Genomic DNA, 72,089 nt, shown 5'->3' on the forward strand with positions numbered 1-72,089 from the left:
GTAGCCCACACCCCCCCTCACCCACCCACTTCTGAGTCTCCAAAGTCCATTAAATCACTCTATGTGCCTTTGCATATTCATAGCTTAGCTCTCACTTTTATAAGTGAGAACATACGGTATTTGGTTTTCCTTTCCTGAGTTACTTCACTTAGAATAATGACCTTGATCTCTAACCAAGTTACTGCAAAAGAAATTATTTCTTTTTTTTTATGGCTGAGTAGTATTCCATGGTGTATATATAACACATTTTCTCTATCCACTCCTTGGTTGATGGGCACTTAATTTGGTTTTATATCTTTGCAATTGTGAATTGGGTTGCAATAAAAATACATGTTCACGTGACTTTTAAATATAATGATTTCTTTTCCTTTGGGACAAGAAAGTAGTGAGATTGCTGGACCAAATTGTAGATCTACTTTTAGTTCTTTAAAGAATCTCTGTGCTATTTTTCATAGAGGCTATACAAATTTACATTCCCAATTTTAAGCCATTTAACTACACTGTGCTCATTTTTTGTTTGTTTGTTCATTTTGTTTTAGAATTTATTCTACTTGGAGTTATCTTAGATTACTGAGTCTATGATTAAGAACCTTTAATTTTTGGAAAATTTTAATTCATTATATTCTCAGAAAGTCCTTTTGCTATTTTCGTTTCTCATTGTGTAACTCATATAACAAGTGTATTGGACATTTTGTTGATTCTTGTAATTCCTTTATACAGCATTTTTAAAAAGTATTCTTTTTTTTACATTTCAATTTCTATATGTTCTATTTATCTGCCTTTGAGTTCACTAATCAAGTATGCTGCTGTTCAATGAGTTTAGCAAGTGTTTAATTTTAGATATTATTTTAAATGATTTTTAAGGAATCTAGTTCTTTGTTGAAATTGTCAGTTCCTTCACCTGTTTTGAAAATATTTTCTTATTTAATATATTCACCATTGATTCTGACCTACTACAGTATATTCACAACCTCTATATTGTAAATTTGTACTTATTTATGAAAAATTTGATATTTTACAAGATATAGGAAATAAAGAAAAATGAAATGTTCTATTAAATTTCAATTTGCTTATGAAATAGATATTTTGGGAACTCTCAAAGGCATCAACTATGTCACCAAGTGGCAGAGAAAATCTTGGTCATATCTCAAGAATTTACTAACGTAACTTTTGATACAAAAAATTTATGGTAGATCCCTGAGGAATCGCCACACTGACTTCCACAAGGGTTGAACTAGTTTACAATCCCACCAACAGTGTAAAAGTGTTCCTATTTCTCCACATCCTCTCCAGCACCTGTTGTTTCCTGACTTTTTAATGATTGCCATTCTAACTGGTGTGAGATGGTATCTCATTGTGGTTTTGATTTGCATTTCTCTGATGGCCAGTGATGGTGAGCATTTTTTCATGTGTTTTTTGGCTGCATAAATGTCTTCTTTTGAGAAGTGTCTGTTCATGTCCTTCGCCCACTTTTTGATGGGGTTGTTTTTTTCTTGTAAATTTGTTTGAGTTCATTGTAGATTCTGGATATTAGCCCTTTGTCAGATGAGTAGGTTGCGAAAATTTTCTCCCATTTTGTAGGTTGCCTGTTCACTCTGATGGTAGTTTCTTTTGCTGTGCAGAAGCTCTTTAGTTTAATTAGATCCCATTTGTCAATTTTGGCTTTTGTTGCCATTGCTTTTGGTGTTTTAGACATGAAGTCCTTGCCCATGCCTATGTCCTGAATGGTAATGCCTAGGTTTTCTTCTAGGGTTTTTATGGTTTCAGGTCTAACGTTTAAGTCTTTAATACATTTTGAATTGATTTTTGTATAAGGTGTAAGGAAGGGATCCAGTTTCAGCTTTCTACATATGGCTAGCCAGTTTTCCCAGCACCATTTATTAAATAGGGAATCCTTTCCCCATTTCTTGTTTTTGTCAGGTTTGTCAAAGATCAGATAGTTGTAGATATGTGGCATTATTTCTGACGGCTCTGTTCTGTTCCATTGATCTATATCTCTGTTTTGGTACCAGTACCATGCTGTTTTGGTTACTGTAGCCTTGTAGTATAGTTTGAAGTCAGGTAGTGTGATGCCTCCAGCTTTGTTCTTTTGGCTTAGGATTGACTTGGCGATGCGGGCTCTTTTTTGGTTCCATATGAACTTTAAAGTAGTTTTTTCCAATTCTGTGAAGAAAGTCATTGGTAGCTTGATGGGGATGGCATTGAATCTGTAAATTACCTTGGGAAGGATGGCCATTTTCATGATATTGATTCTTCCTACCCATGAGCATGGAATGTTCTTCCATTTGTTTGTATCCTCTTTTGTTTCCTTGAGCAGTGGTTTGTAGTTCTCCTTGAAGAGGTCCTTCACATCCCTTGTAAGTTGGATTCCTAGGTATTTTATTCTCTTTGAAGCAATTGTGAATGGGAGTTCACTGATGATTTGGCTCTCTGTCTGTCTGTTATTGATGTATAAGAATGCTTGTGATTTTTGCACATTGATTTTGTATCCTGAGACTTTGCTGAAGTTGCTTATCAGCTTAAGGAGATTTTGGGCTGAGACAATGGGGTTTTCTAGATATACTATCATGTCATCTGCAAACAGGGACAATTTGACTTCCTCTTTTCCTAATTGAATACCCTTGATTTCCTTCTCCTGCCTAATTGCCCTGGCCAGAACTTCCAACACTATGTTGAATAGAAGTGGTGAGAGAGGGCATCCCTGTCTTGTGCCAGTTTTCAGAGGGAATGCTTCCAGTTTTTGCCCATTCAGTATGATATTGGCTGTGGGTTTGTCATAAATAGCTCTTATTATTTTGAGATACGTCCCATCAATTCCTAATTTATTGAGAGTTTTTAGCATGAAGGGTTGTTGAATTTTGTCAAAGGCCTTTTCTGCATCTATTGAGATAATCATGTATCCTCAGGGATCTAGAACTAGAAATTCCATTCGACCCAGCCATCCCATTACTGGGTATATACCCAAAGGACTATAAATCATGCTGCTATAAAGACACATGCACATGTATGTTTATTGCCGCATTATTCACAATAGCAAAGACTTGGAACCAACCCAAATGTCCAACAATGATAGACTGGATTAAGAAAATGTGGCACATATACACCATGGAATACTATGCAGCCATAAAAAATGATGAGTTCATGTCCTTTGTAGGGACATGGATGAAATTGGAAATCATCATTCTCAGTAAACTATCGCAAGAACAAAAAACCAAACACCGCATAGTCTCACTCATAGGTGGGAATTGAACAATGAGAACACATGGACACAGGAAGGGGAACATCACACTTCGGGGACTGTTGCGGGGTGGGGGGAGGGGGGAGGGATAGCATTGGGAGATATACCTAATGCTAGATGACGAGTTGGTGGGTGCAGCGCACTGGCATGGCACATGTATACATATGTAACTTACCTGCACATTGCGCACATGTACCATAAAACCTAAAGTATAATAATAATAATAATAATAATAATAATAATAAAAGATTAAAAAAAATTTATGGTAACCTTTACTTCATAGCCTGAAAATTATGAAGAGTGATGAATCAAGGAGTTTGAGAAACTCTCAAAATTGAAATCTACATATGTGAGACAAAAAAATGAAATAACCTATTTAAACTAATGAATGTGATTATACATACCACAATCTGATGTTAATGAGATGAGATTTGAAAATTATACTTAAAGAATGGATCTATTGAAAAACCCAAGGACCAATATAAAAAAATAATAAAGACAAATGATACATTATAATATGTTTCTTGATTAAAATGACATCAAGGCAACGTTGCATGATACACTTCATGACAAACTTCATATTAAAATTACAATGGGACGTGACATCAGCAAGATGGATGTATAGGACTTTCCAGGACCTTGCCCTTATAGAAATATCAATGCACAACTATTCAACCACAAAAGTACCTTTGCAAGAGCTGTGGAAACCAGGTGAGAAATTACAGCTCCTGACTGTGGTACAAAAATAATTTTTAAAAGATGCATGAAAGAGGGTAGGATGGACAGTTTTACATTGCTTGCACTTTACCTGTCCCAACCCCATGCAACACAGTATGGAGAGAAATATCCTCCACATAGGGAAAAGACTGTAACCTGAGCACTAGAATTTGTCTTGGACCCTGATACTGAGCCTACTGTAGTAAAATCTAACACCAAGCACGTCCTCACAGCTCCAGGCCAGTATCTAAGGACAAAACCTTCAGGTCTGCTCCACTGCCAGGCTGGCCCCCATAGTCTCAGGCATTAGGTTCATCCCAGCACCTGGCTGACCCTTACAGCTCTAGACTCTATGCTAACAAACTGCAGACTCAGTTTCTAGACCCCTTCACTAAGCTGGCCTTAGGCTCCAGGCCTTAGGCTGGGCCTTAGGCTCCAGGTCCATCACAGGGCTAGGATAGCTGCAGAAGCCTAGCCCTTGCAAGCAGCTGCAAACTCAGGGTCAAGGCCCACTCTACTACCAGGCCAACACCAGTGGTACTAGGCTCCAGACTGTCCTCAGCACTGAGTCAGACTCCTTGGTTCTAGGCTTCAGGCCTTCCCCAGGGCCAAGTCAGTCTCCACAGTGTTAGTTACCAGGCTGGCATCCATGGACCCAGACTATTTGCTAGCTCCTTGACCCCAGGTAGCAAGTCAGTATTTGAAGTTCCAAAGCCTAGAACTTCACCTGGACCCAGCCTCTCTACCTACCCCAGCACAGGGCCAGCCTCTCAGCCCCAGACTCCAGATTAGGACCCATAGCTTCCAGGTCCTCCCCAATATCAGGTCAGCACCAACAGACTTCAGTTTCAGGCTAGGGCCTGCTGAACCAGGACCCAGTCCACTTCAGTGCCAGGCTAACTTCTGTGTTTTCAGGCACCACACCAGCACCCTCAACCTCAAAATACAGGTTAGGCCCCAAGAACTTAGATTCCAGCCCCACCCCACGCACTAGAGCAACCCAACACCAGGCTGATTCACATATACCCAGCCTGCAGGGCAACCCTAGTGCTAGGTTGACACCTATGGAGAGCAAACTCTATGCTGGCCACTGTGGTTCATGGCATCAAGGTGGTACTGAGAAATCTAACCTCTAGGGCAACCCCCGTGGATGCAGGCTTCAGGCTCACTCAGTGTTAGGTTGACTCTTGCAGCCTTATGGTGCTTTAGGGTCAACCTGTAACTTCTGTGGTAGGTTGATCCACGCAGACCCAAGGGCTAGGATTGCTTCAGAAGACTCAGGGTCCAAGCTCATCCATGTATGCCCCAGTGTTGGGCTGGCCCCCACAAAGCCAGGTTCAAAGAACACCCTAGTAGACACAGCTTTTGGGCTTGTACCCTGTGACTCAAGAACCCAGGCCAACCTCCACAGACACAGACTCCAGGCCCACCAAAGCCAAGCCAGCCACCAGGATCCTGAGCTACTGTCCATACCTCACAAACCTAGCCTCCAAACCAGGACCTGTGCCCTCAGTATTTAGGGCAGTGTCATAAATCCAAGCTCCAGGGAAGCCCCTGTTTGTCAAGGCACTAGGTCAGCACTCGTGTCTCCACACTCTGGGCTCATCCCCATGGCATCATCTTTCAGTAGATTCAAGGTCCAGGAGAAGATGGCACCAGGCCAGTTCCCATGGACATAAGCTCCAGGGCTTCCCCAACAGAAGACTTAACGCTGTGGACTCAGACTCAAGGGCTGTTCTTATGCACCAAGCCTGAAGGCCCATCCTATAATGAGTCCAGTGACTACAGACTCAGGTTCAAGGTTCACCCCAGATCCATATGGTCCCTCATGCTTCCAGGCTTCTGGTTGACCTCTGTGGACCCACAACCCAGGCCTGCCCTAGCAGAGTCAATTTCATGCCCACTGAAGTAAACCCAGATTCTAGGCCCAGCCCTATAGAAACAAACGCCAACTCTATCCTCCTGCTTACTCGAGGAGAGTGGCCTTAGGACTGCAATGGTAATCTCACATGCAGACCACACTTCACAAACTTCTGAGAATCTCTGGACAGACTGATTGTCAGAGGGCTATCTGAAATTACCCTGTCAGAGGAACCAAAAGGAAAAAAGAGTGAAGAAAGTCTATAGTAACTATGGTACACCATCAAGTAAATCAATATACATAATAAATATCTCAGAAGAAGAAGAGGAAAAGAAAGAAAACGAAAGCTTGCTTTAGGGAGGGGCCAAGATGGCCAAGTAGAAATAGCTCTGGTCTGCAGTTTCCACTGAGACAAATGCAAATGGTGAGTGATTTCTGCATCTCCAACTGAGGTACGCAGATTTTCTCATTGGAACTGACTGGGCAGTTGGCGTGACCTACGGATATCAAGGACAATCAGGTTGGGGAGATGGTCCACCCGGGAGCTGTGTGGGGCAAAGGGACCTCCCTCCCCAAGTCAAGGGAAGTGGTGAAGCACTGTGCTACCCACCCAGAGTTTTACACTTTTCCCACGGATTTTTGCAATCTGTGGATCAGAAGATTCCCTCATGTGACTACACCACCAGGGTCTTGGGTCTCAAGCACAAAACTGGGCAGACCCAAGGCAGCTGCACCAACTGGCAGCTGTTGGGGTAGGTACTGAGCTGCAGGAGATTTACATACTCCTGCAGCTCCCAGAACTCCAGGGTGGCAGGAAGCCATCCATTCCCATGGAAAATGTGATGAAGCCGGGGAGCCAAGAGGCTCAGTGGGTCTCACCTCCATTGAAATCTGCAAGCTAATACCCACTGGCCTGGAATCCCCACTGGCCAGCACAACAGCCTGGAGTCTGCCTAAGATGACTGAGTAGCCAGGGAGAAGGACAACCACCATGATTGCAGCTCTAGTTGGCAGTTTCCCTTGCCAGTGCTAGGGAGGCTGGGCAGTTTGGGCTGGGTAGTATTCCCCACAGTGCAGCACAGCAGCTGTGGTAGATTATGGCCAGACTTCTTCTTTGGTAGAACCTGGATTTATCCCTCATCACCAAATAGGGCCTCCATGCAGGAATTCCAGCAACTCTAGCCAGGGGCTTTCAGACAGAACTTTCACCGCCCTGGGAAAGAGCACCTTGGGGGAGGGGTGACCACAGTCTCCGGTTCAGCAGACTTAATCTTTCCTCATGCTGGCTCAGAAGAGTCCAGACAGTCTGGACCAGGGGAATTTCCCCCAGCACAGTGCACCAGCTCTTCCCCTTGATTTCGTGTCTCCTGACCTCCCATCGGGGTAGCCAGACAATGCATATAGGGGAGTTCCAGCTGGCATCAGGTTGGTGCCCCTCTGGGATGAAGCTTCTGGAGGAAAAAGCAGGCAGCAATCTTTGCTGTTCTGCAGCCTTCACTGGTGATACCTGGGTGAACAGGGACTGGAGTGGACCCCCAGCAAACTGCAGCAGACCTGCAAGAAAAGGGCCTGACCATTAGAGGAGAATGAAACAAACAGAAAGCAATGACAACAACAACTTCAACAACAACAACAACAACAAACCCCAAAAATTCCCATCTACAGGTCAATAGCCTCAAAGAGCAAAGGTAGATAAATCCATGAAGATGAGGAAAAATCAATGCAAAAATGCTGAAAATTCCAAAAACCAGAATACTGCTTCTCCTCCAAATGATTGCAACACCTCTCCATCAAGGGCACAGAACTGGGCTGAAACTGAGATGGATGAACTGACAGACGTAGGCTTCAGAAAGTGGGTGATAACGAACTTCACTGAGTTAAAGGATTATGTTCTAACTGAATGCAAAGAAGCTAAGAACCATGACTAAACGTTACAGGAGATGTTAACCAGAATAACAAGTTTACAGAGAAACATAAATGACCTGAAAGTGCTAAGTGCCATAACACAAAGACTTCATGATGCAAACACAAGTAAAAATAGCCAAATCCATCAAGCAGAATAAAGAATATCAGAGCTTGAAGACTACCTTGGTGAAATAAGGCATGCAGACAAGGTTAGAGAAAAAATAATGAAAAGGAATGAAAAAAGAAAATTCAAAGAACTATGTAAAAGGACCAAACCTATGACTGATTAGAATACCTGAAAGACAAGGAGAGAATGGAACCAGGTTGGAAAACACCCTTCAGGATATCAATAAGGAAAGCTTCCCAAACTTAGCAAGACAGACCAACATTCAATTTCAGGAAATCCAGAGAACCCCAATAATATACTCCGCAAGAAGATCAACCCCAAGACAAAAAATCATCAGATTCTCAGAGGTCAGAATGAAGGAAAAAATGTAAAGGGCAGCCAGAGAGCAAGGCAAGGTTGCCTACAACAGGAAACTCATCAGACTAAGAGTGTACCTCTCAGCAGAAACCCTATAAGCCAGGTAAAATTGAAGGCCAATATTCAACATTCTTAAAGAGAAGAATTTCCAACTCAGAATTTCATATCCAGTCAAACTAAGCTTCATAAGCAGAGGAGAAAAAAATCTTTTTTCAGACAACCAAATGCTGAGGGATTTTGTCATCACCAGGCCTGCCTTGCAAGAGCTCCTGAAGGAAGCACTAAACACAGAAAGGAAAAAACCTTTACCAGCCACTACAAAAAGACACTGAAGTGCATAGACCAATCACTATGAAGCAACTACATTAACAAGTCCACAAAATTAGCCAACAAGAATCGTGATGACAATATCAAATTCACACATAACAATATTAACCTTAAATTTAAATGGACTAAATGCCCAATGAAAAGACACAGAATGGCAAGCTGCATAAAAGGACAAGACCCATTGGTGTGCTGTACTCAAGAGACACATCTCACATGCAAACACATATAGGCTCAAAATAAGTGGAATGGAGGAAAATTTACCAAGCATGGAAAACGTGGAGGGGGAAGGGCATCTGCCATTACTGAGGCTTGAGTAGGCAGTTTTCCCTTCACAGTGTAAACAAAGCCTCCAGGAAGTTAGAACTGGGCAGAGCCTACCTCAGCCCTGCAAAGCCACTACCAAAGCCCTGCAAAGCCATACTGCTTGTCTAGATTCCTCCTCTCTAGGCAGGGCATCTCTGAAAGAAAGGCAGCAGCCCCAGTCAGAGGCTTACAGATAAAACTCCCATCTCCCTGGGACAGAGTACCTGGGGGAAGGGGCGGCTGTGGTCGCAGCTTCAGCAGTCAAACGTTCCTGCCTGCCGGCTCTGAAGAGAGCAGTGGATCTCTCACCACAGCACTTGAGTTCTGCTAAGGGACAGATTGCCTTCTCAAGTCAGTCCCTGAACCCTATGCCTCCTGACTGAGAGAAACCTCCCATCAGGGGTCAACAGACACCTCATACAGGGGAGCTCTGGCTGGCATCTGGCAGCTGGCCCTCTGGAACAGAGCTTCCATAGGAAGAAACAGGCAGCAATCTTTGCTGTCCTGCAGCCTCTGCAGGTGACACTTAGGCAAACAGGGTCTGGAGTGGACCTCCAGCAAACTCCAGCAGACCTGCAGCAGAGGGGCCTGACAGTTAGAAGGAAACTAACAAACAGAAAGGAATAGCATCAACATCAACAAAAAGGAAGTCCACAAACAAATCTCATCCAAACATCACCAACATCAAAGATAAATCCACAAAGATGAGGAAAACCAATGCAAAAAAGCTACAAATTCCAAAAACCAAAATGCCTCTTCTTCTTCAAAGAATCACAGCTCCTCACCAGCAAGGGAACAAAACTGGATGGAGAATAAGTTTGACAAATTGACAGAAGTAGGCTTCAGAAGGTGGGTAATACCAAACTCCTCCGAGCTAAAAGAGCATGTTCTAACCCAATGCAAGGAAGCTAAGAAACTTGAAAAAAGATTAGAGGAGTTGCTAACTAGAATAAACAGTTTAGAGAAGAACATAAATTACCTGATGGAGCTGAAAAACACAGCACGAGAACTTTGTGAAGCATACACAAGTATCAATAGCCAAATGGATCAAGTGGAAGAAAGGATATCAGAGATTGAAGATCAACTCAATGAAATAAAGCATGAAGACAAGATTAGAGAAAAAAAATGAAAAGAAACAATGCCTCCAAGAAATATGGGACTATGTGAAAAGACCAAACTTACATTTGATTGGTGTAGCAGAAAGTGATGGGGAGAATGAAACCAAGTTGGAAAACACTCTTCAGGATATTATCCAGGAGAACTTCCCCAGCCTAGCAAGACAGGCCAACATTCAAATTCAGGAAATACAGAGAACACCACAAAGATACTCCTTGAGAAGGACAACCCCAAGACCCATAATCGTCAGATTCATCAAAGTTGAAATGAAGGAAAAAATGTTAAGTGCAGCCAGAGAGAAAGGTTGGGTTACCCACAAAGGGAAGCCGATCAAACTAACAGTGGATCTCTCTGCAGAACCCTACAAGCAAGAAGCCAGTGGAGGCCAATATTCAACATTCTTAAGGAACAGAATTTTCATCCCAGTATTTTATATTCAGCCAAACTAAGCTTCATAAGTGAAGGAGAAATAAAATCCTCTACAGACAAGCAAATGCTGAGAGATTTTTGTCACCACCAGGCCTGCCTTACAAGAGCTCCTGCAGGAAGCACTAAAGATGGAAGGAAAAAACCAGTAACAGCCACAGTAAAAAAATACCAGATTGTAAAGACCATCAACACTATGAAGAAATTGCATTAATTAACTGGCAAAACAACCAGCTAGCATCATAATGACAGGATCAAATTCACACATAACAATATTAACCTTAAATGTAAACCGGCTAAATGTACCAATTAAAAAACACAGACTGGCAAATCGGATAGGGTCAAGACCCATCAGTGTGCTGTATTCAGGAGACACATCTTTTGTGGAAAGACATACATAGGCTCAAAATAAAGTCATGGAGAATATTTAAGAAGCAAATAGAAAGCCAAAGAAAGTGGGAGTTGCAACCCTAGTCTTTGATAAAACAGACTTTAAACCAACAAAGATCAAAAAAGACAAAGAAGGGCATTACATAATGGTAAAGGGACAAATGCAACAAGAAGAGCTAACTATCCTAAATATATATGCACCCAATACAGGAGCACCCAGATTTATAAAGCAAGTTCTTAGAGACCCACAAACTCCCACAAAATAATATGGGAGACTTTAACACCACACTGTGAAAATTAGATCAATGAGACAGAAAATTAACAAGTATCTTCAGGATGTGAACTCAGGTCTAGACCAAGCAGACCTAATAGACATCTACAGAACTCTCCACCCCAAATCAACAGAATATACATTCTTCTCAGCACCACGTCACACTCGTTCTAAAATTGATCACATAATTGGAAGTAAAACACTCCTCAGGAAATGGAAAAGAACGGAAATTAAAACAGTCTTTCACACCACAGTTCAATCAAATTAGAACTCAGGATTAAGAAACTCACTCAAAACTGCACAACTACATGGAAACTTAACAACCTGCTCCTGAATGACTACTGGGTAAATAATGAAATCAAGGCAGAAACAAATAAATTCCTTGAAACCGAGGAGAACAAAGACACAATGTAACAGAATCTCTGGGACTCAGTTAAAGCAGTGTTCAGAGGAAAATGTATAGCACTAAATGCCCACAGGAGAAAGCAGGAAAGATCTAAAATTGACCCCCTAAAATCACAATTAAAAGAACTAGAGAAGGAAGAGCAAACAAATTCAAAAGCTAGTAGAAGACAAGACATAACTAAGATCAGAGCATAACTGAAGGAGTAGAGACATGAAAAACCCTTCAAAAAATTAATCCAGGAGCTGATTTTTGAAAAAGATCAACAAAATAGACAACTACCCAAAATAATAAAAAAGAAAAGAGAGAAGAATCAATTAGACACAATAAAAATAATAAAGGGGATATCGCCACTGATCCCACAGAAATACACACTGCCATCAGAGAATACTATAAATAACTACACAAATATGCTACAAAATCTAGAAGAAATGGATAAATTCCTGGACATATACACACTCCCAAGACTAAAGCAGAAAAAAGTCGAATTCCTGAATAGACCAATAACAAGTTCTGAAATTGAGGCAGTAATCAATCAATAGCCTACCAACCAACAAGTCCAGGATCAGACAGATTCACAGCTGAATTCTACCAGAGGTTCAAAGGGGAGCTGACACAATTCCTTCTGAAACTATTCCAAACAGTAGAAAAAGATGGACTCCTTCCTAACTCATTTTATGAGGGCAGCATCATCCTGATACCAAAACCTGGCAGAGACACAACAACAAAAAAGATTTCAGGCCAATATCCCTGATGAGTATCAATGTGAAAATTCTCAATAAAATACTGGCAAACAGAAACCACCAATACATCAAAAAGCTTATCCACCAATGTAAAATTAAACAAATTTACAAGAAAAAAAACAAACAACTTTATCAAAAAGTGGGTGAAGGATATGAACAGACATTTGTCAAAAGAAGACATTTATGCAGCCAGCAATCAGATGAAAAAAGCTCATCATCACTGGTCATTAGAGAAATACAAATCAAAGCCACAATGAGATACCATCTCACACCAGTTAGAATGGTGATCATTAAAAAGTCAGAAAACAATAGGTGCTGGAGAGGATGTGGAGAAATAGGAACACTTCTACACAACTGGTGGGGGTGTAAATTAGTTCAATCATTGTGGAAGACAGTGTGGCGATTCCTCAAGGATCTAGAACCAGAAATACCATTTGACCCAGCAATCCCATTACTGGATGTATACCCAAATAATTATAAATCATTCTACTATAAAGACACATGCACACGTATGTTTATCACAGCACTGTTCAAATAGCATAGACTTTGAACCAACCCAAATCCCATTAATGATAGACTTGATGAAGAAAATCTGGCACATATACTCCATGAAATACTATGCTGCCACGAAAAAGGATAAGTTCATGTCCTTTGCTGGGATGTGGATGAAGCTGAAAACCATCATTCTCAGCAAACTAACACAAGAACAGAAATCCAAACACTGCATGTTCTCACTCATAAGTGGGAGTTGAACAGTGAGAACACATGGACACATGGAGGGGAATATTACACACCGGGGCCTGTAGGGGGGTTGGGGAGCTAGGGTAGGGATAGCATTGGGAGAAATATCTAATGTAGATGACAAGTTGATGGGTGCAGCAAACCACTATAGCATGTGTATGCCTATGTAACAAACCTGCATGTTCTGCACATGCATCCCAGAACTTAAAGTAAAATACAAAAAAAAAAAAAAAAGAGAAAGAAAGAAAGTGAAAAAGACAGCCAATGGATTGGGAAATCAAACAACATACTTCTTAACAGTACATATATATATATATCATACATGTAAACCAAAATGTATCTGAGACAAGTCTCAATCAATGTAGAAGTTTATTTTGCCAAGGTTAAGGACATGCCCATGACAGCCTTAGGAGGTTCTACCAACCTGTGCCAAAGGTGATAGGGCACATGGTTTGGTTTTATACATTTTAGGGAGGCATAAGACATCAGTTAATGCATGTAAGATGTACATTGGTTCAGTCTAGACAATCAGGACAACATGAAGTGGGGGCTTCCAAGACATAGGTGGATTCAAAAATTTTCCAGTTGGCAATTGGTTGGAGAAGTTAATTTAAAGACCTGGAATCCATAGAAGAGAGGGTCTTGGTTAAGATAAAGGTTGTGGAGACCAATGTTCTTATGCAGATGAAGACTCCAGGTAGCAGACTTCAGAGATAATAGATCGTAAATATTTCTTATCAGACTTAAAAAAGGTGCCAGACTCTTTGTTTTATTCCAGGAGAGTTAATTGTCTCCTGGATCAGGGGAAAGACCTTAAAATGAAAAGCAATTCTCTACAGAATGTAGATTTTTCCCCAAAAGAGACAGCTTTGCAGGGCCTTTTTAAAATAAATAAATATATTTCAGGGTAAAATATTTTTATTTCCCTCAGAATCTGCTATTGATCATGTGATGCCATACTAGGGTCAGGCTGAAACTTGCTTTCTTAAGGCATTTTTCCTACAAAAATGTCTTAAAATATCGGTTTTAATGTTAATGCTGGTCAGCTGTGCCTGAGTTCCAAAGCAAGGAGGGCATAAATGTGCATGTTTGACTTCCTTTTCCTATCATGACCTGAACTAGTTTTTCAGGTTAACTTTGGAATGCACTTTTCAGAAAGAATGGGTCCATTCAGATGGTTGGGGGAGCTTGTGATTTTATTTTTTAGTTTATAATTCATTTGATAAAGGTCTAATATCCAGAACATATAAAGAATAATTATAACTCAACAACATAAAATAGACATTTCCCCAAAGAAGGTACACAGATGGGCTAAAGACAATAAAGAGATTCTCAACATTATTACTCATTAGGGAAATGCAAATCAAAACTAATGAGACAATATTTTATATCCACTAGCGTTGCAATAACAATAATACTACTGAAAATAACTCATGTTGGTAAGGATGTGGAGAATTTGGAAGCCTCATAATTTCCTGGTCAGAATATAGAATGGTTTAGCCTCTATGAAAAAAAGCCTGGTAGTTGCTCTAATAGTTAAATATAAAATAAACATATGACCCAAAACTGCCACTCCTAGGCCTATACCCCACATAATTAAAAACAGGTACTCAAATACATACATCTTCACACATGTCACATAAGCACTTTTACAATAGCTGAAAGGTGGAAACAACTTAAGTGTCTTTCAACAATGAATGACTAAACAGATGTGGCATACACATAGAACAGAGTATTATTCAGCTTTAACAATAATGAAGTATTGATACCTATTTTAATGTGACTGAAACTAAAACCTTATGCTAAGTGAAAGAAGCCTGATACAAAGTTCATGTAGAGACAGAAAGCTGACTCACGGTTGTCAGGCCCTGGAGAAAGAGGGGAATATGGAATAAGTGCTTAATATGTATGGGATTTTCTGGGGGGTATGATGAAAATGTTTTGGAACTAGATAGAGATAATCGTTGTACAACATCATGATTTTACTAAATGCCACTTATTCATTTACTTGGAAATTGTTAATTTTATGTAAATTTCACCTCAATTATGAAAAATGAAATGGAATTTTAGAAATGATCCATACATAACTCAGGAAACGTAGCAAATCAGTTTTGCTAAGAGTCAAAAGGTTAAAGCACTAATAATGAGAAGAGGCTAGATCAGCCCAAATAAAGAAAATAAATCCTTAAGGACAAGGGCACAGCTGTTTGAAACCACCTAGCATTAGATGTTAAGGGGGTCTAGATGTCCTCTCACAAAGATGGAAAAATCCCAAACTTTTGTTACTGCATTGTCTAACATTTAAAGGGAAGATGTTAAGCATTGTAGTGGTGATGGTTCTATGAATATATTTTGCATTGAATTGTGTCTCCCCAAAATTTATATGTTGAAGTCCTATCTTCCGGTATCTCAAAATTTGACTGTATTTGGGTCTTCACAAAGAAAACTAGCATGAAATGAGGTAATATGGATGGGCCCTACTCCAACAAGACTGGTGTCATTCATGTTTAGGATAGTCTATGGCCGCATTATTTGCAATGCATTGATTTGTATATGGCTTATAGAAATATTCTGGGAGCATGAGACAATATAATATTTCTAATTATATCTATGTTATAAGCAATGTAACTTCATATTACATAGTTTAATGCGTTCTATATAATCAACCTAATGTATGGCATTGGAACATCTGCATGTACAGATAATTGTTTATGGAATATTTATGGCTTCTGTACGTGTACTCACCTCACTCAGATAAAACAGGTAAGAAGTAAAAATCATCCAATTTATCTCTTTCATATTCAAAAGCATAGTGTAGAAAATTTCTTTAGTGAGGCTAGAGGCACAATTTTTAGAGAAGGGCTTATTTACTAGTATTATTTTACTTCAAGAGGAACAAGTAGAGGGAATTTACATGTGACAATTGAGATTACATGCAATTACCAAAACTTTTTAAAAACTATTTGATATTCAACTGATTTCACGATTTACTTCTTTCTATTTATAATAAATACTATATCCATAATTGTTTCTGATAGATATCTATAATGCAAAGTTATAAAAAAGCTAATTCCACTTTTAATGTAGAAATTTCTTTAAATTAATTTAAAGAAATAGTGTTTCGTTGGAAGCTAATTTCACTAATGGATAAACGTATTAAATTCAAGAAGGTAACTGAAATTTTAAGGAAGAAAGATTATTTTATGGTCAAAGTCATTTGCAGTTGTCTCTGTGAAGAATGAGTGTGATTAAACCCCATAACACATAGTGATTTCTAAATCTCAAAGAAGCTAGAACAAAAAGTGTTCTCCCATGTTTTACAGAATTTCTCAAATGAGTTATTCACTCTAATGGGTGGTCATTCTGTTAATACGGAAGGCAAACACAGCATTCTAATCTACTTTATTTCTGTGTATGCATGGTAGGCCTTGCTAAGAACTTAGCCTGCCATTAAAACAATGAAAGCCTTTGGAAATTGTGAGCCATATTTGCTGCTGAGCAAAATTTAAACTTCCAAGATTTTTAAATAAAATTCCTTTCAATTAACAATGCTTAATAATGTATTGCAGTTGGATAAAAATTGTAGCAAGGCAAGCCATAAAGATAGCTATGCTAATCTTTAACAATATTTCTTAGCATTAGTATAAGTAAATTTGTAGCCATGGGAGATGTAAATATAACGTTAGAACCATTAGAAGAACTATCTGAATGTCATCTCAATGAGAGATAACTACTGATGTACATATAAATACACTTAAATTGTTGGTTTCAAGGACAGAAAAGGAAATGGCTTTTATTAATTATTATTGTATTATTGTTTAGAGACAAGGTCTCCCTCTTTTACCCAACCTGGAGTGCAGTGGTGCAATCAGAGTTCACTTCAGCCTTGACCTCCTGAGCTCCAGTGATCTCCCCGCCTTAGCCTTCTGGGTAGCTGGGACTACAAGTATGACACTATATCCAGCTAACTTTTGTTCACTTTTTTGTAGAGATGGGGTCTTACTGTGTTGCTCAGGCTTTTCTTGAACTCCTGGCTTCAAGTCATCTTCCTGCCTATCCCTCCCAAACTATTGGGATTACAGGGGTGAGCCACCATGCCCAGCCCCAAACAGCTTTTATTTGATGTATGAGGGTTTTTAATGATTAGAAATAGAAAATACTTGGTTAAGTGCCAAATTTTGTAATAAAAGTAAACTAAATTAAAGTTCAATCAAAGAAAGTCATGCCTAGAGAAAAACACATGATAGCAAAATTTGGACAACTATGATTATGCAGCCAAATCTTGATTGGGTCTCCAAGAATATAATGTTAAAACAACAAAAATGGCAATAACATCAACAAATTAGCAAGCAAAAATACTGATCTGCTGTAGATGTAATTTAAGCATAAGAAAATAAAATTCTAATACATTATTCTGTAAATCACTGTGGAACTTAATTTTTAGTTTCAAGAAAAAGGCTTAAAATCTAATTTGACACACCATCATACTATATTGCAGTAGTCCCCCTTATCTGTGATTTCAGCTTTCATGGTTTTAATTACCCATGGTTACTGTGGTCTGAAAATATTACATACAATAAGATATCTTGAGAGAGAGAGAGTACATTCACATTACTTTTATTACAATATATTGTTATAATAGTTCTAGTTTATTATTAACTATAGTTAAGCTCTTACTGTGCCTAATTTATCAATTAATCTTTATCAGAGGTGTGAGGTATATGAAAATCATTATATGTATATAGGTTTGATACTATCTGCAGCTTCAGGCATCCACTGGGGGTCCTGGAATGTATCCCTGTTAGATAAGCAGAGCTACTCTATTTTATCACCTCAGGTTTCTCAAAGGGAATGTATTACACTTAATCTCAAGTATTTTGCATGAATTTATATAACTGCACCAAGATTTTGTGTTCTCAACAAAGTTGTTAGCTTAATCAGAAAAAATGATAGATAAGTGAGAGTAGTAGTTTACTTGTGAAAATAAAATTGATGAATTACATGAAATCAGATTACATAATTTTTGAATTCAAAGAGCCTGTAGAGGTCATTTAAAAATTCAGCCTCCTAGTTTTACAGATGGAGAAGCTAGGAATAAAATCAGTCATAGAATACAGTTGCTCATGTAGCTTGTTCTTTTTATATACACTTTCTTTTATTGTTCCTGAGACCTAAATCAAGGCTTATTTCCCCCCAAGTACCATACTTCATTTTTTGATGTAGCCTAGCTTTATATACTAAAATTTACATAAAACTATATGGTTCCTAACCCATAACTCTAAATGAAGTTGACAGTATGAACCAAACTCTAATTTCATATCACAGAATAGGATGAATAAATGACAAAATATCAATTAATAAGCTGTAACTAATTGTTTTAAATCCAAAATTGTTTACACTTTATTCAAGCAGTCTAATCCTGAGAAAATAAAGACTTCTTTACAAATTTTCTGCAAAGTCACTATGACAGAACTAACTTGAGTAAGGGTGTTGTCCAAGGCTAAGAATATTATTCAAAGATATAAACAAAGAAGACAATAAATTACTAAGCAGAGCGAGTGTATGAGACATGGGTTTGGAAATAAATGTCAGGTTGTTGAGCCAACCTTGATAAGGTAAGATGATTTCAGGAGATCCATGAGACAAACCAAAACACAAGCTTAAAAGTGGCTACAGGATTAAGATCAAAATGAAATTTGCTTGTACTGTAGGATTACATAACCTATAATCTTTCCAACTGATTTACCTCTGGGATAACCACTGCATACTCATCGTATCTACCAATATCCAGCGTTCTGGTTCTTATGACAAAAAGCATTAGGCAGCATATGCTATTTTCTTATGTATCCATTTTATTTGACCTTTTATTGAGGAGAAGAATTTTTCTATGTTGGAAGCAAAGATTCATGTTTTTACCTTCTCCTTTTTATCCCAAGTTTATTCAAATTCATGATCTTCTACTTACTACTTGTTGAATTTGTCACAAGTGTGCGATAAAAACTATTTCTTAATCAACTAAAGCAGTCCTTGTACTGTTACAGGAGTCAAGAAAAAAGAAAGCATAAACATGCCTTTAAATTATAAAGCATTAAAATATTATGTAGGTTTTGTATATAATTACCCAACAATTACTGCCTCTTGGAATAGTATAATGAGTGTGTGTGACACTGATGGAGAAAGAATATTTGCAGAATGAAAAAGTATAAAGAGCTTTTATGAAAGTTGAATGTTAACTTTTTCTTGTTAAAAATAAATTATGGAAGAGAAAGGAAGATAAGAAGAGATTATCAGAATGATGATACACAAGAGAAAGTAATAATGGCCCAATTATTACTGGGGAAAATGGCACAAACTCATGTATTTAAGTATAAATCTATTACTTACTTGCTCCCTTATTATTATAACTTCAGCAAGGAAGGGATTGAAAGGAGGAAAAGACCAGAAAGAAATCAGTATCCCACCCATCACACAAAATGAGAAGTTGGAAGGCAGATCTCTCTCCAGTATTCTTAGTAAATATCTCTCAATCTGGAGGAGAAGTGAAAATTACTCTTTCTTTTCTGGAAGTTCCAGTCAGCAACATGAATGAATATTATTTCCAGTAATATAATTTTTCATGGGCAAAAAATTAAGTAAAATTCACAAGTAATGAAATACGTAGATCTTAAATGTGCAGTTCAAAGAATTTGGACAAATGCATATGCCAGTGTAAGTCATATCCTGGTCAGCAAATGCCTCTGTCAACAAAGAAAGGTTACTGGTGATACTCCCCAAGCAGCCTTCTCCTCTCACCAAAGGAAACTATTTTTCTGACTCATATCAAAGTAGATGTGTGTGCCTGTGTGTGTGTATACATGTGTCCAGATTCTTTCTCTATACATAATGTCTTGGAGATTCATTTATGATGTTTATGTGTCCATGGCTCATTGCTTTTCATTGCCAGATAATATTTCATTTATTATTTTAAAAATGCTTCAATTTATTTATGCATGCTCCATTGATAGATATTTGTGTTGTTGCTAGCTTACATCTGTTATGAGAAGAGACAGTATTAATCTTCTTGAATATGCTTGGAACATGTGTTTTAATTTTTCTTGGATGAATTTCTAGGACTGAATGGCTGTCTTATAAAGGATGTTAACATCTAATTTGCAAAACTCTGCCTAAACTTTCTCCGGAGTCATTGCACATGTTAGCTTACCTCCAGCTGTATATGAGAGTTCTGGATGCTCCATAATCTTACCAAACAAATCTAGTGTTACTAGACATTTAAAAATAATTTTAGCCTTTCTACAGATTTTATAATATATCACATTGTGTTTTAATTTGCACTTCCCTGATGTCAAATGATAAACTCACATAGCATATATAACTTTGCATAATATCTATTTGCACTTTTCATGCTATATAGTCTGAAATGCTACAATAAATATTTCCCTAAAATATGGTATTTTAATGATGCTTTCTAATGACAAGAAATTTTAAAATGAGATATAGCCTAATTTTAAAATGTTTGTTGTTTTGTTTAATGGTTAGTGCTCTTGAACTGACTATGGTGCTGATCTATCTCTGTGTTATCTACTTAGTGTTTTTAGTTGTGTTGATCTATTTTTTAATTTTTGCACCAATACCACACAATCTGATTACTCTGTCACACAATAATTCTTGAAATAAGACAGTGTAAGTCCTCAGATATTGTGTTAGGTCATTTTCATTTACATATAGACTTTTAATATTCAGAATATACAAAATAACTCAACAGTAAAAAAAAAAAACCCAAATAATTCCATTAAAAAGTGGACAAAGGACATGAGTAAACATTTATCCAAAAAAGGCATTCAGTTGTTCAACAATTACATGAGAAAAATGCTCAACATCACTTATCATTAGAGAAATGCAAATCAAAACTGCAGTGAGATATCATCTTACCCCATTTAGAATGGCTATTATTTAAAAGAAAAAATACACACTGGTAAGAATGTGGGGAAAAGGGAACTCTTACATACATTAATTTTACAAACGTTATACACCTACAGTATATTCTTATGTTTCCTTCAATGTTGATTTACATTTAAAGAAATTAAGAGGAGAAAAAAAACTGCATTATATTTACCTATGTATCATTTCTAGTAAATATTATTCTTTCAGTAAATCTTATTTTCTCTCTAGTATCACACCCTTTAATATGAACATTTTTTCAATGTTTTTTCTCTCGTTTTAAATTCATTCATATTTTGTTTATCATAATGCATCTTTATTTTTCACTTTTTGAAAACTGATATTTTGGTTTCATGTAAATTTCTAGGTTGATGTCCTCCTGACCAGAAGCTAAGAGGTGGCATTGGTTATCTTCTTACTTCCATTGTTTCTGATGAAAATTCAACAGTCATATTTATCATTCCCCTCTTTACAGGGTTTCTTTCTTCTCTTATTGGTGTTTTATTTTTCTTTTTTTCTCTCTCTTTTGCTTATTATAATTTGGGTCTGATATGCCTTGGTGTGGATTATATATATTTATGTTTGTACAGCCTTGGGTTCAGTTACCTTATTAGATCTGTATGTTAATATTTCTAAACAAGTTTGAAAACTTTGGAGCCATTATTTTATTCAATATTTTTCTGTACCAATATTTCACTTCTCTAATTTTCTTTCAGGACTCCAATTACAAAGTGTTAGACACCTTAATATAATCCCATGAGCCATTGAGACTCTGTTCATTTACTTTATTTTTCTTATTTATTTAATTCTCTTTTTAAAAAATTTATTACATCTTTATGCTTTTGTTTGCAAATTTTCTATTTCCTATGCAATTAATCATTTCTCATACAGCTTTTAATCTTTTCTGAGTGCATCTAATGGTATTTTCGTTTCAGATATTTTATTTTTTCCCACTTACATTGTCCACTTGATACATTTTTAAACTTTTTATTTCTGTGTTAATATTGTCCTTTTCTTTACTCATAATATTCTTTTTTCTGTTATGTCAATAAACCTACTTATAATGGCTAGTTTAAATTACTTATTAATTCTAACATCTGTATCACTTCTCATTTTCTCTGTGATTGTTTCCTTTTTCTTGTATATATTTTTTTGTCTTTCTTTGTATACATTACACACTGGTTTTATGCTTGGTATACTAGATACTTTTGTCAGTCAGTGTTCTCCAGAAAAACAGAACCACTAGGAGATTCTGTTTACAAACTGAAGGCTTGTGGGAACCATGCATTGAACAAGACTATAGGAGCTATTTTTCCAACACATTGTGCTAACTTCGTGTATCTGTGTTATATTTTTGTAATTCTCATAATACTTCAAATTTGTTTATTTCTGTTATGTCAATTATGGTTATCTGAGATCAGTGATCTTTGATGTTACTATTACCATTGTTTGGGAGTGAGTATACCACTGTCATATGAGACGGTGAACTTAATGGATAAGTGTTGTTTGTGTGCTGACTTCTCCATTGATCAGCTGTTCCCCTATCTCTCTGCCTTTCATTGGGCCAACCTATTCCCTGAAACATGACAATCTTAAAATTAGGTCAATTAATAACCCTACAATGGCCTCTAACAGTCCAAATGAAAGAAAAAGTTGCATATCTCTTACATTAAATCAAAAGATAGAAATTATTAAGTGTAGTGAGGAAAGCATATCTAAAGCTGAGATTGGTCAAGAGCTAGCCCTTTTGTGTCAAAGAGCTAGCCATGCTGTGGATACAAAAGGAAATTAAAAGTGCTACTCCAGAGAATACACACATGATAAGAAAGCAAAACAGCCTTATAGTTCGTATGGAGAAAGTTTTAGTGGTCTGGATAGATCAAACCAGCCATAGCATTCGCTTAAGCCAGAGCCTAATCCAGAGCAAAGCCCTCACTTCTTAAATTCTGTGACATCTCAGGGAGTTGAGGAGGCTGCAGAAGAAAAGTTTGAAGGTAGTATAGGTGGTTCATAGGTTTAAGAAGCCATCTCCATAACATGAAAGTGCAAGGTGAAGCAGGAAGTGTAGATTTAGAAGCTGCAGCAAGTTATCCAGAAGATATAGCTAAGATCATTGATGGAGATGGCTTCATTTAATAACAGATTTTCCTTTTAGATAAAAGAACTTTCTACTGGAAGAAGATGCCATTTAGAACGTTCCTAGCTAGAGACGAGAAGTCAATGCCTGGCTTTAAAACTTCAAAAGAAAGGTTGAATCTCTGATTAGGGCCTAATGCCGTTGGTGACTTTAAGTTGAAACCAATACTCATTTACCATCCTGACAATCCTAGGGCTCTCAATAATTATCCTAAATCTACTCTGCCTGTGCTTTATGAATGGAACAACAAAGTCTGGATTACAGCACCTATGTTTGTAACGTGATTTACTGAGTATTTGAAGCCCTGTTTGAGAACTACTGCTCAGAAAAAAAGATTCCTATCACAGTATTACTGTTCATTGACAATGTACTTGGCCATTCAAAAGCTCTGATGGAGATGTGAAAGGTGATTAATGTTAACCTCATGCCCACAAGTACAACATCCATTCTCCATCCCATATGTCAAATAGTAATTTTGACCCTCAAGTTTTATTATTTAAGAAACATATTTTATAAAGTTAGTGATCTCACTGATAAATCTGGTCAAAGGGATTGGAAAACCTTCTGGGGAGAATTTACTATTCTAGATACCATTCTAGAACATTTATGATTCATGAGTGGAGGTCAAAATATCAGCATTAACAGGAGTTTGGAATAAGTTGATTCCAACCCTCATGAATGACTTTGAGGGGTTCACAACTTCAGTGGAGGAACTCACTACAGATGTGGTAGAAATGGCAAGAGAAATAGAATTAGAAGTTGAGTTGGTTCCAGTTAGTGGGTGCAGCGCACCAGCATGGCACATGTATACATATGTAACCAACCTGCACATTGTGCACATGTACCCTAAAATCTAAAGTATAATAATAATAATAAATAAAAAAATACACACACACACAAAAAAGAAGTTGAGCCTGAAGATGTGACTGAATTGCTGTCATCTCATGATAAAACTTCAATGAATGAGGAGTTGCTTTTTATGGATGAGCAAATAAAGTGATTTTTTGAGAAAAATTTACTCCTGATGAAGATGCCATGGACATTGTTGAAATGATAACAAAGGATTTGAAATATTCCACAAACTTAGTAAATAAAGTAGTGGCAGTATATGAAAGATTATCTTCTATTTTGAGAGAAGTTCTACTGCTTGTAAAATGCTATGCAACAGCATAGAATGCTGCAGAAGAACCATTTATGAAAGGAAGAGTTAATTGATGCAGCAAACTTCACTGTTGTCTTATATTTAAAAAAAAATTCACAGCCATCCCAATCTTTTGCAACCACTATCCTGATCATTCAGCAACTACCAACATCAAGGTGGGATACTCCACCAGCAAACAGTTTACACTTGCTGAAGCCTCAAATGATCGCTAGTATTTTTTAGCAATAAAGTTTTTCAATAATTGAAGTATATCTATTTTTCTTTTAAACATAATGCCATTATTGCACACTTCAGAATCTATAATATAGTGTAAATATAACTGTTATATACTCTAGGAGACTAAACAATTTGTGTGTTTGGCTTTACTGCAATATTTGCTTTATTATGGTGATATAAAATAGAAGCTACAATATCTCTGAGATATGTTTGTGTTGTGTGCGTGTATGTGAATACATGTGAGTGATTAATATATACATATATATATATCATGTATCATGAGAGATAATTCTATATATATATACACACACACATATATATGTTATACACATATATAATTATATAAATATGGAATTAGTTCACATGATTATGGAGAATAAGTGCCACAATCTGCAATCTGACAGCTGGACATCCAGGAAAACCAGTGGTATAGTTCAGTCTCAGTCCAAAGGCCTAAAAACTAGAGGAGTCAATAATGTAAATTCCAGTTTGAGAACATAGAGTTGAGATGAGATGTCCAGCTCAACCATGAAGGTGAAGAAAAAGAGTCCTTCTGACTCTGCCTTTTGTTCTATTCAAGCCCTCAGTGGATGTGATGAGGCCCAACTTCGATGGTGAAGGCAATATACTAAGTTTACCAATTCAAATGCTAATCTCACCCAGAAACACCCTCACAGACACATATAGAAACAATATTTAATGTGCCACCCCTGTGACCCACTCAAATTGACACATAAAATTAACTGTCTCAATGCTACATTGTTGAGATTCTGAATTCTCTTATCTTCCTTTAGAAAAGAAGGACTTTTGTTTTTGTGGCACATCTCCATGTTTTTGCCTCCTGTAGTTGATCTGTCTTCTAGGCCCAATCACTAGTCTCTGTTTTCTCTGCTTTTCTGGACTCCTACTCTCTGTTTGGGGTTTACCTCTCTATGCCACTCTGGAATGCCCCCACCTCCCCAGTAGAAAGCTAGTGTTTATTTGATGCAATGGTTAATACTAAGTGTCAACTTGATGGGATTGAAGTATGCAAAGTATTGTTCCTGGGTTTTTCTGTGAGGGTGTTGGCAAAGAAGATTAACGTTTGAGTCAGTAGACTAGGGGAGACAGACCACCCTCAGTCCCTGCAGGCAGAATAGAAAGCAGGCAGAAGAATGTGGAGAGATTAGACTGGCTTAGCCTCCCAGCCTATATCGTTCTCTGGTGCTGGATGCTTCCTGCCCTGGAACATGGGACTCCAAGTTCCTCAGCTTTGGGACTCAGACTGGCTTCCTTGCTCCTTAGCTTGAAGACAGCCTATTGTGGGAACTTGTGATCATGTGGGTTAATACTTCTTAATAAACTCCCATATCTATCTATCTATCTATCTATCTATCTATCTATCTATCTATCAATCTATGGATATAGTCTATTAGTTCTGTCCCTCTAGACAGTCCTGACTAATACAGATTTTGGTACCAGGAGTAGTACTAGAGGAACAGAATATTAAGGATGGAGTTCTTTTGTTGCTTTTAGGGTTTCTGGAGTTGGCTACTTAATACGATTAGACCCCAAAATACTAAGGACTCTACTTCTAATAATATGGAGAACACTGAGAGTCCTTAGTGTGAACTGTTTAGAGAGTTATGCAAAATAAATGAATTTGACACCCCTGATTCACTGCTTATGAGAGGCAAGGAGTTTAGTGACTCTATACATAATACCTTGGACCATGTGTGGAGAAACAAGGAACATAATGAAGTTGGTTTGTTGCTCCTAAGTTCACTGGACAAAGTGATGAAAAAAAACGATGAACTCAGGGATTCTAACTCTCAACTTCAGAACCAGATACTGAGCCTCAAATCTGCTAAGATTGCCCTGAGTGAGAGTCTTATCTCCTGTAGAGAAAAAAACTGAAATCGTGGAAAATCAGTGTATGATATATGGTACTCTGTTTCTCCCAAAGCCAGGATCCATGGGTTCAGAAATCAAGGGGTGGAAGTGGATGTGGCACCACTCCCTGTCAAGCCTAGTGATCTACTAACAAAATTTTTGCTTCCCTTTCCCACAACATTGTGTTCTGCTGGACTAGAGTTCTTAGTTCCAGAGGGAGGAACGCTGCCACCAGGAGACATATCAATGATTCCATTAAACTGGCAGTCAAGACTGCCACCTGGACGCTTTGGGTTCCTCCTACCTTAAAGTAAACAGGCTAAGAAGAGAGTTAAAATGTTGGCTGGGGTGATTGACCCACAAGATGAAATTGACTACTCCACAATGTAGGTAAGGAAGAGTATGTGTGGCATACAGGAGATCTCTTGGGGCATATCTTAGTATTACCATCCCCTCTGATTAAGATCAAAAAGAAACTGCAACAACACAATCCAGGAAGGACTGTAAATGACCCAGACACTTCAGGAATGAAGGTCTGGGTCATTCTACCAGGAAAAAACCACGACCTCCTGAGGTGCTTGCTGTTGGCAAAGGGAATATAGAGAAGAAGGTAGTCATGAATACTAGCTATGACCACATGACCAGTTTCAGAAACAAAGACTAATTGTCATGAGTGTTTCCTTCTTCTTTTGTTAAAAAACATGTTTGTGCCATGTATACACTTGTATTAAGGAAATATCTTCATTTTATTTCCTTTTTCCTTTATCATGTGACATAAGATTTATTGACTGCATATCAGCATTTAAGTGTTGTTAACTTTATGTAATAGCATTTGAATTGGGGATAGGTACATTTCTGGTTGTACGAAGAACAGTTGTATCATGTTATGCATAATTATGGTCTTATTGTTTTTATTTGAAGATTATGTATGATCTCAGGAGATTTGTATGGGTCCAACTTGACAAAGAGTGGTCTTTTGATGGTTAAGACTGAGTGTCAACTTGATTGGACTGAGGATGCAAAGTATTGATCCTGGGTGTGTCTGTGAGGATGTTGCCAAAGGAGATTAACATTTGAGTCAGTGGACTGGGAGAGGCAGATCCACACTTAATCTGTGTGAGCACCATCTAATCAGCTGCCAGTGCAGCCAGAATAAAAAGCAGGCAGAGAAATGTGGAGAGATTAGACTGATTAGCCTCCTACTTTACATCTTTCTCCCACTCTGGATACTTTCTACCCTCAAACATGAGACTCCAAGTTCTTCAGCTTTGGAACTCGGACTGGCTTCCTTGTTCCTCAGCTTGCAGATGGCCTATTGTGGGAACTTGTGATCATTTGAGTTAATACTTCTTAATAAACTCTTAATACTTAATACTTAGTAAGAGTTAATACTTCTTAATAAACTCCCCTTTATATATGTATATATTTATTTTATATTTATATATTTTATAAATATATTTTATATTTTTATTTTATAAATTATTTTATAAATTATTTTATAAATTTATTTTATATTTATTTTATATTTTATATATAAATTATTTTATATTTATATATATTTATTATATATAAATTTATATTATAATTTATATATAAATTATTTTATATTTATATATTTATTATATATAATTTATTAAATTTAATAATTTAATAATCTAATAATTTAAATATATATTTATATATTTATTATATATAAATATATATTTAAATTATTAGATTATTAAATTATTAAATTAAATATATATTTAAATTTATATATATATTTTTATATATATATATATATCCTATTAGTTCTGTCCTTATGGAGAACGCTGACTAATACATTTGAGCTTATCTAATTGTTACACTCAAAGACAATAGTTCTATGTTGTTTGCTATCTAATTCCTGAAAACCGTTGCTTTAAGTATTTTCCAGTTGTATAGATTTTGTTGTTTGTTTTTATGGTTGGAGAATGTGTTCAGTATTCATTAATTTTTCATGGATAAAATTATAAGTACCCTTTATTACTTTGGCTAGATAAAAAATCCAGCACTGCAACTAGGAGGTAAAATTTGGATTCAAACATTCAACCATGGCACTATTTGTGCAAATTTGTCATTTTATTAAACTTGATATAACATAGATCCACATAATAAAATTTTTGAATTTTATGTATCTTGTAATGTGGATAGAATATAATGACAAAGAGAATATAATCAAGTTTCTCTTTCTCTTTAGCATTCTTGGTCTATACTCTATGTATCACCTGGTAGTTTTAATGTTAGTAAATAAGGCCAGGTGACTATTTATCTGTTTTTAAAACTGAAAAATCAGAGAATAAAATGCCAGAAATATGTGTTATGGATATAATGAAACCGAAACTAAGATTTCCTTGTCATTATGAGTGCAATAAAAGACTTTAATAATAAAAAATCTAATGTTTTGGAACAGGGGCTTACCATTTTAAATATTAGCTATAGACTCTGTTGTGTTTATTTTTATGTCATTTTAAATAACAGCATTAAATTTACAGCCATGTGACGTAGGATAGATTGTTGTAAAATATTATTTGTGATACCAGACTGCTTACCAGCACTGCCTTAAGAAAATTACATTCTTCTCTTCACTAAATTGAAATTCTACTTTCTTTTTCCATCACATTGTATTTGTTTGTACAATATGTTCAATTTACAGTTTCAAACATGTGCTGTAAAACAAAGGTATTTTTTTTTTGAAAATATAAATAAGGAGTATGCTTTCCCTTTAGAATAGGAAAACTTCTAATAAAATTATATTGTTCTGGAGAAAATAATATTCATAGAATGCATTTTATCTCATGGGTATATCACCATTTTAATCACGAAATTCAGTATTGTATCATATTGTAATATATGTAAACATATTATATTTGTCTTCATTGCTCACATTTCAGATTTTGAGTAAGTTATAGAAACTTAATCATGCCATAATTTTATTGCTACATAATTACATCATTAATATTATGATAAGAATTTGATCAGAGCATTAGGGTAATAATAGTTATGTAGTAGCTCATTTTTAAGCTAGCTTAGAACATATTTTGTTTTTATGAGTGACTTGAAAATGCATTATTTTATTTCAACATATTATTAATATTGGATTTTTAAGTAGATATTTATAACGCAAATGAGAACAATAACATGAAATTGTACACAATAAATTTCTTTTTTTCTTTGAACCCAACTTGTTGTCAGTCCCCCTTTTTATCTCCTTAAAAATTCTATCCTAGAAGTTAGCAAATATATCACTTCAACTATCCAATACCAACTAGAAATTTTTCAGTTGCTAAGAAACTAAAATAAAATATCCTCCTGGATTTTTCCTAAACTTCACTAGTTGACCTGTGTCTTCTTTTCCTTAATTATGTTTGGTAGAGAGTTTGAGTATTTATTTTTATTATTTGAGGACATAGATTATACCATTGAAATGCTTAAACTTTCAATAACAAGCTATTATTACAAAAATTGAAATAATTAGAATAAAACTACACGCTTAAAAGTCAAGATTACAAACCATTCCCAGAGTGGGTCATAAAAGCCTCATAAAGAAGACTGAATTTGCGTTCAACTTTCTTAATATAAACTAGTTTGTAGTGAGTATCTACTGAGTGGTAGGTGCTAGACTAATACTTTTGTATGGGTATATTAAGTTCTATGAACAATCTATGAGTAAACAGTCTACAGTATTTTTCCCTTAATTTTCAAATAATGAAATTAAAAAATTGATAATAATTTAACAAGGGTCATACAGCACACTTGCTGCTTAGTCAGAATTTATTATGTGATATAAGGTAAAAGCCTGCTTTGTTAACCACTGTACTTTAAAGCAGAGTCAAAAATTGACTCTGTTGTGTGAGATAATCAATATTAATGTTGTAATATATGGCAGTGATTGGTAAAATTTTTCTTTAAAGAGCCAGACAATAAATAATATTTTACAATTTTCAAGCCATATAGTTTCTGGGGCAATGACTCATTTCTGTAGTTGTAGCACAAGAACAGACTTAGAAAATGCATTAAAAAATGGACATGGTTGTACTCTAATAAATCTTATTTACAAAACAAGCAATGGCCCAAATGTGGAATGTGGCAGTACATAGGCTGCCAATCCCTGAAAATGGTCCCAGCTGATTATTATTTTATTCTTATAATGCTAGCAGAAAACAAATATTCTAATTTAAAACGTACAGTGGAGTTTCTTACACTCTGTATCACAGAAGTAATTTCTTTTTTTTTTTTCTGGAGTCTGGCTCTGTTGCTAAGCTGGAATACAGTGGCGCAAACTCGGATCACTGCAACCTCCACCTCCTGGGTGCAAGCAATTCTCCTGCCCCAGCCTCCCAAGTAGCTGGGACTACAGGCGTGAGCCACCACACCCAGGTAATTTTTTGTATTTTTAGTAGATATGGGGTTTCACCATGTTGGCTAGTATGGTCTCTATCTCCTGGGTGAGCCACCATGCCCAGCCCACAGAAATAATTTCCACAACACAACTAAAGATATAGATGCTGAAGGCATTGACACAACACCTAATAATATATAATGCACCTGAACAACACATAAAGCATTTGATAAATAATTTAAATAAAGCATTGAGAATCTATATGTTTTCCTTGCCTCTTATCACCGTTTCTTCATTCACCAATCATTTTTAGCATCATACAATGTATGAATCTTATAATATATCGGTGGTCATAGAGATCTGTCACTATTAGTTACCACTAATTAAGTTGTTTGAAACATCTTAGTCTCTTCAAATTTTTAGGTCAGCCTATTGGCTTAATTTGTATGGTTAATTTAACTAAGCTGGAAAAATGAAGAATCTAGGGCTGCATTATAATGTTAATAGAATTAACATCTATATCTAAGGTGGTCAAGTTGAATTAGGCACTGCAAACAAACAGCAATGGAATCACATGTTTTGGGTTTCAAGTTTATATAGCTTTTTATACTAAGATGTTTGCTAAAAACTAAGCATTTGAGATAACTATTTCTTCTTTCTTATTTATTCATTTATTTTGAGACAGATTCTCACTCTGTTGCTCAGGCTGGAGTACAGTGGCTTGATCTCAGCTTACTGCAACTTCTGCCTCCCGGGTTCAAGCGATTCTCCTAGTCTCAGCCTCCTGAGTAGCTGGGACCACAGGTGCCCACCAACATGCCCAGCTAATTATTGTATTTTTCATAGAGATGGGATTTCACGTTGTTGGCCAGGCTGGTTTTGAACTCCTGACCTCAAGGGATCCACCCCCTCCCTTGGCCTCCCAAAGTGCTGGGATTGCAGGTGTGAGCCACCGCGCCCAGCTGTTCTTCTCTTTTAATAATGAAGCAGTGCTGTTTGTCTAGGGAAATACCTGAGGTTCATTGTCTCATGTCAAGGAAATTGAAGATATGAACACACAAGAAATGAGTTTAAGAGCAGTTGTTTAATAGATGAAAGAAAGAGAAAAGAGAATAGCTTTCACTCCTGCAGAGAGATAGGAGCTCCTTAGTGGGACTTCCAGTCCACAGTGAAGTGCATGAATTTTTACAGACTGGCTTGAGGAGGCAGTGTCTAATTTACATAGGGATTAGTGGATATGTTGGACCAGGTGTGCCATTTATATAGTGCATGACGAGGCTGGCCATACCACCCTAATCTTTTGTTATGTAAATGCGGTCTTTACCTGGCTGGTATCATGCTCCCTGCATATGTGGCAACAAATAAAGGGAAAGAGGGGACCTCCATGTTGAATATACCTGGCTTCCAGGTATCCCTTTTCTATTGGCACCATTGCCAACATTCATCTGTGAAAGCTTCCAGCTTGCTTATTTATGTTTGCAGCTTGATTTTTAGGTTGCTTTTTGTTAGAAAATAAATGACACTGGGACTGCTTCATTAAAAGTGAAACCTTACAGAAGACTTTCTTACCCTCACTATCTGCCTAAACAATTTCTTTTTAACTCTTATATCATTCCCCCCATCAGGAGTGGTAACTCTAACTGCTGTTAGAGGTGTTGGATGATGACTCTTTCTGGCTACTTCCCACTGAAAAGGGGTGTTGTGTGGGAAACAGTGGCTAGGGCTCCTTCTGGGATCTATCTAAGAGTCCTTGGAAGAAATGCATGTCTATCCGTGGTTCTTTCTGCAGCACCATTTGGAGTTTGATTGCTTCTATGCAACAAGAGATAAATTTTAGTTTAAATATAAGTATTAAGATTACCATTATTAGTGTGGGTAGTATAGGCCACAACCATGACAGTAGAGTTTGATACCTGTCAGCCATTCCGATGGGCTGTAATACTGGTTTGCCTCCACCAGATGTTGCTGTACTTTACCAGAAGTGTTGATATAAAAGTCATATTTTTCTTTGAGAAAAACATATAATCCCCCCCTTGACTTGCCATTAGGGAATAATTTCAGGTATAGGCCATCTTTTATAACTTATGATGTATTGGGAGAAATACGTTATTTGGTGGCTAGAGTAACTGTAGTGTTAACCTTGGCTAAATCTCTCTTGCAATTATTAATAATTCCACAACTTCCACATACCATCTACAACATGCTTAAACTTTCTGACTTGTCCTAAACATCCCTCTTTTTAAACAACCAATTATATCTTTAGGACAGATGTTTACCATACAGGATCCTTTCTTATATAAAATCTCTTTTCTTTATAACCTTCTTTGCATAGCTAGGGTGTGACATATTACCAAACCCAATAAAAAGTTCTAGCAGACTCAGTGATAGTAAAACTTTCATGCTATTTTTTGTTGGTGACCATTATCCCTCCTAAAAGGATAATAATTAAGCAAAATACTACAGTAATGGAAACTCTCTGTCTGGTATTCCAGTTAGAAGCTATTATTATGTATAACCCTAATGCAAATAGTAGAGTGTGTATAGCAATTCCTGCAAGTGTGGTGTAGTAGAAAATTTCCACCTAAAATTTTGCTTGCCAAGATATAACATTTCCCTTTGGGGGTCTAAAAGTTACAAATGCAATACCATGAATAATTAAAATCTCCCTGCACGTATGCATCAAAAAGAAGCTCTAATATCTGGTGGCAAATCTCGAGAGGAAAGGTAGAAATAACTCAGAGTATCTGGTAAGGCAGAGATGGGACTGAGTAGGATAAGTACCCCTTATTAACTTATTTATCTTTTATGATTTTCAGCTTAAGATCTCCTACTTCTTCACATTGATATTCAGGACATTCCTCTGGGCTGTCAGGGGTTGCTCTCTCAGCTTTCCAGGCTTTGACTAAGATGTGATGTATTCAGGAGTTGATACCTAAACTTTTACTGCTGAGGGGATTAAAAGGCAAATGGCATAAGGCCCATCCCATCTTGGGTTTAGGGAGAGAGAGAGAGAGAAAGGAGAGCTTTTTCCAATATCAAACATCCTGGGTTAAATAAATGCCATCCTATTTTTTGGGGTTTGGCTTTTGCTAGTTGAGTAAATTCCTTTCAAAGTGACCAAAGAGGTTATATGCTTAACCAATTCAGAAGTATCTTGGCCTAAAAAAATCATTGGTAAGGAAAGGCCATCCATACAGCATCTCAAAAGGGCTCAGACCTAATTTTAAAGGGGTATTTCTAACATGAAGTAAGGGCATGGAAAGAAGAGTAAACCAAGGAAGGTGAGTATCTTGGGACAATTTTCTGAGGTGTCTTTTGATAATATCATTGGTCTTCTCTATCTTTCCTGAGGACTGGGGTCTCCAATCACAATGGAGATGATATTGTATGCCTAGTGCCTTTGAGACCCTTTTTGTGACTGCTGGCTTAAACAAGGGGCAATTGTCACTTTGGAGGTACATAGGTAGACCAAAATGGGAAGTAATTTACTAATTAACACTTTTATTACCTAAGAGGCCTTTTCTGTATGGCATGGAAATGCTTCTACCCAGTTATTGAAAGTATCTACCCATTCCAGAAGGCATAGGATGCCCTTTGTCTTTGGCATTTGAGTGAAGTCTATCTCCCAGTCTTCCCCTAAATAGCTTTCTATTCTTTGTGTTTGAGGAAGAAGGAGCCATGTCTTGAGGGGATTATTATTAAGACAGACTTCACAAGCATTAACAACCTGTTTGACTGTTCTTAATAAGTTCTCTCCTGAAAACAATCTCTGGGCACACTGATAAGCTTCATCCTTTCCCAAGTAAAAAGCTTGGTGAAGGATTTTAAGGACTTTCTATTGGCTGGAAACTGGCAAGTTGAATTTGCCATTCTTTGACTGTAGCCATCCTGAGGGCTTTAAATTGGACCCTGGAAGAAGCAGCCTGTTCTATTTCTGCAAGGATGTACTGAGGCTTAATTTCTCTTACGAAGCCTTCCCAGATTAGAGGGGCTTCAAGTGTTTTGATACCCTGAGGCTTCTTTGCTACTGACTTGGCTGCCTGATAAGCTAACTTGTTTCCTTTGGCTATTCCATCTGTTTCCTTCTGATGTGCCTTACAATGCATCAGTACTACGTTTCATGGAGGGAAATCTGAGGACAATAACCTGTGAATTTCGTGATGATATTTTACAGGGGATCCATTAATGGTAAGAAGGTGTCTTTTCTTCCAAATGGCAGCATGAGCATGGAGAACTAAGAAAGCATACTCAGAGTCAGTGTAAATGTTAGCTACCGTTTCCTTACTTAATTCAGGTGCTCTTGTAAGAGCTATCAGTTCAGCTAATTGAGCACTTATGCCTGGAGAAAGAGACACACTTTCAATGATGTTATTTAGAGTGACTACTGAATATTTTGCCTTATGGACTCCCTGCTTTATGAGAGAGCTCTCATCTGTGAAGAGGGTCCAGTCTGGATATTCTAGGGGAGTTTCCTTGAGATCAATTCTGGCTGCATAGGTTTGTATTACAGCTTGTTCACAACCATGATCAGGTTCCCTCCTTTCCTCAGGGAGAAAAGTGGATGGGTTTAGGTGAGAACAAGTTTTTAACTGGATGATGGAACCCTCTAACAGCAGAGCCTAATATTTAAGGAGCTGGCTGTCTGTTAGACAAAGGCTCCCCTTGGAGGACAGTAATCCTGCCACATTATATGGGGTTTAAACAAGTTATTTCCCAAGGTTAATTTGGCAGCTTCTGGGACCAGTAGGCCCACTGTGGTGATGGCTTGGAAGCATGTGTAAATAGTAGGTTCCCCCAACTGCAACTAAGGAGTTGAGAAAAATACTAGAGTTTTTCCTGAGACGCCCTTCACAGTTGTGCTACAGGAAGAGTGGAAGCCTGGATGAGAGAGAAGAATGGAGAGACTGGCTCTAGTGTCCAGAAGGCGATTTACTTTTCTTCCTCCAATTTATAGAATCACCCAAGCATCCTGTGCTGTGATGGCAGTTTGAGCCACTGGAGTCAGGGATTTCAGCCCTGGGACCTGTTAGTCTGTTGGTCCTGTTGGACCATCTGTGAGACTTGTTCTGAACCTCGTAACCTCCATCTCTGGGAGCAGTTGGATCTCCAGTGGTCCCCACCACAGGCTAGACAGGGTTGACCTGGCTTTTTTTTTTTTTTTTTTTGGATGCTTGGGCACTCCTTTTTAAAGTGCCCTGACTTGCCACATCAATAGCAACTGGTGGATGCACCTTGGGGGTCCTGGACTTTTCAAGCCTGCAAAGCAGCTACTAGAGCCTATGTCCTTCTCTTGTGTTTTCTTTGTTTCTTCTGGGCCTCATCCTTGTCCCTATTATAAAAGGCAAAAGTGGCCACCCTCAGGAGGTTCTCCAAGGTGCTATCTGGTCCTATAGCCTGCTTCGGTAGTTTTCTTCTAATATCAGGAGCTGCCTGTGTAAAAAACTTGTCCTTTAAGATGAGCTGTCCCTCAGTTGAATCGGGATAAGAAGGTGTGTTTTATTAATGCCTCACTCAGTCTTTCCATAAAAGCTGTGGGATTTTCATCTGGCTTTTGGTCTATTATGGACGGTTTAGAGGTTTCATCCTAATTTTTTGTGGGCCCTTCAATATGCACATTAAACAGTGTTTCCTTTTCCATTCATTTGTGGCGCTATTGGGGTTCCATCAAGGTTGTCAAGAGGAACTGCTTTCCTTCCTATCAGGAATAGTTTTTCCATTCCTTCTTTACCTGCCCTATCTCCTTTTTTCCTTTTCAGTCTACTATAGTAGACATGTTGCTTGTCTCTGCATTTCTCTCTTGCCTACAGAGCTGCTTGTTTTTCAGCTTAGGTGAGGGTTTGGTTTAGGAGGAGAATAACATCCCTCTGTGTGAGGTTCAACACCTGTGTTAAATTTTAGAAAACTTCTATATATCTAGCGGGGTCTCCCTTTATTTGCATAAATTCTATAATGAGAAGAGAACTTCAGGGAGCCCCAACTAAGGGGGATCCTCAGATGGTTCCCCTGGAAGTTCCTTTGCTAATTTTGGGGAATCATTCTCTATAGGCCTGTCTTATATGACTGTTAAAAAGGCTGGGCTGATTTTGTAATGCTTGCAAAGATCTAGTAAGAATGCCATCCCCTTGTGCAAAATAAAATGAGCTACCTTTTTCTTCAAAGTCTTGGGGTAAAAGGAGGCCCCACGCTTCAGAATACCCTCCAGAGGAATGCAGGCCAAAGATGGTCTATTACCCATCTATAAAAAGAAGTGAAAAAAAAGCATCTCTTTAGTCTCCTTCATTTTGTTGTAACCCACGGTGGAGGGAAGACAGTGGAGATGTCCCTCAAACTGTTTTCCCTCTTTAGTTCCCTGAGGTCCTGATACCTTGTTAAATGTGCCACACATGGGTTTAGGTGTGACCCCCCCACCAGCTATGGAACTGGAAGAAATAAGTAATGTGTTTAGTCATGCATACCCATGCAGCCCTAGTTCTCCACTTGTGATTCCCTTTTGACTTCCTTGACTTTGCTTGGGTCAGTCCAGAAGCCTTCAGATAACACCAGGGGATAGCACTGACCAGAAATCCTAAGTTACTTCTGAATCTCTTCTAGCCCCATGCAACAGCTGTGTCCTCTGTGAAAGGAAACCAGTTTGAAGCATGGCCAACATGTCCTGTAACCCGTGGGTACTGGAGGATTTTCCGTATTCTCCCTAGAAAGCCTCTCCCTTGAGTTTTGATAGGCTGGCAGCCAGGCTAATCATTTTTTAAACGGTTGACAGAAGCACAACATTCGGTTTGATTTGATTTTAAAATGGAGTCCGAGAGCCTCAAAATGAAAGGATAGAGTTGAGGTCTGCTCCTATACTCACCGTTCTGATGAATTTACCTTCCAATCCTGAGCAAGACCCCACAATGAAGCAGTATTGTTTGTCTGGGGAAACACCCAAGTTTCATTATCTCACATCAAGGAAATTGAAGATGTGGACACCAAGAAATGAGTTTAAGAGTGGAGGTTTAATAGGTGAAAGAAAGAGAAAAGAAAATATCTTTCTCTCTTGCAGAGAGAGAGGGGTGCTCAAGTGGGACTTTTCATCCATGGCAGAGTGCAAGGGGATTTATAGACTGGCTTGAGGAGGCAGTGTCTGATTTACACAGGTGCAGTGGATTGATTGGACCAGATGTGCCATTTACTTAGTGAATGAAGAGGCCGGCCATCCCACTGTCATCTTTATGCAATTGCAGTCTTTAACTGGCTCGATGTTGTCTGCATACGCAGAGACAAAGAAAAGGAAAGAGGAAACCTCCATGTTGAATATACCTGGCTTTCAGGTATCCTTTTCCTATTGGCATTACTGCTATTCACCTATGCAAGCTTCCAGCTTGCTTATCTATGCCTGCAGCTAGATGTTTTAAGTTGCTTTTTGATAAAAAAGAAATGACTTTGGAGCTGCTTTCATTAAAAGGAAAACCTCACTGAGGACTTCCTTACCCTCACTATCTGCCTAAATAATTTCTTTTTATCTCCTGTATCAATGAAATAGGGATATTCTCAATGGTGTTTTTTTGTATTTTGTTAAGATTGTCAAGTTCCATTGGGAATGACTTTTCCTTGGGGATTTAGAATAACACAAATCTTGTGCAAAAAATTCTATCATATAGAATATTGATGTGGCAGTAAACAAAACCTTATAATTTAGTATTAATATTAGTGCTCAAGGTCTTAATATACTGGGACTATAAAGTAACACTCTAGAAACAAACTTTCAGATGGTGTTGTCTCCTAATCTACTTTGTGCCTTTGTCAGTGTTGACTCAAAAATATTTGTATTTGTTTTCATGGGTTGCTGTTAAAAAAAAAAAAAGCATCATACAATAGGTGGATTACACAATAGAAATTGATTCGCATAGAGTTCTAGAATCTAGAAGTTCCAGATGAAAGTATTAGCACGGTTGCTTCTTAAGGCTGTGAGAAAACAAACAAACAAACAAACAAAAAACAACTTTTTTCCATGCCTCTTTTCTACCTTCTAATGGTTTGCTGGCAATCTCAGAGCCCCTTGGCTTGCAGAAGAATCATCTAGTCTGTGCCTTCTTTTTCACATAGTGTTCTTCATGTATGTGCGTTTTCAATTTTTTTCTTTTTATAAGGGCACCTGTCATATTGGATTAGAGGCTCACCCTGCTCCAATATGACCATATATTTTCCAAGTACAACTGCATTGATCCTACTTTCAAATAAGCTCAGACTGTGTAATATTGAGGATTAGAACTTCAGCATATGAAATTTGGGGGAATACAATTTATCCCATGATAGGGCACACAATAATTATGATGGAGTTTCAAGTCAATAATACTGACTTAGTTCTCCTGATAGGAAAGATTCAGTTCTATGGGAAAGATTCTGGTCTATCTTTTGCTATCAAGTAAATATTGGGTGTGTCCTTGTTGTTCTCCAATATGTATTTATACTAATGTTAAATATAACACTATAGAAATATTTTAAAATTTCTATTTATTATAAATTATTAAAAACTCCTTAAATAAGAGTCAATCTGTGATATCTGAAACTATTCCAAAAGTGAATATGTCATCCTTTCACATATAACTTACTACTGCAGGTAAAATAAAAATCTGAAGTCTATGATATAATCAGAGGTAATGACTTATAAGCTAGATAAAATTAGATTATACATATATTTTTTACCAGTAAAAATTTAATAAAAGCCATTTTCCCAGTGGTATCTATATACTATGATGATTGAAAGCATTATTATACGTGTAAGCTTTAACCTGTATTTCCAGTACTTTAAAAGTCCCTTCATATAAAATGTTTTAAACTGTTTTATTGTTTCAACATTAATAGTAGCACCTCAGTTTAAAAAAAAATCTTGTATTTTATGAATTTAAAACTACAGAATTTTAGTCTTTAAATTAACTTTTAAGTAAGTGCCATATAAACTCAAAGTGGTCATCACAGATTGTAATTATTATACTCTACATGTGTTATATTGTAATTTGTGTAACATTTAGCTGTGAAAATAGACCAACACATTTTTTGTGTGTCAATGATCTAATAGTATGTTTTCTCAATATTTAAAGAGGTGATGATCACATGAATATAAATTAATTAACCTTGTCAAATCTTTTACACCATATAATCTGACGGCATTAAAGAAAAACACATTTTTTTAAAAAAAAAATATTGGTTTCTTTCCTATACTAAATTAAAATCTGGCACATACCTTACATAACAATGGTACTTCCTTCAAAACTAAGACATTAATATTAGTATGATAGTATTAATACAGACTTTATTCAGGTTTCAACATTTTCCACTAATGTTCTTTATCTGTTGTTCCAGGAGGCATTTTTAAAACTATATCTTCACTTCTTTTTGCATCTTCTCCAAATTGTAATATTTTTTCAGTCTTTGCTTGTATTCCATAACACTTTTAAAGATTAATGTTAAAAAATGTTGTAGAATTCCCCTCAATTTAGGTTTGTCTAATATTTCCACATGATTGGAATAAGTTTACTGATTTTAGGGGGAAACAGCACAGAAGAAAAGTTCTTTTGTTATCACATCATATCAGGGGTACATGATGTCTGCATGAGTTATTCATAACCTTAAAGTTGATCACTTGGTTAAGGTAGAGTGCCAGTTTACTTCAATGAAAAGTTACTGTTTTATTTTTCATGCTTGTTAGAAACAAATACTTGTTCCTCGATTCTGAAAAGAAGAACTAGCGCTCAGACAAATAATTTAATTCTCTCAGCAAGGTAATTTTTACTTCTATAGAAGGGTGTGACCCCCGGATGGAGCAATGGCAAGAGCACACCTGAACAAGGGAGAGGAAGGGGTTCTTATTCCTGACGCAGGTAGCCCCTACTGCTGTGTCATTCCCCTATTGGCTAGGGTTGGACTGCACAGTCTAAGCTAATTCTGATTGGCTATTTTAAAGAGAGTAGGGGTAGGAATTGGAGTGGCGGGGTGAGTAGTTTGGCAGGAAGGACGGTTACAGAACAGGTGACTCAGGATGTGTCAGGACAGAGGAGGTGACCAGGTGTGACTCAGGTCAAAGCAGGTGACCAGGGGAACAGATGTGAACTAATGATTATAACTGGCGGGAAAGTTGTTTACTGAAACTAGAGGCAAAGGGGGGAAGAGAACCAGGAAGTTAAACTTTAAAATAGAGAACAGAGGGCCGGGTGCGGTGGCTCATGCCTGTAATCCCAGCACTTTGGGAGGGTGAGGCGGGTGGATCACCTGAGGTCAGGAGTTCGAGACCAGCCTGATCAACATGGTGAACCCCATCTCTACTAAAAATACAAAAATTAGCTGGGCGTGGTACTGAGTACCTGCAATCCCAGCTATTCAGGAGGTTGAGGCAGGAGAATTGCTTGAATCCGGGAAGTGGAGGTTGCAGTGAGTTGAGATCACGCCACTGCACTCCAGCCTGGGTGATAGAGTGAGACTCTGTCTCAAAAAGAAAAAAAAAAAAGGAAAAAAAAAGAGAATAAGAAAGCTGAACATACTGACATACTGATTCTTTGAAGAGAAACTTGGGGTTCACTGTATTTAATATACTTTATTCTTTGCAAATGAGTTATTAAATCCAGCCTATATTCAAAAGGACAGAAATTAAGCTTTAATTCTTAGAGAAAAGAGTATCAAAGGTTTTGTGGACATGTATTAAAACAGCCAGAGTAAACATGCTAACCTGTTTATAAATACATGGCTATGCGTTTTCTGTATCTGTCTATAGCCAAACATGAGTTTATACTGATATCTCTAAATTAACATTATACGATACACTCTGACATTCATTCTTGCTTATTTAGAACTTCTTGATCTGACAATTAGAAATCTGGTTCTAATCATATGCAATCTTTTTATCATTTATTTAACCCTAACATATAGGTAAGTTATTTTTAAAATTGCTAAATGACACCCCCGTGAGAAAGAAATTTACCAACTAGAGTATACCAATTGTCTTTAACCTTATATTATCTACACAAAATACTGTTGCACAGTGATTCTTTGATCACGTTCATCAGTTTTTGTACTTTTAAGCATATATATTCTGCATATTTTATAAGATTATACAAAGTATTTCATTTTAAATGTTTCTATTGTTAATTGATTTTTGAGCTTAAATTCCACTTGTTCATCGCTATATAAAATTAAGATTGACATTGTATATTACCTTGTATACTATAAACTTTGCTAAGCTCAACTTTTAGTTACAGGACTTTTTACATATTATATTGGATATTGATTTATAAATTGTCTGTGGTTGGTTTTATGCTACAAAGTCAGAAATTAATAGTTTGACAGAGTTTGTGTGGACCTCATAGCCCAACATGCTATATGGCCTTTTATGTAGTTTTAAAATACTTACTCTACAGGTTTTAAAATTTTTTCCTGTGATATTTTTGTTAGTTTTAGCATTCAGGTAATGTTGAACTCATAAAATCAGCTCGTAAATGTTTTCTTCTTTTCTTTTATTTGGAAGTGATTATATCAAACTTGTATCATTTCTTCTCTAAATGCTTCACAGAATTCACTGGTTAAACCATATGTACCCGGAGTATTCTTTTTTGTAGGAGTTTCAGTTACAAAATTCAATTTATTTTACATGCACTAGGCTATTTTGGTTATTTGTTTCTTCTTGAGTTAGGCTTTTTTTTTTTTTTTAAATTAGGGTTTTGTTTTGTTTTGTTTTGAGATTCTGTACCCCAGGCTGGAGTGGTGCAGTGGTGTGATCTCGGCTCACTGCAACCTCTGCCTCCAGAGTTCAAGTGATTCTCCTGCCTCAGCCTCCCGAGTAGCTAGGATTACACATGCGCACCACCATGCACAGCTAATTTTTGTATTTTTAGTAGAGACAGGTTTTGCTATGTTGGCCAAGCTGGTCTCGAACTCCTGACCTCAAGTGATCTGCTTGCCTTGGCATCCCAAAGTGCCAGGATTATAGGCGTGAGCCACCACACCCAGGCTTGAGATAGTTTTTAAGTAATGTCTTCCAAGGAATTGGAGCATTTTATCTAAACTTGTAGAGTTGGTTATCATATTTTTTTTATTTTCCTTTTAATGTATTTAGGTTATATAACAATATTCCACGTTCATTCCAACATTGGCAATATCTGTCATTTTCTTTACTTTTTGTTTTGTTTTGTTTTCTTTTGGTTAGATTAGCTATGGTTATATCAGAAACTAAGGTAACTAATTTTATTTCATGTTTTTCTAATATAAGTGCTTGATGGTATGAATTTTCCTTTAAGTTTGTTAGCTACATTTGACAATTTTGCAATGTTTTATTTTCATTTTTGCTTAGTAAAAATATCTGTAAAATATCTCTTCAGTCTTCCTTATTTATTTGAGTTTGTTTCTGTTCTTTTAAATTTGTTAAGATTTTTTTTTTTTATGTTTAAGGATGGGAAGACAATTTTTTTTTTCTTTTATTATTATTATTATTATTATTATCGTTATTATTATACTTTAGGTTTTATGGTACATGTGCGCAATGTGCAGGTAAGTTACATATGTATACATGTGCCATGCTGGTGCGCTGCACCCACCAACTCGTCATCTAGCATTAGGTATATCTCCCAATGCTATCCCTCCCCCCTCCCCCCACCCCACAACAGTCCCTGAAGTGTGATGTTCCCCTTATGGCACATTTTAGTGAATGTCCATGTGTCCTGGTGGAAATATGTATTCTTATGTTTTTGAGTTGAGTTTTCTATAACTTTCAATTAGATCAAGTTGGTCAATAGTGTTTATCAGGTCACCTATATTCTTACTAATTTTTTCCCACTTGTTCTTTCAATTATTGAGAGATGATTGTTGAATATAACAACTATAACTGTAAATGTGTTTATTTCTCCTTTTAGAGCTATCAGTTTTTGCCTCATTTATTTTGTAACTCTATTGTTAGGTGCATACACATCTATGATTGTTATGTCTGCATAAAGAATTTATCCCTTTATCATGATATAATGTTTTTTTGATTTTCCCCCTTAAAGTCTAATCTGTCTGAAATTTATATACCTTTTCTGTTTTTGTTCTGCTTAGGGTCCGTATGACATATGTTTCTCATCCTTTTAATTTATTATGACTTATAGTTAAAACATGTTATTTGGAAAAAGTAAACAGTTCCAAGAGGTTTCCTCCAGTGTTCTAAGGTGGCAGATTTTGCTGTCTTTACCTCTGCAGATTAAGACTTTAATTCCACAAATAAGAGAAATGGCAAGGGAGGGGAGTCTTGGCAGAATATCAGCAGTAGCTTTTTTTCCCCTCCCTGAGTCAGTACTACAAGAGCAGATTTCCCAGTATTCTTCCTGATCTTTCCTATAGCTGCCTGTAAAGTTTGTGAGGGAAAAAAAAGTCTGCAAGAGGTTACAAATTTCCCTATGCCTCTGGCCTTTAGGGGCTTGAAATTTGCATGCTAGTACACATTCAGCTTACCAAAATATAGCTGAATGTTTATTATCAGCATGTACAATTCCCAACAGCATCTACCCTGGTGAACTAATTCATGGATACTCTTGCTGTCTGCAGGCATCTAGCACTCTGAAGATTCCATGTTGGTTATCTGTCCTGTTTATTAGTTTTTCATGGGTTCTATAAGAAATTACCAAAAACTTAAAGACTTAAGCAACACAAATCTAATATCTTATATTTCTATATGTCAGAAGCCTGGCGTGAATCTTTCTGGGTCAACATAAAGGTACTATTAGGGCTCTTCCATTCTGTAGGCTCTAGGTAGGATTTTTTTTTTTTTTTCTTTATCAGGTTCTATAGAAGACTCATTCTTTCACTCATGGCTCCTGTTCTTCACCTTCAAAGTTAGCAAAAGTGAGCTGAGTCCTCATATCACATCACTCTTCTGCCTGAATCCCACTTTATCATGTAATATAACATATTCACAGGTTCTGGGATTAGGGCATATACATCTTTGGAGAGACCATTATTCTACCTACCACAGTTTGTCTTCCATTTCCCGAAAAGTTATGTCTGTCCTACATGAATGCTCCTTTTACATGGTCTCAAATTTTCTCAACCCATTACACTCTGAATTCAGGTCTCCAATGATTTCAAGAAAAATTATCATTGTGTATTTCCAGCTTTTTTGTTTAAGCAAGAATAAGAGTGATGCTCTTTCCAGGTTTCTACACATCTCTAATAAAACTTGAACCTTCAAACCACATTTTGTGTAGTAATAAGATAAGAAATAAGATATAATAAGAACTAAAGGAATAATGTATGAACAAGCAATTGGCTTAAAATATTGGTGAATAAAGGTAAATAATTAAATGACTATTGTTATGATTTTGCTCTGTATTTCCACCCAAATCTTGTGCTGAATTATAATCCCCAGTGTTGAAGCTAGGGCCTAGTGGGAGGTGATTGGATTATGGGGGTGGTTTCTAATGGTTTAGCACTATTCCCCTAGTGCTGCCTCATGATAGAGTTTTCACGAGATCTGGTTGTTTAAAAGTGTGTAGCACCTCCCCCCTTCACTGTCTTCCTCCTGCTCTGTTCATGTGAAGACATGCCTCCTTCCTTTTCACCTTCTGCCATTATTGTAAGTTTCCTGAGGCCTCCCCAGGCTTCCTGTACAGACTGTGGGACTGTGAGCCAATTAAACTTTTCTGTATAAATTACCCAGTATTGGGTAGTTCTTTATAGCATTGTGAGAATAGACAAATAAAACTACCTTTGACTTTCTGTAATATTTTCATGTTATAATATTGAGTATATTTTGATATAAAGTACAGCTGTTCCCTACACAATCAGGAAGATTACTAACATCTAAAAGCACCGTTTTTAAAATAAATTACTTTCACCAGATGTAATTTGGTGAAATTTGGGAACAAGATACTCAAAACTATATGAGATATAAAACAGCTGGATATCACTAATATATGTCTCTCCAGCAGTATGTACCTAAATAACCTCTATATTATAATGTTGTGTTTTATTTAGATACTTACAGTTATGGTCATGTTATCAGGAAATACATTTCATGCAGCATTTAGATAATTATTTCGGTAATTAGATAATAGCCTATTGCACAATTGGTTACCTTTATATTTGTCAGCCAACATACAAAGTGTCCACAGAACATCACCAAGCACTTCAAACTATGTATCAAACAAAGATATGTTTTCTGTCCTAACAAAGGAATTTCAGGTATTAAGAGAGGCAGAAAGAAAATTATGCTTAAAGACAATTAAGCATTGTGATTATGATTCATATGAATTAAGGGGAAACAGAAAAGGTAGTGATTTTTTTTGAGAAAGTGGACAAAAAGTAAGATTCCCCAGAAAATGTTTTGGAGAAAATGACATTAGGTGTTTATAAGAGATTTTATGGTTCTTAGCTCATATTTCTGTACTTACACATGTTGTAACTGGAGCTGATAAATCCTAAAAAATGTACCCACAAACTGCTACCCAGAAACATAAATTTATTAATATGTATCTAAGAAGCAAACTATATCATAGCCATCTATCAGTGTAGAAGATGATATATAAGAAATCCAAGAAGAATATAGCCAGGCAAGTGCTCAGGTTTTTTATGTTTTTCTTGGATATAGCAAGAACACAATCAATCTGTCTTATTTTGACCAACATGCCACAAACTCTAAGGGCTACAAGAATCAAATTTCCCATGGACAGAAAAAAAAAATCATGCTATTTATACTATTTTCTTTATAATTTTCACTGCATAAAATACCTTGTCACTGTTAGCTACAAGATGTCATATTATCATATTTTTCTCTGACATTCCATCAAGCACTATGTTCCAGGAAAAAGAAAATTTCCTCACAATGTAGTCAAAATAATAATTTCGTAATCTGTGAACTTTCTGTGGAATCTTTAGAAAACAGAAGCTTACTTTGTTTTATCTCAAATGCTTAATTTCTTCCTGGATAATCCTCAGAAAGCAAACAATTATGATACATTTACAGAAACTCAAAAGAGGTCAAGAATACCTGCCTGCTTCTTTTCTGACTGATAGTGCTTGATATGGCTAAGAACTACAGACCCTACATTATAACAAAACTAATTAAGAAACCCTGCAGTTCTTATATGGTCAACACAAACTGGTTTTGGTTTAACTCCCTCTTGAATTTCCCCAGAAAAAAAAGATTCTCTGTATCAGTTCCATTCAAGAACAGCATGTGGACTTCATTCACTTTGTAGTATGTGGCATGGCATGATTTTATGAACACCCTCACCTTAGAGGTGAAAAAATTGGCACAGGTTTTATCTGACTCATTTGTTTCACTTATCTCCCAGTAGTTTTATGCTAGTTGGTCTCTTCTGGTCAAAACAGGTCTTTAGCAGGGGCAAACTTAATGAAGATTAGAATGCATTAGAGTCCAGCTGAAATTCTATACATCATGCAGTGTTATTCTAGTTTGTTTTTTACTCTGATGTATTCTTATATTTACTCCATTGGTGTTTCTTGCTCTCAAATACTTCGTTTAGCACAGCATTTAATGACATATAGTACAATTCTTAAGTAAAAAGTATCGCAGGCACCATCTATTGTAATATATTTCTGTGAATGCAATAACAATTTTTTCTGGATTTATTTTATTGTTACACCTGTGTGCTTGACAATAAGTGTTTTGCCAACTATCTGGAAGTTCCCAGTTGTACTCAACATTAGAGCAACATAGAAATGGAAAAATCTATCACTTGATAACCATAGATCTTTTACATACATTTCAATTATGTACAGTATATGTTGGGATTCATGGAAAAAGTTTTATGAGTAAGGAATGCTAATTCTTTGTAGGTACCTAAGCAGCCTTATTAATTCTCTTCAAGTTTTGGGTTCCTGGGTTATTTTTAAATATTAAATTTAAAATCTTATTAAATATAATTTACAGATTCAAACATTATTTATGAAACTTTAAAAATTCCAATTCCACAAAGTTAAAGTTTTGCATTTTTAAAAATATTTTACTGAGTCAAATTATTCCTTCTTGCAATAGTCTTTGAAAACTTCGGGTGAAATTTTTGAGCTACACCAAAGTCCTTTTTTATGTGACAATCTTTTCAAAGTTCCTAAAAAATTATGACATCTATACCAAGCACAATATTGTAGGTATGGAACTTTGAAAAATAACCTGGAAGAAGATAACATTTGTGTTAGAATTTGCCAAATAAACATATCATGAGTTATTTCTAAGGATGCTAATGGCAAGAGGAGACAAAAACTAATTTCAACTCAGCAATCAAAAGATCATCACAGTAATCAAAAGATTGGAAGAAGTTGAAAAATGACACAAGATAAATAGATGTTGAGTTATTCCAGCATATTATGGTTACTATGACATGATCAATACATAGTAAATGTACAGGTTATATGCATGTTGATGGAAAGATACATCTTAGGACATCTTGGTAATTTTTTTCCTAAAATTATTAAAAAATAGTTACAGAAATATTTCATTACAGAGGTTCTAGAATGTTGTTGAATTATCAAAATATTTAAAGACCTTTATTCTATAATCTTATCCAAATCACTTAATCAGAAGATTATGGCTACAAAATATGAGTGAAAGTAAATAGATGTTACCAATTTAATGGTTCAGAATGAAAATGCCAATTCAGTTTACTCACTATAGTATTCGCTAATACAAATATTCTCATTACCTAAATTACTGGCTGGGATTACAGTAAATGAGGCACTTTGAAGGTGCTAGTAGCTTAAAAGTGACACATTCAATATTTTCATATAAATTTAAAAATTTTCTAACCTATATGTTTGCAAAATCCTGGAAAGATCTTAGTCATTGACCTTTAAAAATTACAGATAATTTATAGACAAAAAAATCTAGTGAGTATAAATATTTAAGAATGTGACTACCTTCATAGCATGAAAGAACCACCTGTATGGTAAATTCTAGTAGCTTCAGGAATTCAAATAATTGGCAACTTAGGTAATTCACCATACATCACATAAACATAGTGATATAATGATAGCAAAACATTAGGATGACATTGGTGAAGTATTTTTTTATAAAAAAAAGGGAGGCGTGATGACTTTTGGGATATCCTAGGGTTTTAGTTGATTCAGTAATTCATTAAAGTGGTGACTAGCTTATTTCTGTCTCTTCACTGACTTGTGATGTAACAATGTGCTTTGCAGAGGTAAGTTGGTTTAACAAGCTGACCTGTTTATATAGGATCTGTAAATATTGCATGAGGTGAAGCATTAATTAGGTCTCTTGATTGCACAGACTGAAATGAAGGGTTTCTCAGAGGAGTTTTGTGCCTTCAGTAATAGCTTTTTTTTTTTTTCAGTTTAACCTCGTTCAATAAAAGGCCATTGGCTTGAAATGCCTTCTGAACTTCTGAGTTTACTTTGTAAGCATCATTCTAGGTTCCTGTGTATAATACTGGTTGTTACCCAGTAATAAAACTGTTGCCTTCATTAATCACTAAGGTCTCATATTTTTTAGCGCTGATGGAAGAAAACAAAAGATGTAGTATTAAACTATTTATTTTGAAAATATTTCTCTTTAATTAACTTGGAATATAGATGGTAGAAAAAAAGGAATATAGATAATAAAGGGCATTATTTGCTCAGGTCTTTGTCATACGAAAGTAAATTAAAACTTTTTACCTCATATATAACTTGTATTTGTTTAATATATAGCATAGAAGAATTCTGGTAAGAATTCTTTATCTTACAAGTAATCTTGTAGAAATGATGTTACAACTGTCACATTTAAAACTTTAAATGTGTGATGCAAAATAAATACGAATTTGATACACTAGTAATTTTTTTCATCTCAGTGAATAGATTTCAAATTATAGATGCCAATATTATATTTTAATTATGTGTTTCTCTGTGTATAGAATATGGTCTTGTAAAAACAGTGGCATGTCTTATTTTCTAATAGCAAATAAAAACAACAGTTAGCTTGAAGTTTATGAGCATACACCACAACTCTACAATTAGAGATATATATATAATTTTTTTTAATGTTAATTTATGTTCAGGGGTACAAGTGCAGGTTTGTTATATAGGTAAACTTGTGTCATGGGGATTTGTTGTATAGATTATTTCATCACCTAGGTATTGAGTCTAGAATTTATTAGTTACTTTTTCCTTATCTTCTCCCTCCTCCTTCCCTTCCCTCTCTGAAAGGCCCCAGTGTGTGTTGTTTCCCTCTATGAGTCCATGTGCTCTCATCATTTAGCTCCCTAAAAAGGTGTATTTTCAGGGTACAAATAGAATATAAAGAACACTTTTTGTCCCTCTTATCAAAATGGATTTTGAAACCACTCCTGAGGCATCTCAGATGTCTAAATGCTCTTTGGTAAACATTAAAATGCCATCTCTGTCCTTGTTTAGCCATTATTGATTTTCTATTAAAAGTAGATGAAAGGTCTGCTTGGGGAATACTGCTATATAATTGCTGCAATGATCTAACCATCTAATACTACTCAGGGCAAAAGTCATTTGATCAAAATCAATGTAAAATACACATTTATCCTCCTGAAACTTCTAGGGTGTGGTGGAAAGGAAGGGGAATACACCAAATATTGAGAGGTATATTTAATAATGTGACATCAGAAGTAAGAGCAATCACATTTTTACTAACACTCAAATTCAAACAGCTCTATGTGACTGAATTCTGGAGTTATATGGCTTATCAACATCAGAATAGACAAATCAATAACTTCTTAAAAAAATAGAATTTCTTAAAACAAAGAATTTCTCATTAGTGCCCAGAATTTAGCTTTAGAAAACTGCCCAAATACCATGCTTTTTGTTCGTTGTTTAAGCACATGGTTGTATAACATATGCAATGAATATAATGTATCTAATAAATATACAGTGTATTCACGGCAAAGCTAATATTTTCACCTTTTATTATATCTTCCCTAACTCTTTTTTTTAGTTTGGGGGTCCATATAGATAGCATTCCATATCCACATGAAAATTATGCCCTAGCTTAGGAATATTAGTCAGATTTGTAGTATTCAATTTCTGCTCTATCAAGTCCTAATTCTCATTTGATCTCAAGAACAGGAGAGTGTTATTAGACAGTGTTAGTGGACATCCTTTACGGATAAAGGAGGATTTGCCATGAGCAAATGTATTAAACTTTAGGCCTTCCAGACAGAGCTTTTTCTGTGATCCTGGAAAGGGTTCTCACAATGCGTACATGGATTCACATATGTTTGTAAAATTTATGTTAGTAAAAATGTGTTTACAATTTGCTGCAATTACTTTCCTAACTCTACATAATGTAAATATCTTTGTTTTATAATTCTTACAGAGTCCAGCATTTTATTAGCCTAAGGCCCACGAATACTGGATTTGCTTGAAAATATACAAATTGAGTGTGTGAGTAGGGGAGCACCTGATATATGACTGTAATACCAACAATGTGTATTTTGTCTAGAGGATATCATTTAAAGTGTACAGGTTTTGTTACCCCTAATTGACCAAGTCCCAACTGAAAAAGGTCAGCCTGTATGAAAACAATATTTCAGCATTGCTTTTTATCAAGACTTAACTTTTTAACTAACTCTAAAATAATTTTATTTTAATAACTTGCAATACTCTTGTAAGCAGGAATCCATCATTTCTAGCAGCTGTAGTTTCCATCCCTACTACTTCTCCCACCTACCCATTCACAAAGTTATATGAAAATTTCCCGATTGGGCATTATCTGTGGGAGAGAAAGTCGGAGCAGAATGATCTCTAATGCAATCTATGATATCCCAAGAATGTACACAAGGTAAGAACTTATCTGTACTATGTCAAGTAATTCATGTAATTAGAAATTTTTCACCTGAGTTGGATGTAGGAAAACATCTTCCTACATTCTAGGAAAGAACCTTTGACATTCTTTCTTTAATTAATTTAAGAAATATTAATTGAGCACATTTCTGGGACAGGCAATCTTCTAAAAATGGAGCAAGACAAATGCATCTGCTGCTTTTTAAAAAGATAAATCTGGCAAAAACTCTGGTGCCATATATCCACTATCATGTCAATTGAAAAGATCAGTCGTAAAGAAGCAAGAGTAGAAAATCATCTCTTCCCTTGGAAATGCACCTGGATTTTCTACCTGACACACCCAGAGCAACTCAAGCTTCAACATTTAAGGAAAGGCAATTTTGATGGAGGACGGAGAAGTATCTTTCATGGTAGAGTATTACTAGTAGAATCAGTATCATCAGAAAGACTACACGAACATTTATATTGTAGTCTCCTTGCTTGATGACATACTAAGTAATCATAACAAATCCCACTCTATTATATCCTATATAGATGTTTATACAATGTATTGATTCTTCAGTGTTCTTAGAATGATAAAGAGATAGGGATAAATAAATATATGTGTGGGTACACATTTGCATGTGTCTCTATTCTGTCATCTTTTGTGACTGTCTTCTGGTGGTAAAATAACATTTCCAAGCATAGAGTTGAAAGAACCATGGACTTGAATTCAGGTCATACCAGAGTTAAATTCAAGGTCGACACTTTAAAACTGTGTGATACATTCCTATGTTTTATATACCTCAAGTTTCATTCGTAACATAAAGTTAATAATGCCTGTTTGATGAAGTTGAGTCTTTTTTTAGTTTTTAAATAGATTTACTCTCATTTGTTTTTTGATAGACACATAATTGTTTGCATTTATAGGGTACATATTGATATTTCAATGCATACAATGTAAAGCGATCAAGTCAAGGTAAGTAGCATATCAATCATCTCAAACATTTATCAATTTTTGTGTTGGGAAGATTTAATATCCTACTTCTAGCCCTTTGAAAATATAAAATATATTATTGTTAACTATAGTAACCCTAGAGTGCTATAGAATACTAGAACTTATTCTTATATCTAGCTATAATTTTACATCATGTAACAAATCTTTCTATTCCCCTTTCCCCATATACTTCCCAGACTCTAGCACTCTCTGTTCTACTTTTTATCTCTATGAAACAACACTTTTAGCTTTGAAATATGAGTGAGAACATGCAGGGTTTAAGTTTCTGTGACTGGCTTATTTCATATGACATAATGTCCCCCAGGTCTAACCATGTTACAAAAATGACAAGATTTTATTCTTTTTAAATGGATGAATAGTAGTATTTCATTTTGTGTGTATAACCACATTTTAAAAAATGTATCTGTTGGACACTTGGATTGATGCCATAGCTTGGCTATTGTAAATAGTGTCACTCTAAACATGGGGGTGCAGATGACTCTTTGAAATACAGATTTCCTTTCTTTTAGATAAATGCCCAGAAGCAGGATTGTGGATCATACAGTAGTTCTATTTGCAGTTTTCTGAGACTCCTCCATGTTGTTCTTCAAAGTAGTTGTACTAGTTTACATTCTCACCAAGACTGTATAAGAGTTTCCTTTTCTCCACATCCTTGCTAGCATTTGTGATTTGTCTTTTTCATAATAACTATCTTACCTGGTGTGAGATGATATCTCATTATGGTTTGATTCACATTTTCCTAATGGTTAGTGATGTTGATAATTTTTTCATGTATTTGTTGGCTATTTGAATGTCTTCTCTTGAGAAATATCTGCTCAGACCATTTGCCATCTTTAAATCAATTTTGTTTCCTGTTGAGATAGTTGAGTTCTTTGTATATTCTGGACATTAATACTATGTGGGAAGAGAAGTTTTAAATAATTTTGCTCATTCTGGAGGTTGTCTTTTTACACTGTTGATTATTTCTGTTGCTATGCAGAAGCTTTTTAGTTTGATATAATCCTGTTTGCTTATTTTTCCTTTTGTTGCCTGTGATTTTAAGGCCTTATTCATAAAATATTTTCTCAGACCAGTGTCTTGAAGTGTTCTGTGTTTTCCTTTAGTAGTTTTTAAGTTTTAAGTCTTACATGTAGGTCTTTAACCCATTTTGAGTAGATTTTTTGTTTCATTTAGTGTGAAAGAAGAGAGTATAGCTTTATCCTTTTGCACATAGGTATCTAGTTTTCCCAGCAACATTTATTGAAGTGACTGCCTAATGAGTGTTCTTGGTATCTCTGTCAAAAATAAGTTTGTTGTAAATAAATGGATTAATTTCTGGATTCTCTATTCTGTTCCATTGATTTGCATATATGCTTTTCGTTGGTACCATGCTGTTTTGGCTAATATAACTTTATAGTATATTTTGAAGACTCGTAGTGAAATGTGTCTAGTTTTGTTCTTTTTGTTTAGGAGTAGTTATCTATTTGGGTTTTTTGTGGCCCCATATAAATTTTAGAATTTTTAAAATATGTGTAAAATATGTCATTGGCATTTTGATAATGATTGCATTGAATCTGTAGGTTGCTGTGGTTAGTATGCTCATTTTAATAATATTAATTACTCAAGTCCATGAACATGGGATGTCTTCTCATTTTTTGTGTGTCTTCAGTTTCTTTCATCAGTGTTTTATATTTTATATTTATGTCATAGAAATATTTCTTCACCTTAGTTAAATTTACTCCTAGGCATTTTTTATAGCTGTTATATGTGGAATTGTTTTCCTGTTTTTTTTTTTTTTTAGCTAGTTCATTGTTTATGTATAGAAAAGCTGCTGATTTTTGTATGTTGATTTGTATCCTGAGACTTTACTGAATTTATCAATTCTACGTGGTTTTGTGTGTATGTGTGTTTGTGTGTGTGTGTGTGTGTTAGAGCTTTTAGGTTTTTCTATATATAAGGTAATGTCATCTGCAAACACAGATAATTGTACTTTCTCTTGTCTAATTTGAACGCCCTTTATTTCTTTCTCTTGCCTAATTGCTCTGGCTAGAATCTCCAGTGTTGTGTTGAACAAGAGAGGCGACAGTGGGCATCTTTGTTTTGTTCCAGTTCTTAGAGGACAAGTTTTCAGGATTTTTGTTTTTTTTTTCCATTTAGTATGATGTTAGCTGTGGGTTCATCATATATGGCCTGCCCTCATTGTGTTGAGTCACTTTCTTTCTGAACTCAAATTATTGAGAGTATTTATCATGGAGAAAGGTTGAATTTTATCAAATGCCTTTCTGCGTCTATTGAAATGATCATATGGTTTTTATTCTTCATTTTGTGGACGTGATGTATCACATTTTTTGTGCCCTTATATAACTGGTATCAGAATTATGTTGGCTTTCAGAATGAGTTTGGAAGAATTCCCTCCCATTCAAATGTTTGTAATAGTTTTAGAAGAATTTGTAGTAATTATTTTTTAAAAGTTTGGTAGAATTTAGTGGTGAAGCCATCTACTACTGAACTTTTCTTTTGTGGAAAGTTCGTTTTTTCTTTTATTACTATACAACATTGTCATTAATTATTGGTCTGTTCAGAATTTCTATTTCTTCTTGGTTCAATATTGGTAGTTTGTATGTGTCCAGGAAGTTATCTATTGTTCTCTTGGTTTTCAAATTTATTGGCATGTAGTGATTTATAACAGTCTTTAATGATCCATTGTCGTTCTGTGGTATCAGTTGTAATGTCTTCTTTTTTATATCTGGTTTTATTTGTTTGAGCATTATATATTGTTTTCTTAATTAGTTTAGCTAATAGTTTTTGGATTTTGTTTATCTTTACAAAGCTAACTTTTTGTTTTGATAATCTTTTCTAATATTTTTAATCTCAATTTTGTTAACATCTGCTCCGATCCTCATTATTTCTTTAGTTCTAATTTGGAGTTTGTTTTTTTTTTTCAATTTGTATTTTAAGTTCAGGGGTACATGTGCAGTATGTACAGATTTGTTACATAGGTAAACATGTGCCATGGTTGTTTGCTGAACATATCATTCCATTACATAGGTATTAAGCCCAGCATGCATTAGCTGTTCTTCCTGATGCATATCCTCCTCATAACTGCAACCCCACATGGCAACAGACCACAGTGTTGGTAGTTCCCCACAATGTTTCCAGGTGTTTTCATCATTCAGCTCCCACTTATAATTAAGAACATGTGGTGTATGGTTTTCTATTCCTATGTTAGATTGCTGAGGATAATGGCTTCTAATTCCATCCATGTCCTTGCAAAGAACATGATCTCATTCTTCATTATGGCTGCATAGTCATGGTGTATATGTACCACCTTTTTTATATCCAGTCTATCTTTGATGGGCCTTTAGGTTGATTCCTTGTCTTTGATATTGTGAATAGTTGTGTGCATGTATCTTTATATTAGAATAACATATTACTTTGGGTATATACCCAGTAATGTGGTTGCTGGATCAAATGGTGTTTCTGACTGGGTCTTTAAGAAATTGCCACACTGTCTTCCACAATGGTTGAACTAATTGACATTCCCACCAGCGGTGTAAAAGCATTCCATTTTCTATGCAAGCTCACCAGCATCTGTGGTTTCTTGACTTTTTAATAATAGCATTCTGACTGGCATGATATGGTATCTGATTGTGGTTTTGATTTGCATTTCTCTGATGATCAGTGATGTTGAGCTTTTTAAAATATTTTTGTTGGCTGCATGTATGTTTTCTTTTGAAAAGTGTCTGTTCATGTTCATTGCTCACTTTTTAATTCAGTTGTTTTTTTTTTTCTGGAAAATTTGTTTAAGTTTCTTATAGGCTCTGGATATTAGACCTTTATCAGATGGATAGATTGCAAAAGTTTTCTCCCATTCTCTAGGTTGCCTGTTTTCTCTGATGACAGTTTATTTTGCTGTGCAGAAGATCTTTAGTTTAATTACATCACATTTGTCAATTTTTGCTTCTGTTGCAATTGTCTATGGTGTTGTTGTTAGGAAAAATTTGTTTGTGCCTATGTCCTGAATGGTATTGCCTGGATTTTCTTCTAGGGTTTTTACAGTTTGGGATTTTACATTTAAGTCTTTAATTCATGTTGAGTTAATTTTTGCATATGGTGTAAGAAAGCAGTCCAGTTTTAATCTTCTGCATATGGCTAGCCAGTTACTTCAGAACCATTTATTAAAAAGGGAGTCCTTTCCCCATTGCTTGTTTTTGTCAGATGTATCAAAGATCAGATGGTTGTAGGTGCATGATCTTATTTCTGAGTTCTCAATTCTGTTCTCTTGGTATATATGCCTGTTCTTGTACCAGTACCAGGCTGTTTTGGTTACTGTAGCCTTGTAGTATAATTTGAATTCAGGTAGTGTGATGCCTCCAGCATTGTTCTTTTTGCTTAGAATTTTCTTGGCTATTCTGGCTATTCTTTGGCTTTATGTAAGTTTTAAAATAGTTATTTCTAATTCTTTGAATAATGCAAAAATATAAATGACAGTTTAATGAGAATAGCATTGAATCTGTAAATTACTTTGGGCAGTATGGTCATTTTCACAATATTGATTCTTCTTATTCATGAGCATGGAATGTTTCTCCATTTGTGGTGTCCCCTCTGATTTCTTTGAGAAGTGATTTGTAGCTCTCATTGAAGCAGTCCTTTATTTCCATTATTAGCTGTATTCCTAGGTATTTTATTCTTTTGTAGAAATTGTAAATGTTAGTTCAATCAAAATTTGGCTCTCTGCTTGTCTGTTTTTTGTATATAGGAATGCTAGTGATTTTGCATATTGATTTTGTATCCTGGACTTTGCTGAACATGCTTAACAGCTTAAGAAGTTTTTGGGCTGAGACAATGGGATTTTCTGGATGTAGAATCATGTCATCTGCAAACAAAGATAATTTGATTCCCTCTCTTCATATCCAAATAGCTTTTATTTATTTCTCTTGCCTGATTTCCCTAGCCAGAACTTCTAATACTATGTTGAATAGGAGTGATGAGAAAGGACATCCTTGTTTTGTGCTGGTTCTCAAGGAGAATGCTTCCAGCTTTTGCCCATTCAGTATGATATTGACTGAGTTTGTCATATATGGTGCTTATTATTTTGGAGTATATTTCTTCAATAACTAGTTTATTGAGAGTTTTTAACATGAAGGGATGTTGAATTTTATCAAAGGCCTTTTCTGCCTCTATTGTGATAATCATGTGGTTTTTGTCTTTAGTTCTGTTTATGTAATGAATCACATTTATGGATTTGTGTATGTTGAACCAACCTTTTATTCCAGGGATAAAGCCAACTTAATCGTGTTGGATAAGCTTTTTATTGTGCTGCTGGATTCAGTTTGCCACTATTTTATTGAGGACTTTTCCATCGATGTTTATCAAGGATACTAACTTAATATTTCATTTTTTTTTCTTGTATCTCTGCCAGGTTTTTGGTATCAAGATGAATCTGGCCTGATAGAATGAGTTAGGAAGTAGTTATTTCTTTTCAAATATTTGGAACAGTTTCAGTAGAAATGATGCCAGCTCTTTTTTGTACCTCGTGTAGAATTCAGTTGTGAATCAATCTGGTCCTGGGCTTTTTGGAGTTGGTAGGCTGTTATTACTGTTTCAATGTCAGAACTTGTTATTGGTTGAAACAGGTATTCAATTTCTTCCTGGTTCAGTGTTGAGAGGGTCTATGTGTCCAAAATGTATCCATTTCTTTTAGATTTTCTAATTTATGTGCATAGAGGTATTCATAGTGTTCTCTGATGGTTGTCTGTATTTATGTGAGGTCAGTGGTGATATCCCCTTACCATTTCTGATTGTGTTTATTTGACTTTTTTCTCTTTTCTTATTTGTGAGTCTAGCCAGCAGTCTATCTTACTTTTTTTTTTTTCCAAAAATATTGTTCCTGGATTTGTTGATTTTTTGAAGGCTTTTTTGTATCCCTAACTTCTTCAGTTCAGCTCTGATCAGCTTTGGGGTTCATTTGCTCTTGGTTCTCTAGTTCTTTTAATTGAAATGTTAGGTTGTTAATGAGATCTTTCTAGCTTTTTGATGTGGGCATTTAGTGCTATACATTCAGCTGCAGCCCAGAGATTCTGGTATGTTGTCTCTTTGTTCTCATGATTTTCAAAGAACTTCTTGATTTCTGCCTTAATTTCATTAGTTACCCAGGAGTCATGCAGTAGCAGGTTGTTCAATTTCCATATAGTTGTGTGGTTTTGAGTGAGTTTCTTAATCTTGGGTTCTAATTTGATTGTGCTGTGGTCTGAGAGACTGTTTGTTATAATTTCAGTTCTTTTGCATTTGCTGAGGAGTGTTTTACTTCTGATTATGCGGCCAATTTTAGAGTAAGTGCCATGTGGCAATGAGAAATATGTATATTCTATTGTTTTGGGGCAAAGAGTTCTGTAGATATCTGTTAGGCACTCTTGATCCATAGCTGAGTTCAAGTCCTGCATATTCTTGTTAATTTTCTGTCTCATTTATTTGTCTAAGATTGTCAGTAGGGTGTTAAAATCTCCCAATATTATTGTGTGAGAGTCTAAGTCTGTTTGTAGGTCTCTAAGAACTTGCTTTACTAATCTGGGTGCTCTTGTATTGGGTGCATATATATTTAGGATAGTTAGCTTTTCTTGTTGAACACTTTACCATTATGTAATATCCTTCTTTGTATTTTTTGATGTTTGTTGGTTTAGTTTGTTTTGTCAAACTAATATTGCAACCCCTGTTTTTTTCTCTTTTTCTGCTTTCCATTTGCTTGGTAAATTTTCCTCTGTCCCTTTATTTTGAACTTGTGCACATCTTTGCAAATGAGCTGTGTCTTTTGAAGACAGTATACCAATGAGTCTTGGCTCTTTGTCCAGCTTGTTATTCTGTGTCTTTTAATTGGGGCATTTAGCCTACTTACATTTAAAGTTAGTATTGTTATGTGTTAATTTGAACCTGTCATCATGATGCTAGCTGATTATTTTGCAGACTTGTTCATGTAATTGCTTCATAGTGTCATTTGTCTGTGTACTCCAGGGTGTTTTTGTAGTGGCTGGTAATGGTTTTTCCTTTCCATATTTAATGCTTCTTTCAGGTGCTCTTGCAATACAGGCCTGGTGGTGCTGGATTCCTTCAGCATCTGCTTGTCTGAAAAGAATCTTCATTTATGAAGCTTAGCTTGACAGGATACAAAATTCTGGGTTGTAAATTCTTTTCTTCAAGAATGTTGAATATTGGCCCCAATCTCTTCTGGCTTGTAGGGTTTCCACTGAGAGGTCTATTGTCAGTCTGATGGGCTTCTCTTTGTAGGTGACTTAACCTTTCTTTTGGGCTGCCCTTAACATTTTTTCTTTCATTTTGACCTGGGAAAATCTGATGATTATGTGTCTTGGGTTTGATCTGCTCATGGAGTATCTTACTGGAGTTCTCTACTTTTCCTGGATTTGAATGTTAGCCTGTCTTGCTAGGTTAATGAAGTTCTTCTGGATGATATCCTGAAGTATGCTTTCCAACTTAGTTCTGGTCTCCCCATCTTTTTCAGGTACTCTAATTAATTGTAGGTTTGGTGTCATTACACAATCCCATATTTCTCAGAGGTTTTGTTCACTCTTTTTTATTCTTTTCTCTCTTCTCGTCTGCCTTATTTCAGAAAGATAGTCTTTAAGCTCTGAGATTCTTTCTTCCACTTGGTCTGTCCTGCTATTTACACTTGTGATTGCATTATGAAGTTCTCAATTTGTGTTTTTTAGTTCCATCAGGTTGATTATGTTTCTGTCTAAACTGGCTATTCTGGCTATCAGCTCCTGTATTCTATTATGGTTATTAGCTTCTTTGCACTGGGTTACAGTACGATCTTTTAGCTCAATGAAGTTTGTTATTTGCACACCTTCTGAAGCCTACTTTTGTTACTTCAGCCATCTCAGCCTCAGCCTTGTTCTTTGCCCTTGCTGGAGAGGTGTTGCAGTCATTTGAAGGAAAAGAGGCACTCTGGAATTTTGAGTTTTCAGTATTTTTGCATTTATTCTTTCTCATCTTTGTGGGCTTATCTACCTTCAATCTTTGAGGTTGCTGACCTTTGAATGGGGTTTTGTGGGGTATTTTTTTATGTCGATATTTTAACTTTGTTTGTTTTTCTTTTAACAGGCCACTCTTCCATAAGGCTGCTGAAGTTTGCTTGGGATCTGGTCCAGACCTTAGCTGCTTCAGTATTTCTCATACCTGGAGGTATCACCAGTAAAAGCTATAAAACAGCAAAGATGGCATCCAGCTTTTTCCTCTGGAAGCTGTGTTCCAGGGGGATACTGACCTGTTGCTGGCCCAAATGCCCCTGTATGAGTTAACTAGAGGCCCCTATTGAGCGGCCTTACACAGTCAGGAGGAATGGACTCAGGGACCTGCTTAAAGAAGTCTGGCTGCTTTTTGGTAGAGCAGGTGTGCTGCACTGAGGGGAACCCTTCCTGGTCTGGATCATTTATATTCTCCAAAGCTGGCAGGCTGGAACAACTGAGCCAACTGAACAGCGGATATGGTGGCTGTCCCTCCCCCTGGGAGCTTCATCCCAGGAAGAGATTACAGCTCTATCCTAGAACCCCTGCTGGAGTGGCTGAAGCTCCATAGAGAAGTCCCACACAATGAGGAGGAATGGATTGGGGTCTCACTAAAAAAGCAGTCTGGCAACAATCTGGCAAGGCAGCTGGCACCGTTGTGGGGGACCCTTTCTCATTTGTATTCTCCAAAGCCAGCCATCTGGGATGACTTAGTCTACTGAACTACACAGATGGTGGCCATTCCTCCCATGGGGCTTTGTTCCAGGGAGAGATCAGAGCTCTGTCCATAAAACCCTGGCTGGAGTGGCTGAAGCCTCCACAGGGAGGTACCACCCAATAAGGAGAAATGGATTGGGGTCCTGCTTAAAGAAACCATCTGGCTATGATCTGGTAAGGCAGCTGTACTGCATTGTTGGGGACCCTTCCTTGTCTGGATCATTTGTAGTCTTCAAAGCCGGCAGGCTGGAATGGCTGAGTCTATCAAATTGCAGAGATAGATTGTGGCTGCCCTTTTCCAGAGAAACTCAGACCCTTCTCAGGCAGATTCCAGCCTGTTGTCATTGGCTGGCTGAAATTCCAAGCCAGTGGGTCTTAACTTGTGAGTTGCCATAGAAGTGGAGCCCACAGAAAAACGCTGCTTGGATCCCTAGAGTCAGCCTCCTTTCTAAGGATATGAATGGATGGATTTCCTGCCTTGCTGGGGATTGCTGGGCTGGAGTATGTAAAATTCCTGGGTCTGTGTGTGTGCCTGAGCAGCTGCTCTGCCGAGACTCCACACAGCTGTGTGTATCAGACCCAAGGCCCTCCCTGGTGGTATGGGTTCACGAGGGTATTTCCTGATCTGCTGGTTTCAAAGATCCATGGGAGGAGCATGGTTTCCCAGTGAGGGTCACACAATCCTGCACTACTTCCCTTGGCTGGTGGTGGGTGTTCCTTTGGCTCTGTGCCACTCCCTGGTAGGCCATTGCTGCCACTTCCCCCCACTTTTCTTCATTCTCCATTGGTAAAGTTGTTTGTCTAGTCGATTCCAATGTGAGAACCTGGATAATTTAGTTGAAGGTGCTGAATTCATTTGCCCCTTTTCATGCTTCCCCATTAGTGCAGCTGCTTCTAATTGGCCATCTTGAATCAATCCGGTTTGTTCTTACTTTTCTAGCTCCTGAAGGGAAATTGCTAGGTTCCTTATTTGAAATCTTTTAACTTTTCTGATGTAGGCATTTATTGCTGTAAATTTGTCTCCTAATACTATATTTGCTGTAGTTTATGGATTTTGGTATGCTGTATTTCTATTTTCATTTGTTTCAAGGAATTTTAACATTTTCTTCTGAAATTTTTTCTTCACTTATTGGTCATTCATGAGCATGTTGTTTAATTTCTATGTATTTTCATACTTTCAAATGTTTCTTTTTAAATTAACGTTTTAGTTTTATTCTGTTGTGTTCAGATAAAATATTACATATAATTTATTTGTTATTCAAATTTTAGTTTAGATTCAATTAGCATGTGTATGGGTGTATTGCCTGGGTATGTTACATAATGCTGAGGTTTGAGGCATGAATGACTTCATCACCTAGATTCTGAGCATAGTAACCAGTAGTTTTTCAATGCTTGACCCCTTCCCTTCATCCCCCCATAATAGTTCTCATTTACTATTGTTGCCATCTTTATGTTTATGAATACCCAAAATTTAGCTCCCACTTATAAGTGAGAACATGTGGCATTTGGTTTTCTTTCCTTTTTTAAGAATTGAAGTATGTTGTATTCAATTTTAATAACAACAACAGCAACTTTAAAATGTTGACAGATATCTCTAGAAATCATACGTCTTGTAAAAAATGAAACTATACAGAGGCAAAACTTCCCAGGTGTGTTGTTTATATTTTACAGTCTGAAGAATGGCAAATACTTGAAGATATTTTTGAACCTAATAATAAATTCTGAGAAATAAAAGCGAACAGACTTATGTTTTTTAAATTAATAGGGTTGAAATACTTCTTAAATAATTAGGTATTTGGTTTTGTTTTCCTGTGTCATTTCGTTTGGATGATGGCATCCAACCACATTTATGTTGCTGCAAAAGACATGATTTCAATACTTTTATGGCTGCCTAGTATTCAATGTTGTATAAGTGCCACATTTTCTTTACTCAATCCATCATCGATGGGCACCAAGCTTGATTCCATATTCTTGCTATTGTGAATAGTGCTGCAATGAAAATGTGAGTGCAAGTGTCTGTTTCGTAGAATGATTTGCTTTCTTTTTTCTATATACCTAGTAAAGGGAGTGCTGTGTTAAATGGTAGTTCTGTTTTAAGTTATTTGAGAAATCTCCAAACTTATTTCTACAGTGGCTGAACTAATTTACATTTCCACCAACAGCATATAAGTGTCCATTACTCTCTGCAGCCTTGCCAGCATCTGTTGTGTTTTGACTTTTTAGTAATACCCATTCTGACTGGTGTGAGATGGTATCTAATTGTAGTTTTGATTTGCATTTCTGTGATGATTAGTAATAGGCAGCATGTTTTCATATTTCATGGCCACTTGTATGTCTTCTTTTGAGAAGTATCTGTTCATTTCTTTTGCCCATTTTTAATGGAATTATTTGGTTTTTTGCTTATCCAATTGTTTAAGTTCCTTATAGATTCCTTAGACCTTTGTCGGATGCATAGTTTGCAAATATTTTCACCTATTCTGTATGTTGTATGTTTACTCTGTTGATTGTTTCTTTTGCTGTGCAGAAGCTCTTTAGTTTAATTAGGTCTTACCTGTCAATTTTTTGTTTTTGTTGCAATTGATTTTGAAGACTAATGCATAAATTATTTCCCAAGGCCCATGCCCAAAATGATGCTTTCCAAGTTTTATTATAGGATACTTATAGTTTGAGATTTTACATTTAAATATTTAATTCATCTTGAGTTAATTTTTGGATATGGCAAAAGGTATGAGTCCAATTCCATTCTTCTACATATGGCTGGCCAGCTATCTCAGTATCTTGTAATTAATAGGATATCTTCCCTCATTGCTTATTTTTGTCAACTTTGTCAAAGATTAGATAAGTTTAGGTGTGAGGCTTTATTTCTGAGTTCTGTATTCTTTTACGTTAATCTATGTGTCTGCTTTTTGTAACAGTACCATGTTGTTTTAAGTACTGCAGCCTTATGTTATAATTTGAAGTCAGATACTGGGATGCTTCTGGCTTTATTATTTTTACTTAGGCTAGCTTTGGCTATTTAGGTCTTTTTGGTTCCAAATGAATTTTAGAATAGATTTTTCTAGTTTGTGAATAATGACACTGGTAGTTTGATAAAAATAGCATTAAGTCTGTAGATTGCTTTGGGCAATATGGTCATTTTAAGAATATTAATTCTTTCAATTCATAAACATTTCAAGTTTTTCCATTGATTTTGTCATATATAATTCCTTTTAGCACTGTTTTGTAGTTTTCCTTGAGATCCTTCTCGTTAGGTTAGCTGTATTCTTAGCTATTTTAGTTTTGGGAGTGGCTATTGTAAATGTGATTTTGTTCTTTATTTGGCTCTCAACTTGAATGGCTGACTTTGTAAATGCCTTGATTAAAAATAATGTCCTGCCCTCAGCCCTGTGTCTGGGAAAATGTTTACAGCTTTTCCCAGTGTGTTTCCCTCACAGTGTCTCCAAACCTCACCCCATGTTAAATACAGAGTTTAGAAGAAACAAAGTGCTCTCTCTCAGCTTGGGTTGGTCAGATTCCTAGTGGAAAGGTAGGTTACAGACGGAGGCTCTCTACCTCTCTAATGTACTGGGACTTCACTCACTTTTATCAGCCAGATACCATCATGGGGGTTTGTGCTGACATTCTCCTCCCTGGGATCTGGGGTACCCTTCATCATTCCAGCTGATTCCTATTTGCCTTCCTGAATTAAAGCTCACAGAATTTATCTTTATATATTATCTAGCTACTTCCACGTGGCTGAGGCACACTAAATGTTTCTAGTCTGCCATCTTGGGAAAACAAACCGAATCAATTAAAAATTTTTTTTTCAAAACCATGTATTGTATCCCAACATATGGTTAGTCCTGAAGAATGTAATAAGTTCTGTTGAAAAAAGATATGTATTCTACAGTGTTGGATTAAATATTCTGTCCATGTCTGATAGGTCCATTTGATCTGTTGTTCAGTTTAAATAATGTTTCTTTGTTGATTTTTTATCTAAATGATTTGTCCACTGCTGAGAATAGGGTGTTAAAGTCCCCAGCAATTATTGCATCGGGGTTTATATCTCCTTTTAAATTCAATGTTAGTTATATATCTGAGTGTTCCAGTGTTGAGTGTATATATGTTTATAATTGTTATATCATTTTGCTGAAATAATCTCTTTGTCAATATTATAATGATCTTCTTTGTTTTATTTATTTATTTGTTTATTTATTTATTTTTTGAGACGGAGTCTCATTCTGTTGCCCAGGCTCCAGTGCAGCCGCGAGATCTTGGCTCACTGCAAGCTCCGCCTCCCGGCTTCACGCCATTCTTCTGCCTCAGTCTCCCAAGGAGCTGGGACTACAGGCGCCCACCACCACACCCAGCTAAATTTTTTGTGTTTTTAATAGAGATGGGGTTTCACCATGTTAGCCAGGATGGTCTCGATCTTGTGATCTGCCCACCTCGGCCTCCCAAAGTGCTGGGATTACAGGCGTGAGCCAACGCGCCCCACTGTTTTTGTTTTTTGTTTTTTTTTAATATACCGCCTTAAAGTCCGTATTATTTGCTATAAGTATAGCTATTTTTGTTCACTTTTGCTTTTTGTTTGTGTGGAATGTCTGTTTTTATAGGCATCATGTAGTTGATTTTTCTTTTTTACCATTAGACCAGTCTATAACTTTTAATTGAGGAATTAAATCAGTTTACATTTAATGCTTTGTTGGTGTGTGAGGACATACTCCTGTCATGTTGTTGATTGTTTTCTGTTTGGTTTGTATTGCTTTTTTTTTTTTAACTTTCTCTTTTAATGTTTATTTTTAAGGTTTTATGGTTTTCTGTAGTAATTTTTGATTCTTTTATCTTTCTCCTTTCTGTGTCAGATCAGCGTTTATCATTTTGCAGATTTTCATTATCATAGTTATCATCTTTTCACTTCCAAATCTAGTGCTCCATTGAGCATCTTATAAGGCCAGAATAGTGGTCATAAATCTTCATTTTTGTCTGCTTGGGAAAAAAATATTTATCCTTCACTTCTAAAGGATAGCGTTGTTGGTTATGGAACTCTTAGATGACAAACTTACTGTCTTTTGCTTTTTGTTTTTTCATTCTGTAACTGGAAGGTATTATTCCATTCTGTCCTAGTATGGAAGATTCCTGCTAAGAAATGTGCTCTTAATCTATGGACATTTCCTTATATTTGACTTGACATTTTTCTTTTGCTGTTTTTAGAATTATTTCTTTGTCTCTATTTTTGAACATGTGACTGTAATGTGCTTTAGAGAGAATGTGTTTGTGTTGAATCTATTCAAAGGCTTCAAACTTTTTGGATCTGTATGTCCATCTTTCTCCCAAAACTTGGTACTTTATTTAGCTATTATTATTATTATTTTTAGTTTGTATACTTCTTCCCTTCTTAAATACCCATAATGTGAATATTTGTTCAATTGATGGTGTTCCATAAATCCTATAGCCTTCCTTTCTTCTTTCCTTTCTTCTTTCCTTCCTCCTTCCCTCCCTCCCTTCCTTCCTTTCCTCCCTCCCTCCTCCCCTCTCTTTCTTTCTTTTTCATTCTTTCTTTCCTTCTTTCTTTCTTTTCTTTCTTTTTTTCTCTATTTTCTTCATCTTCCTGAATTACTTCAAAAGACCTGTCTTCAGTTCAGAGATATTTTCTTTTTCTTGGATTAGCCTGTTAGAAGCTCTCAATTGTATTTTTTATTTAATTGATTATTTTTTCAGTTCTAAGATTTCTATTTGGTTATTTTCATTATAGCTCTCTTTTGAATTTCTCATTCTAACTGTAAAATGTTTCTCTGATTTTATTGAATTATCTATCTATATTCTTTTGCATCACACTGAGTATTTGAGATTATTGTGTTCTTTTTTGTATTGTGTATATTTCCTTATACTTCAGATATGTTACTGGAGACCTATTTTGTTTATTTGGATGTGTAATGTTTCCTTTCTTTTTTATGTTGATTTTATCCCTATGTTGATTTCTATGCCTCTGGTAGAAAAGTTAATACATCTAATTTTATAGATTAGGTGGCATAGGGAAAGACTTGTTCCTATAGATTAGTCTTGGGGTGTCAGTTGGGTAGGGAGCCTTGGCCGTAGTTCTAGGTGGACACAGTAGTGGAATCTTTATGCATTGTCTTTAGCTATAATTTATGCTAGTAATATTTTGAGTGTCTCAGTAACCCAAGGCGCAAGAGATTGTAGTGGCAATAGCGTGACATTACTGAGTGTGAAATTCCTGGGCTGTTTCTCAGGTTGAGCACACATGTATGCACAAGTTGTGTTGGTCTATTTGGGCTCTGGCTTGCTAGGTTTAGGGCCAGAGCTGTTACTCTGGCTGGGGACATGGATGCAGGTGTTTTTCTGGGGACACAGATAAAGGTACTTAGCCCACCAGGGTTGGTACCACCAGGCTGTTTCTCAGGTGCTGGGTGTAACTACTTGACTGCTGCTCTGGTCTGGGAAATACCTACCAAGAGTGGACCCTGGCTGTTTCCCAGGCCCCAGGTATGGGCATGGGGCTGCTAGATAGGCCAGAGGCATGGACATGTAGCTTCTTTGCTGGCCTGGAGGTGTGCCAGCTGCTTGGCAGTTTGGGAGCCTCTCTTGTTCTGTGGAAAGCGTACAGTGGTTTGGCTGGCTCAAGGGCAGCTCTGACCTTGTCAGGTCTGTCAGACAGTTTCTCCAGCTAGAAATGTGAGTGTCAAAGGTTGGTTTCCTTGCTGTGCAGGACCAGAATCTAGCCAGTCCTGAGCCCAGGAACAGAGCAACCAGGGTTGTGGCTTTGTAACCACTCATATAGGATTGATGGAATACATATAGATTCCCAGTGCTAGAAAGGTGCAATGACTACCAGCCCCCAGAGAAGGGACACTCTAGGAGTGGCTCAGTTCTCAGGATGCCACCATACTGCAGCAGCTTGAGTAATAGTGGTTGTGTTGTTGTTGGGGAGTGAATATCTTATGCTCATAGTCCAGAGCAAAGCGTCTGTGTGAATTCCGGGCAGCTCCCCAAACTAAGCTTGGGGCTAGTGGTAACTGTGGGATTCTTCTGCAGTAAAGACTATAGGCGTTTGCAGGGGCAATGGGGACTGCCAGAGTTCTTTTGCTTACCTTTATCCTGCAAGAAGAAGTTCTTCTTGACTTCAGGCAAGTCCAGGCAGGAAAAAGAGGGTGGCAGAGTTAGGGTAACTTCACAATGCCCTCCTGGGATTCCTTAGCAACACAGGCATCTCTCTATTTCCCTGTTACACTCCATCACTCTCCCTTTGATACTCCAGTTGAACCTTGGCTGTTATTTTTTGGCCTTGTTGCATTCTTATAGAAGAAATGAACATAAGGCACCTTTGGTCACCCATCTTTTTGATGTCACTCTTGAATCTTTTCTTATTTAATTTATGTTTTAAATATATTCTGTATAATACCATTGTTTTAGTCCATTTTCACACAGCTATAAAGACATTGAGACTGGGTAATTTGGGAAGAAAAAAGGTTTAAATGACTCATAGATCTGCATGGCTGGGAAGGCCTCAGGAATCTTACAATCATGTTGGAAGGTGAAGAAGTAGCAAGGTGCATCTTCCCACAGTGGCAGGAGAGAGTGAGTAAGGGGAAAATGCCAGACACTTAATCAAACAACCAGATATTGTGAGAACTCTAGCACTGAAACAACAAGGGGGAAATCTTCCCCAACAATTCAATCACCTTCCACCAGTTAACTTCTCCAACATGTGAGAATTACAATTTGACATGAGATTCGGGTAAAGGCACAAAGCAAAACCATGTTATTCTGCCCCAGCCCCTTACAAATCTCCTGACCTTCTCACATTTCAAAAACAATCATCTCTTCCCTACTTTTTTAAGTAGGGAAGTAGTTTTTTAAGTCCTCCAAAACTCTTAACTCATTCCAACATTAACTGAAAAGTCCAAGTCCAAAGTTTCATCTGAGACAAGGCAAATCTCTTCTACATAGCAGCTTGTAAAATAAAATTTAAAAAAAATAGTTACTTCCAAGATACAGTGGGGGTATAGGCATTGGGTAAATGCTCCCATTCCAGATGGGATAAACTTGTCAAAACAAAGGGGCTACAGGCCTAATGCAAGTCTGAAACCCAGCATGGCAGCCATTAAATCTTAAGCTCCAAAATCTCCTTTGACTCCATATCTCACATCCAGACCACACTGACACCAGGAGTGGGCTCCCAAGTCCTTGGGCAGCTCTGTCGCTATGGCTCTTCAGGGTACAGCCCCCACAGCTGCTTTCATCAGCTAACATTGAGTGCCTACTGCTTTTCCAGGTGCATGGTACAAGCTGTTAGTGGATCTAACATTCTGGGGTCTAGAGGATGGTGGCCTTCTTCTCACAGCTCCACTAGGCAATGCCTTAGTGGGGACTCTGTGTGGGGATTCCAACCCCACATTTCGCCTCTGCATTGCCCTAGTAAATGTTCTTCATGAGGGCTCTGCTTCTGCAGCAGACTTTTGCCTGGACATCCAGGCATTTCCATACATCCTCTGAAATCTAGGCATAGGTTCCCAAACCTCAACTCTTGTCTTCTGTATACCCACAGGCCCAAGGCCACATGGAAGCCACCAATGCTTGAGGCTGGCATCCTCTGAAGCAATGGCCCAAGCTGTCAAGCTGTACCTTGCCCCTTTCAGCTATGCCTGAAGCTAGAGTGGCTGGGACACAGGGTTCCATATCCCAAGGCTGCACAGAGCAGCAAGGTCCTGAGCTCAGCCAATGAAATCATTTTTTTTTCTCCTAGGTGTCCGTGTGTGAGATGAGAGGGGCTGCCACAAAGATCTCTGAAATTGTCCTGGATACATTTTCCTTATTTTCTTGGCTATTATCATTAGGCTCCTTGTTACTTATGCAAATTTCTGCAGCTGGCTTAAATTTCTCTCCAGAAAATGGGTTTTTCTTTTCTACCACATGATCAGGCTGAAAATTTTCCAAACTTTTATGTTCTTTTTCACTTTTAAACATAAGTTCCAATTTTAAGTCATCTATTTGTGAATGTATGTGACTGTATGCTTTTAGAAAAAGCCAGTCCACCTCTTGACTGCTTTGCTGCTTAGAAATTTCTTCTGGCAGATACCCTAACTCATCTCTCTCAAGTTCAAAGTTCCACAGATCTCTAGGGTGGGAGCAATATCCTGCCAGTATCTTTGCTAAAGCATAGCAAGTTTCACCTTTATTCTGGTTTCCAAAAATTCCTCATCCCCATCTGAGACCAGGCAGCCTGGATTTCATTTTCCATATCACTATCAACATTTTGACCAAAGACATTCAACAAGTCTCTAGGAAGTTCCAAACTTTCTCCCATCTTCCTGTCTTCTTCTTATCCCTCCAAACTTTTCCAACACCTGCTGGTTACCTAGTTCCAAAGTCTGTTTCACATTCCCACATGTCTTTATAGCAATGCCCCACTACCTCGGTACCAATTTTCTGTGTTAGTCCATTTTCAAACAGCTAATACTACACACCTAAGACTGATTAATTTATGAAGAAAAGAGGTTTAATTAAGTCATGAATCCAAATGGTTGGGGAGGCCTCAGGAGTTTTACAATCATAGCGGAAAGCAAAGGGGAGATAAGTCTTCCCATGGCGGCATAAGAGAGAGGGAGAGAAGGGGGAAGCACCAGGCACTTATCAAACAACCAGATCTTGTGAGAACTCTATCAAAGAACAGCAAGGGGGAAGTCTACCCCTATGACTCAATCACCTCCCACGAGGTCACTCACCCAACATGTGGGGATTACATGAGATTTGGGTGGGGACACAGAGCCAAACCATATCAGCCACCTTGCCTGATTTAAATCTGAAAACCCACATCAGGGATTATGCTTTTTAAATAATCGTTTTTTCCTAAATACTTGCAATGATAATATTTATTTAATATTTACTATGGTAGACAATCTATTAATCATTTAATGTACTTCACTTATTTAATTCTTAAAATGTCCCTAGCCAGTTTTTGAGACTTCACGTTCCACAGAGACTACTTGATTTTAAAATTGAGCTCTTTGGCTTATAAACTGTAAAATTGAAAAAGACACTTGGCCCCTCTCAAAGTCAGTTTTGAAATCTAATCAAAGGTTGTTGTGAGATTAAGGTGAATTAATATAAGTAATTTATATAAATAGTGCATGCGGTATAATCATTATTAAATATATGGTAACATTATTTCAAAATAAAACCAGTATTATTATTATCTCTAAGTTGAATTATTATGATAGATTCAATGCATTCGTTGTTTGTTTTCTTTTGGAGTTTAGATTATTGTTCAGCAAATCATCACAAGGAACAAAACTCAGCCTCATGTAGATAATTCCATATGAACTTTCCCCTGCTCTATCCCTTCTCCATGGACAAAGTTTCCTTCCACACACCAATGATGTTGGCTTTTTCCCATGTGATGTGATTTGGCTAATACAATATAGTCTAAAATGATCTAGTGCTAGTTGCAAGCTTATGCTTCTAGTAACATCACTTGTCTACTCCTCCCTCTGGGAGTTTCTGGGCTCCACCATGGTACATGCCCCAGACAGCTAATACCCCTACATACAGGCCCTGGGAATGTCAGAAGCGGGGTCGATCTGATCTCAATATGAAGGAAAAGGCAGAGCCATTCCAGCTGACACACAAACCTATTAGTGAATAATAAAAACTGTTTGTCACTGAGGTTATGTGTGTGTATGCCTTTTTATGTTGGTAAGACTGGCCAATACACTCTCCTTCTCCAGTAAACTCTTCCATATATTAAACAAAGTAGTTTTTTAAGGACAGAATTCTAAAATATAATGTTCCCTGTTTAATACCTTTTAATGGCATTCATCTAAATGTAGACTCAAATAAAATTATTTGTTATAGTTTAAGAGGATTTTATCTACTTCTTAGATATCATAGTTTTCTATACATAAGCCATCTAGGCATCTTATTTTTTTTTTTTGCTAGAATAAGCCAAGTATTTTTTCCTTCTTAGGACCTTCTCAAATGTCCTCTTCTCAAATTTTCTCTT

Source organism: Pongo pygmaeus, chromosome 10, assembly GCF_028885625.2.
Source record: "Pongo pygmaeus isolate AG05252 chromosome 10, NHGRI_mPonPyg2-v2.0_pri, whole genome shotgun sequence".
NCBI lineage: Eukaryota > Metazoa > Chordata > Mammalia > Primates > Hominidae > Pongo > Pongo pygmaeus.